Source organism: Carcharhinus amblyrhynchos, chromosome 7 (assembly GCF_965287045.1).
Source record: "Carcharhinus amblyrhynchos chromosome 7, sCarAmb.v2.hapA, whole genome shotgun sequence".
Lineage (NCBI taxonomy): Eukaryota > Metazoa > Chordata > Chondrichthyes > Carcharhiniformes > Carcharhinidae > Carcharhinus > Carcharhinus amblyrhynchos.
In genome coordinates this window covers 93,041,375-93,113,463 of record NC_137330.1, presented here as the reverse complement: position 1 = coordinate 93,113,463, position 72,089 = coordinate 93,041,375, and positions in this window count along the sequence as shown.

The following is a 72,089-nucleotide window of genomic DNA, read 5'->3' as shown; positions in this document are numbered from 1 at the left end:
TGAAGCTTAGCTATTAAGAATTGAATGCCCAAAATTGATTTCACAGCTGTCATTGATCTACTGCTGATGAAGATTTACTGGTTATAAGTGAATTAGTATAAAGACTCTTGTACATAAATTAGAAGCTTATGGTTCATGAAACACTACAGAATTCTGAGCAATTAATGTGGTATCACAATCTAATGCAGTACTTTGGGAGTGCTGCACTGTCCAAGGCAATGCCTTTGAACAGGATTGTAAGTTGAGACCCTCTCTCATGGATGTAAATGATCCCATGACAATATTCATAGATAATTAAGTGATTCGCTCTGGCCAACATATATTGTGCAACTATATTACAACAATTACTATGCTCCATTGGCTGAGGAGCACTGTGGAATGTCCTGAGAATGAAAAAGATGCAAGGAAATACTTTTTTTTTCAATGAAATCTATGCTATGAAATGCAAATTATTCCACATCAAACATTTAGCTGCATTTTCTTACATTTTCCAGGCCCTATTTACCCTGCTCATCCCCCTCACACTAAGGGGCAATTTAGCTAGCATGGCCAATCCACCTAACTTGCATATTTTTGGACTGTCGAAGGAAACTGGAGCACCTGGAAGAAACCTACACAGACTCAGGCAGAATGTGCAAACTCCACACAGTCAATTAAACATTTCCCCAAGCTTAATTATCATCATACTCTTTCCTTTGTAATTTTATGTACATATTTTGTTCATAATCAGAAAAAACTTTCTTTTGTTGCATTGTAATTAGGGAGATTTCTTATTAACTGTTGTATTATTCAATATGTTCTCTGTAACCAATAAAACCTTTCTCAGAGCATATAAAACTCCAAATGTCAAGCTAGACAGTGCCTTGAGAATACACAATTGATGCTATTAATTCTCCCGCTAACTAGTTCCAAGTTGCCAACTCAATAGTGACATTTATCACATTCTTCACTTGTTTCTTAGCTGTATGACTGCTGTTAGCAAACATTTAGCACAATTGCAATCTTTGAATCTTTACATGACTGACTACTTCCTATACTTAACGCATTCTTTCGATGTAACCCAATATTTCAAGCCAAGTATATTTTATGGTCTTACTTCATACTGGCCTTGAAGTTCTGCATGGATCCCACTGATCTCCTCCATAGCTCCAACAGTTGACCACTAGAATCCCTGTGGAATTTCGATTAGAAAATAATTCAACTCAATTTGTGTTGAATCATAGAACTTTGAATCTGCTGAATTTGAAAAGAAGAAATTGCATTGAAAAAAGCCCCCTTAACAACATTTCAATGGGTGTCCTTGAAAAGTCTAATCTTTTTCCTTTTATTCGTTCATGGGATGTGGGCACGCTCCAGCATTTATTCTCCATCCATAAATGGCTGGAGGCACATGTTGACTCGGCTGGGTAAAGACAGTAGATTTCTTTTTCTAAAGGGGATAAGTGAACCATTTGCATTTTTATACTTTTAATTCCAGGTTTTTAACTGAATTCAAATTATACCATCTGCTATGGGATTTGAACCCAGGTCCCTAAAGCACTAGCCTGAGTCTCTGGAAAACTATCCAATGACAATACTACTACACGCTGTCACACAGGATGTCTGGGTTGTGAGCCAATAAGTAGGGTGAGACTGAGGCAATACTTGACATGAGAATTTGCTCAATTCAGTCCTGGATCCTGGACGTGTTTGTCTGTCCCTGGAACATGTGTGAATTTGAATGCACGGATTCTAAGCAGAGACAGGGTTTTCCTCGTTCCACCTGAAATTCTTGACTGGACTTTCATGCAGGCATCAGGGCCCCAATCTCGATTTTTAAAAAAAATTTCTTCATGGGATATGAGCATCATTGGCTAGGCCAGCATTGAGGGCAGTTCAGTTTCAACCTTATTGCAGTAGCTCTGGAGTCACATGTGGGCCAGACCAGGTAAGGACGGCAGATTTCCTTCCCTAAAGGACATGAATGAACCAGATGGATTTTTATATTGATAACGGTTTCATAGTCATCATTAGACTTTTAATTCCAGAATTGTAAAATTGAATTCACATGTTATCATCTGCCATGGTGAGATTTGAATCCCTGTCCCCAGGGCATTCCCCTGGGTCTTCGGATTATTAGTCCAGCTACAATACCACTACACCATCATCTTTCAAACTATATGCTGTTGCCTCTCCAAGCCCAAGTCTGGCCTTAGCTTGCCCAACCAGAGCAGGTTTACATGAGGGAGCCTCTTACTTGGCTGTCTCTACGTTCACTGTCCAATTAAGGATAATCGGTGCACCAAGGAATGGAAAGCCCTGATAGGAGGCCCTGTAGTAATGCCCCAATGGGAGCACCACCAGCAGACGTGAGAGAAGGATGTCTCAAAATGGAGGTGCTCATGCAGACCTCCCTCTTCAGTGGTGAAAGAGATAATGAAGTGTTGGGAGGGACACTGGTCAGAGGATTGATCCATCCTGAAGAGTTCTGCAGCTACTCCTGGATCCCTGTGAGCATTGCAGCTTCCTAATGTTGTCAATTAATTCAAACACACATGATGATCCAACAGCTTCTCAATGACAGGCCACCTGTCCTTTATTCATTTGTGGGACATGGACGTCGCTGTCTAGGCTAGCATTTATTACCCATCCCTAGTCTCCTTTGAGAAGGTCGTGGTGAACTGCCTTCTTGAAATGTTGCAGTCCGTTGCTGTGGGTTGACCCAAATGCCAGGTGGAATGGACTTCCAGGAATTAGACCCAGCAACAGTGAAGGAACGGTGATATATTTCCAAGTCAGGATGGTGAATGGCTTGGAGGAGAACTTGCAGCTGGCGGTGTTCCCATTTATATGTGGCTGTTTTGGGTTATTTGGTGAATTGCTGCAGTGCATCTTATAGATGGTACACAATGCTGCTCCTGAGAATCATTGGTGGAGGGAGTGGATATTTGTGGATGTGGTGCCAATCACACTGTCTGCTTTGTCCTGAATGGAGTAAGCAACTTGAGTGTTGTTGGAGCTGCCTGGTTCCCAACACAGTGGGAGTCTGTGTGGCTTCAGGCAAGGACTGGAGGAAATTGGATTTAGATCAGAACCTTAATTGGCTTTGTCTGCCTGCCCACCTTGGTGGAGCGGGCTGCCCATTACAGAGCTATGTCTAGAAAAGTGATCTCAAGGCAGGACAGTGTCAGGAATGTGCCTTCCCATTGATTCCTGGCATCCCCACTGCCTTGCACCCCAGCTCCACAGGGATAGGAGAATTCAGCATCCTCTCTGCGATGGGCCGATGATTTCAATGGAGCCCGATTATAGCCGGAGAATTCCTACTTTTCTGTTTCTATATCCTGATAAGACAGGGGCCTAGTTTCCTGAATCTTGGCCTGTGGGTCTAATTTCCTAATGGTAATAACCAGGATGAAAGGGTGGAAAACTGTTTTGCTGGTTTTTTTCCCCCTCCACACATTTCCATTCCAGCTGTGAGGATGTGTTGGATGCGAACTTCCTTGCAATTCTAACTGGTTGTCAGACATAGGACCTTATTTTACCATTTTGATTCTATGTGCTAGATGGACTTGAAACTGGGAGTGTTTCAGATCTGACTTTTAGACCCATTTTGAGGTGCCCCCATATGCATTCTGCCTGAAAAAGTATCAGGAATTCCAAATGGTGCTGCAGAAACCTGTGGGCGGGGCTTAACACACCCAAAATCCTGCAGCTCTAATTAACACCTCCAACTGCACGTGCGCAGAATAGAGATAGAATGTGGTTCCCCTGTCACATTGCTCCCAGCCAGGTAATGCCTTCCCCTGGCCTGCACAGACATTGTCCCACCCTACAACATTACTGACCTCCATATCCCCCTACCCCTCCCAGATCGATCACAGGCCCCTCCCCCCCTTTCACCCCCACCGATCTCAGGCAACATGGCAGCAGCCCCCCCCCCACCTTCCCCCCAACTGATCTCAGGCAGAGTGGCAGCAGACCTCCCTTCTCCCCCTTTCACCAATCTTAAGCAGAGAGCCGTCGGACCCACCTTCCGCCACCCACCCACCCAGCCAATCTCAACCAGAGAGCCGCCAGGTACTCGACAATTACCTGCTCACTAACTGGAGCGCCTGAATTGGAACTTTTGTGGAGCATGTCTATTTTGGACTCTGGATGGGCAAACACGGTGGTAAAGGGGGAAGTGCCGGTAAGGTTGCGCGTGCAGCCCATTAAGTCAATTTAAATGCCTGCAAATGCATTTAAATGGCCTTTGCGCCCTTTTACAGCTGGGGTCCCGATCGCTGTCATTTTCGGGCCTTGGTAAAGGGGGAACTGGCACAGAGATGGGCGTGGATCACGCTACTCGCCTCACACCTGACTTTACCAAGTTTTTGTACCCGAAAATGGGCACAACTTGATGGTGAAATCGGGTCCAATAATTCTGTTATGTACTGAGATGAATTTTAAGGCAGATGGGAATGGGTAAGGTGTACCTTAAGGGTATAAGGGAGTGGGGATGCGAAGAGTTATGATTGGGCTGAATGTCATGGAGGTTTGGTTCCACTAGATGTCAGTAACAGTTTTGAATGGAAGTCAGCCTGATTAATGACGTTTAGTTATCTGTTGGTAGGGAGCACTTCTAAAGGAACCCCTTCTCCAGGAGCTGTTGGGCTTAATCTTTAATGGGTATAGATATAGTTGGGGGGATTGAGTTGGTACTGCAAGGTTGGGAGGGCTATGGGCCTTCACAGGACTGGGGGCCAGTGTCAAAGGCCACTGAGTGTCAAGGGGAGATTGGAGTGAAGTTGGTGATTGTGGACTGAGGGAGTTTGAGGGGTGGGGCAGGGGGTGGGATGGATAGGTGATGGGTGGACGGTGGGGAAAACTTGAAAAAGGGATTTTTTTGCTTGTTGGGTCTGGAAGAAACACTACTGCTCCTTATGGCCTACAGAGATTTGCTTATCGATCCAAGTTTTCTTGTATACTTTGAGACTCAAGAAACCTGCCTAACAACCTGTCAGATGAAGGTTTTCAGTGACTGGACTGCCTCCCAAATTGGTCATCTATCCCTCATTCCAGTAAAACCAGCAGTGGGAGTGTTCATCAAATCATAGACATCTATGTCAGTGAAGACCATTCGCCCCACCATGCCTGTGCTGACATCAATGCTGAAAGAGGAAGGAGGATGTGGGTAGTGGATCATAGAAGGAAGTGATCAGAGAGTGTTCCATCTTGGATTGGTACAATGGGTGTTTATAAAAGTGTTGGATTTAGTTCTGGTTTCACTCCACAGAGAAACAGTTGCCCTCACCAGAATGCTGTTTAGAATACTGGTCAGGGGACCTTTGCACAATCTGGGTTGTCCTCCTTGTCTGTCTGTCACATATTTCCTCTCTGCTGGTACATGCTTAAGATGTATGATGATCACCTCCTGAAATGGACTGTCTCTGTAGCTCAGCATCACAGATGCACTACAGTGATACCTACTGCTGCTTAGGATCTGAAAATCAGAGTTAAAGTTGCTCTACGTAATGATCCTATCTGTACTTTTGATTGTCCTGGACATGAATCACCTTGGAGTTCCCACATATTGCAGGATGTACATTTGTTGGGATTAAGGGACCCTGCCATCTCTATCTTTATTAGATGGTCATCTAAAATTATCAAAAATAGTGAGTTGGACAATAAAAAAGTAATCATCAGTCAACTTGTGTTTCCTTACCTCTGGGTTGTCTAATTTTCTTCCTTGTGCTATGACTGCAAGAAGCATTTTACTGCTGTTCTGTCCATTGCTACTGTTCTTAACTATAGCTATTTTTATCCTTGTTTCAGATCGTATTAATTTAACTTCTTCCCCTGAACGAAACCTAGTTGTTTTGGGGGGTTAAAAGTACCCCTAACTTTGAGCTTGAGTGAACCAAATTGAAGAATCACAGAAACCCTACAGTGAAAAAGGAGGCTATTCAGTCCATCAAATCTGCACAGTCCCACCCAGGCCCTATCACTGCAACCCCACATATTTATCCTGCTAATCCCTCTAACCTACACATCCCGCTTCACTAAGGGACAATTTAGTTTGGCCAATATATCTAACTCACACATCTTTGGACTGTGGGAGGAAACTGGAGCACCCAGAGGAAACCCACACAGACAGGGGAAGAGCATACAAACTCCACACAGACAGTGACCCAACACCAGGAATTGAACCTGGGTCCCTGGAGCTGTGAAGCAGCAGTGCTAACCGCTATGCCACTGCGCCACCCCTCCCTATGTCTGTGATCATCTTAGACATTCACATGTTTCAGAAGCTGCCATATTATTCAAGTTCCCCACAGCGACAGTTTTCCACTGTCTGGTTCTAATAAATGGACCCTGAGGAGTTGGAATTTGAAGTAACTGAAATTAGCATCAAGCCAGCTACACAAGTGCCAAAGTCTAGCTTGGACCACATTTTTTCAACTTGTTTACCTTGCCTTGATTGACGAGAGCATTTTGGGATATCTCTGAAAGATGTGAGAAGGTTCTGGACAAATGCAAAGCCCTCCCTTCTGTCTTGTTTGTGTTGCATTTCTGGCAAGACTCACTGTGTTCCTTACCTTTTTCAACTTGCTATACTTGTTTAGGGATGCTTCTGAGCTACTGTAAGATTAGGGATTCATCCCCTTTCGGAGTGATTCTCCATGATTTATTTGGAGTCCTTGGGTAGGATTTTCCGGCTGTGCTGAATGGACGTTTGCAGATTCCGCCCCAGTCCCGCTATGATTCCTATGGCGGGCAGGATGGGAAAACTACCCCCCCCCATATCCATGTTTTTTTAAAAATCATGATTTGCCTATTTCAATGACGCGGTTTAGTTAATACTGTATTTCTGATCCATCTGTAAAATCTCCTGGTTCTGTTAAAAAGCCATCGATGGCCTGAAACCTTAACCTTACCTTCTTCTCTCCACAGATGTTTAACAGCTTTTCTCATCATTGATTTTGCCACTTTTGAATTGAAATTCTATATGACTCCCGGTTATCCAAGATGTGCTTCAACCTAAGTGTAGATCAATGGGGGGATTGGAATAGCTACAATTGCAGTTCTAGTGCTTCGTTTAACAAACAGGGTGTGACTTCTGTACCTATGGCAGTGATTGTGGCCAAGGGGTTCTGCCATCCAGACTTATTATAATTGGCAAACTTTGCAAGTTTCTGATTAACAAGTCTCTAAAAATGTTTACTTATACAGAGAATTATGCTCAGATAGTTAAGCAGAAAAAGGTGCATTGTTACTTTTTACAGCTAGACAGGGCACTCTTGGGCCACAAGGAAACATAAAAAGCATTGAGTTTACCTTGGCCTCTTATTCCCCTATTTTTACTTTACATGAGCTTTTGCTGGCAGCTCTGAGATTTTACTTGGTTTATGCAATTCTTTATTGAACCTCTGTTTTTTTTATTTATTCACTTTACGAGATGTGGGCGCAGCATTTATTGCCCATCCCTAATTGGCATCAATCATTCTGTTGTGGATCATAGCGTCTCACAGCGCCAGGGATCTGGGTCCAATTCCTAGCTTGGATCTGCATATTCTTCCCGTGTCTGGCTGTTCCGGTTTCCTCCCAAGTTCCAAAAGACATAAGAACTAGAAGCAGGAGCAGGCCATCTGGCTTCTCGAGCCTGCTCCGCCATTCAATAAGACCATGGCTGATCTTTTTGTGGACTCAACTCCACCTACCCGCCCACTCACCATGACCCTTAATTCATTTACTGTTCAAAAATTTATCTATCCTTGCCTTAAAAATGTTCAATGAGGTAGCCTCAACTGCTTCACTGGGCAGGGAATTCCACACATTCACAACCTATTGTTGCTGAGTTCCTCAACTCAGTCCTCAATCTGCTTCCCCTTATTTTGAGGCCATGCCCCCTAGTTCTGGTTTCACCCGCCAGTGGAAACAACTTCCTTCCTTCTATCTTGTCTATTCCCTTCATAATCTTATACGTTTCTATAAGACCTCCCCTCATTCTTCTGAATTCCAATGAGTATAGCCCCAGTCTACTCAGTGTCTCTTCTTAAGCCAACCCTCTCAACTGCGGAATCAATCGACTGAATCTCCTCTGTACCCCCTCCAGTGCCTGTATATCCTTTCTCAAGTAAGAAGACTAAAACTGTACACAGTACTCCAGGTGTGGCCTCACCAGCATCTTACACAGCTGCAACATAATCTCGCTGTTTTTAAACTCCATCCCTCTAGAAATGAAGGACAAAATTCCATTTGTCTTTTTAATTACCTGCTGCACCTGCAAGCCAACTCCTTGTGATTCTTGCACAAGGATAAACTGATGCCTCTGCACAGCAGCATGCTGCAATTTTTTACCATTTAAATAATAGTCCATTTTGCTGTTATTCCTACCAACATTTACCAACATTGTACTCCACCTGCCAGATCCTCCTCACTCACTTAGACTATCCATATCCCTTTGCAGACTTTCAGCATCTTCTACACACTTTTCTCTTCCACCCATCTTTGTGTCATCTGCGAATTTTGACACACTACACTTGGTCCCCAATTCCAAATCATCTATGTAAAAATCGTAAACAATTACGGTCCCAACACTGATTCCTGAGGCACACCACTCGTCACTGATTGCCATACAGAAAAACACTCAATCTTTACTTCCTGTTAGTTAACCAACCCTCTATCCATGCTAATACATTACCTGTAACATTGTGCACCCATGCACCTTTATGTTATGTAGCAGTCTTTGGTGCAGCACCTTGCCAAATGCCTTCTAGAAATCCAAATACACCTCATCCACATGTTCCCCATTGTCCACTGCGCGTGAAATGTTCTCAAAGAATTCCATCAATTAGACAAACATAACCTTCCCTTCATAAACCCATGCTGTGTCTTACCAATGGGACAATTTAAATCCAAATGTCTCACTATTTCTTCCTTGATGATAGATTCAATCATTTTCCCTACTACAGAAGTTAAGCTAACTGGCCTATAGTTACCCGCCTTTTATCTATCTTCTTTTTTAAACAGTGGCATCACATTTGCTGTTTTCCAATCTGCGGGAACTAACCCTGAGTCCAGCAAATTTTGGTAAATTACCACCATCTCTTTTAAGACCTTGGGATGCATTCTATCAGGACCAGGGGACTTGTCTACCTTTAGCCACATTAACTTGCCCAACACTACCTCTTTTGTGACAATGATAGTTTCTAGGTCCTCACCTGCCATAGCCTTCCTGCCATCAAGTTTTGCCATGTTATTTGTGTCTTCCACTGTGAAGACCGACACAAAATACCTGTTTCAATGCCTCACCCATTCTCTCATTTCCAGTTATTACATTCCCTTTCTCATCCTCTGAAGGACCAATGTTACTAGACATGCTGGTAAGGTGCATTGGCCATGCTAAATTCTCCCTCAGTGTACCCGAACAGAAGCTGGAGTGTGGCGACTAGGGGATTTTCACAGTAACTTCATTGCAATGTTAATGTACGCCTACTTGTGACACTAATAAGTAGCTTGGTGGACTAGGTGGGTTTTTATGGCAATTGACAATGGTTTCATGATCATCACTAGACTTTTACTTTGAGATTTTTTGAAATTTCACCATCTGTCATGATTGGATTCAAACCGGGTTCCCAGAGCATTACCCTAGATCTTGGAATTCTAGTCTAGAGACAGTACAGTTACGTCACTACCTCCCAAATTACTTCATCAGATCCTGTCCATACTTCCACCCAACCTGAAATACTAAAGAAGCCCCTGTCTACAGTAGACACCCTCAATTTTCCTGAAAACATCCAGGTTGTAATGGCAGGGGATATGAATAAAGAAGGAAGAAAGCAGATGATGTCCAATCACTGTTCTAACCCTCTGGATGTACTCCTGCCATTAGGAAGACAGAGTTAAATTGTAGCTTGGTTTTTCAATTGCATTCTTCTAGTTAACAATCAGGAAGATTTTACAACAATGATCAAGTATCTGAGGAGGTGATGGCCTAGTGGTATTATTGCTAGACTATTAATCCAGAAACTCAGCTCATATTCTGGGGGCTCGGGTTGAATCCTGTTATGGTTGGAATTTGAATTCAATAAAATAAAATCTGGACTTAAGCATCTGTTGAAACCACTGTCAGAAAAGCCGATTTAGTTTACTTTAGGGAAGGAAATATGCTGTCCATGCCCTATCTGGCCTACATGTGACTAAATTAGTAATATAGGCAAACAGGTCTTGTTTTGAGTTCTATGTTTCTAAGACATGGGTGTCACTGGCTAGCCAGCATTTATTGCCCATCCCTAGGGCAATGTGGTTGACTCTCCACTGCCCTTGGGCAACTAGGGTTGGGCAATAAATGCCAGTTAGCCAGTGGCACCCATGTCATAGAAACATAGAACTCAAAACATGACCTGTTTGCCTATATTACTAATTCATTTTTGTTCAGGGGATGTGGTGTTGCTGGCTGGGCCAACATTTATTGCCCATACCTAATTGCCCTTGAATTGAGTGGAATTTTCTGGTTCACTGACGTTGATGGCATTTTGCCTGGCTCACTTACCCTGCCACTAGGGAACCTTCGGAGGGACTGGACGATCCCACCAACAGGAAAAATTGGAAATTCCTGCTTGAAGTGCAAATTAAGGGATAGCTTAAAGTATAACTTTGGAGGAAAATTTCTAATCATTTTTAAAGTTAAATTGGGAAACTTTTCTGTAGCTTAGAGTATAGATTACTGACTGAAATAGCGGTTAGTCAATATTTGTTTGTTAAGGGGCTTAGAACTTGAAAGCTTGTTGTGTGAACCTTCCAATCAGTCAATGGGAATTCAAATATTGTTTTAAGATGTACGGGGTCTCTGTGGGGATCAGAACACCGTTTGTATTTCAATACATATACCACTGTAAGATTAATATCCTTGCTTGGAACTGAGCAGTAACAGAGTCAACAGAAACATACTTTATAATATAGAATCATAGAATCTCTACAGTGCAGAAGAAGCCACTTTGCCCATCAAGCCTGCACTGACTCTCTGACAGAGTATCTTATCCAGACCCTCTCCCTTGCCCTTTCTCGGTAACTCCACACATTTACCATGACTAATCTCATAAACTACACATCTCAGGATACTAAGGGGCAATTTAGCATGGCCAATCCATCTAACCTGCACATCTTTGGACTATGGAAGGGAACTGGAGCACCTGGAGGAAACCCACACAGACACTGGGAGAACGTGCAAACCCCTCACAGACAGTGATCCAAGGCTAGAATTGAACCCGAGCCCCTGGTGCTGCGGAGGTAGCTGTGCCACCATGCTGCCCATAATGTCATGGATGCAATCATGTTTATTAATTTCAAGATTAGGCCCCTTCTTCTGTATGCATATTAAAACTAGGCTGTGTCACTTGACAAATGCAAGAGTTCAATAATTACCCTTGACAACATAAATGTCTTTGACTTGCCTGAATCCAATAGCTGAGTTGTAAGATTGAATAGTGAGTGACAACATTTGAAGCCCTCCAAATATAATAAACAAACACAGCTACAAATTACTTGTAATGAGCATCACAAGGAGAGTTAGGAAAACTCTTTGTATGTATTTTGTACCCTCAATAATTAGAATAGTGACTAAGAGTATGAATGAAAGCTTTTAAAGTTGCTTGCCCAACAGAAACAGGTTGACAGTGCCCTGGAATAATGGGCAAACATCAATAAGGGAGACATGTTGGGTGGCTAGAACACACACCTGAATCAAAAGGTGAGGTCCTTTCACTCAGAAACTGGGCTCCTATGGTGTGCAGGGGATTACGACTGCAGGGCTGTGAGCAGCATACGTACTATCCAGTTCCACTATCTCTACTGGATAAGACAAGGATAAGTCCCGATGATATATTTTTGTTATTCTCATGAGGTGGGGACGAACAAAGGTGGATCTCTAAATGTAACTAAATTAAACATATTGTTGCTTCATACAACTCTTTAGTCCAGTGACATCAAGGATACTATTCAGTTTTGATCCTTTCACATGGAAGGGGATACTGTAGCTCTTGCAAAATTACAGAGAAGGACAGTTCAATAGACTCCTGTTTAATTATCAGTACAAGACTAAGAAACTGGAGCTCTTTACCCCAGAGAAAGTCAATCTCGAAGGGATATGATTGAGATTTTTAAAATAGGATACGTGTTATAGTAACAAAGAGTTTGGCTATGTGCGAAGAAGCAATTACTTTTTGTCCCGTTCTGGTGAAAGGTCATTAACCTGAAATGTTAATTTTCTCCATGGATTCTGTCTGACCTGTTGAGTATTTCACAACATTTCTTGTTTCTATTTCCAGCATCTGGTGATATTTAATTTTTGTCTCCACAATCATTTTTGATACATAGACATCTCCTGGAAAAGAATTGCCAGCACGCACACTGGATATTTGCTCCATTGAGGCATTTGGAGGTAAATTCAGTAAGCTCCTGCAGGTGTAAAACAGCCCGAGTATGAGGTTAATTGGGATTAGTAATGCCAATTACCAATGGCTCTCTGGAACTTGATTGATTGTCTTTGGTAGCTGGTGTTTGTTTTTTCTCTGAATTGGCCTGGAGTTTAATTTGTTTCTCTGCCTCTCTCGGGAGCTTGCATGAGGGAATAGCATGTGTGGGTTGTGGACCAAGGATAGGTTGATGGTGCACCACATTGGGAAGGGACAGGCTTGATGGATTAGTTGTTGTCTTTAACTCCTCTAAGCATGTTACAATCCAGCTATTTTCTGTTCTTGCTTTCCCTTTTATTACAGTTGTCTCCAATTCGCTCTGTTCCACTTAACTTGAAAAATGAACAAGGTTCAAGCTAAGCATATGTGGGGCAGTAAAAAATAACTCAAGTAGTGTTAGGAAAATTCAGTGCCAAATAAGAACAATAGAAAGAGAACTGGAGCTTTTATACTTCTGTAATAAGGATCATTTTTCAGTATTTTTTCCCAGAAGGATATATTTTCCTAAAGATTATATCATAATTTTCTGACTCTGTTATTAATTAGCTCGCAGCCAACATTGTAAGTCAAAGCTGTGAGTCCAACATCTAGCTCTGCTCAGCAGATACACATGTTTCTTCATTGCTATCAATCTACACGCTAACCAAGGTCTAGAATATCCAATCGGTAGCACAGAGTCCAGTATCAGTACAGGTTGATTGTTGAAGTGTTGACAAATAGATTCTCTGTCTAGCTGGGCAATATTAGATGAAGACAAAGATTCTTGGTCATTTGGGTGGATTGTTTGATGCAGACAGATTTTGGAGATACCTTGATCTTTTCTGGCCAAATTCTCAAAAATTCCCCTATCCTCGCAGTACAATTCGACAAATATTTTTTTCCAAACAAATAGGGTGAAATGTTTGTCCTGGAAAGTGAAATCCAAACATAATGTGGGTTCCATCTTGGTTCAACAAACAACTTGCTGCCCAATTATATGGAAGTAACTAGACAATTCTTTCATGAATACAAAAGCTAAATTGCTGCGGGTGTTTGCCATTAGGAATGAAAGTAGAAATTACTGGAAACACACAGCAGGTTAGATCAGATCGATAGAAAGGAAAATAATCTCGGCGTGTAGCATTGGTTTGGATTTTCATGGAGTTGGATAGTCTCTGGAGTTATCTGGTGGCCTTTTAAAGTTGTTTCATGGAATGTGGGTTTTGTGAGCTAGGCCAGCATTCATTGCCCATCCTTAATTTTCCTTCAGAAGGTGGTGATAAACTGTTGCCTTGAACTGCTGCAGTCCAAGCATTGTAGGTCCATCTATGTTGCTGTCAAGGAGTTCCAGGGTTTTGGCTCAGTTTCAACTCAGAACGTTGTGTGGATTGAATGGAACTTGCAGTTTGTGCTGCTCTTGTGTGTGCTGCCCCTTGTTCACCTTTGTGGTAGAGTTCATGAATTTGGAAGACTGCAAAGATGCTCATTCATCAGTTTAGGGAAAACACAACTCGTTTATTTACTGGTTAAATTATACAGCAATCAACTGATTTTGATTTGATTTATTATTATCACATGCATTAGCAAACGGTGAAAAGTGTTGTTTCTTGCATGCTAGACAGACAAAGCGTACAGCGCACAGAGAAGGAAACGAGAGATGCAGAATGCAGTGTTACAGTCATAGCTAGGGTGATGGCAGTAGGGATGAAGCTGTTCTTGAATCGGTTGGTATCTTTTTCTTGATGGAAATGGTGGAAGAGAGAATGTCTGGAGGGCATGGGGTTCTTAATTACGATGGCTGCTTTTTCAAGGCAGCAGGAAGTGTAGACAATGTCAGTGGATGGGAGACTGGTTTGTGTGATGGATTGGGTTTCATTAATGACTCTTTGTAATTTCTTGCTGTCTTGGTCAGGGCAGGAGCCATACAAGCTGTGATACAACTAGAAAGAATGGTTTCTATGGTGCATCTGTAGAAGTTGGTGAGAGTAGTAGTGGACATGCCAAGTTTCCTTCAGTCTTCTGAGGAAGTAGAGCCTCCCAAGGTGTCTGTGAGTACCAAAGCCCACACTTACTCGGGTGATCCTGCACCCTGCTCCCTGATTCATTCCCTGCATCTTATGACCCTTACTCTGCAGATTGATCCTTAAAGGGGCAATCACCAATGCTTTAGAAGGAGCTTTGCTGAGGTGCTTGTAGCTGGTATATATTTCTGTTACTCAAAACACTGGTGAATGTTAAAGGTCGTGGATTGGGTACCAATTAAGTGGGCTGCTTTTGTCCTGGATGGTGTCAAGGTTCTTGAGTGCAGTTGGAGCTGCACTCATCCAGGCAGCTGCAGCACATTGCATTACACACCTGACTTTTTTTCCTTTATTCTTTCATGGGATGTGGGCATCTCTGACAAAGGCCAGCACTTGTTGTCCATACCTAATTACCCTTGAAGCATTAAGCTATTTTAGAGTCAACCACAATGCCTTGATTATGGAGTCACATAGAGGCCAGACCAGGTGAGGATGGCAGATTTCCTTCTCTAAAGGACATTAGAGAACCAAATGGTCATCAGTAGTCTTTTGATTCCAGATTTTTGCTGAATTGAAATTTCATCATTTGCTTGGTGTGATTTGAACCTGGCCATTACCCTGAGTCTCTGGCTAATGTCCAGTGACAATATCATTATGCCACCACTTTGTAGATAATTATAGAATCATGGAATCCTACAGTGCAGAAGGAGCCATTCATCCCATTGAGACTGCACCAATCACAATTCCACCCAGGCCCCATCCCCATTACCCAATGCATTTACCCTAGGGGTTGTTTTCGCTGGAAAGAAGGCGGCTAAGAGGGGATCTTATTGAAACATATAAGATGATTAGAGGTTTAGATAGGGTGGACAGTGATAGCCTTTTTCCTCGGATGGAGAAAGCTAGCACGAGGGGGCATGGCTTTAAATTAAGGGGGGGTAGTTATAGGACGGATGTCAGGGGTAGGTTCTTTACCCAGAGGGTGGTGAGGGATTGGAATGCCCTGCCTGCTGAGGTTGTAAATGCGCCTAGTTTGGGGGCGTTTAAGAGATCTGTGGATAGGTTTATGGACGAAAAGGGATTGGTTTAGGTTAGTGGGTCATTGTTTTTTAACTGGTCGGCGCAACATCGTGGGCCGAAGGGCCTGTTCTGCGCTGTAATGTTCTATGTTCTATGTTCCCATGACGCTAAGGGGTAATTTTGCCCGGCTAATCCACCTAATCCGCACATCTTTGGACTGTGCGAGGACAGGCTTGAGCTAGGAGGTGAGTTACTTGCTGCAGAATTCCTTGTGTCTCATCTGCTTTTATAACAACAGTATTTATATTGCTGGCCCAGTTCAGCTTCTGGTCGATGGTAAGCCCAGGATATTGTTAGTGCAGAATTCAATGGTGGTAATACCAGTGAATGTCAAGTGGCGATAGTTACATTCTCTCTTGCTGGAGATGGTCATTGCCTGGTTTTTACGTGCACCGAATATAACTTGCCAATCATCAGCCCAAGCCTGAATGTTGTCCAGATCTTGCTTTGCATAGACATGGCCTGCTTCAGTATTTGTGCCGTATGAATGTGCTCAACATTGTGTAATCATTAGCCCTTAAGAACCGCAATTGCTGTCTGGGCAATAAGGCTATCCTTGAACATTCCTGCCCCAGACTTAGTTAGGGGAGTTAGGAAGGTGACAATGTCTCCACTCTGCACCTTCCTGCTTGAATATACAGTTGTTCCCACCTCACAGTTGTTTCCAGGGGAGTTGGGGTGGGTGAGATGGGGTGGGGGGCAGGGAAGGCTTTGAATTCCATACAAAGTTTTCACTCGTGGTGACCCATCATCACAACCGCATTTCCAGCTCCTGCAGTATTCTGTTTTTGTACCTTATATTGAACTGTTTGCTTTCATCCATAATCTGTAATTAGTACATCTCTACAACCCAAAACAATTCTGTTTCAGAGTTACGCTATGAATCTGTGAACAGAATGGTAGCTTTTTGTATGCCCTTCCTGCCTGATTGTTTTGATAATTTGTGCTATTCTTTTGGTTGAGCTCCATCCAAAAGAGTTGAGCCATCATCTCTAAATCAGTGAAAGTTATGACTTAAAATTTCCATCAGATAAGAGAACTTTGATGTAAGTGAATTTTGGGCTTGTGTCATTGACAAAACCGCTTTGCTGTTATGATGAATAATGTGGTTTTAATAGCTGACCCGAATAGTTTCCCCAAGGTGGTGTCTGATTTTTATCTTTCTTAATATACAAATATATAACTGTGCCAAATATCTATTCTCATAAATTTATTTTGGAGGAAATGAGTTCCATTACTTGTATACACATGAATTGTTTTGTTTCTGTGCTGAATGTAATGAATACGGAGTAGTTATAATATGGGGATTTGAATTATCCCAACATAAACTGGGATAGTAAATGTGTAAAGGGCAGAGAGGGTGAAGACTTTCTAAAATGTGTGCAGGAGAATGTTCAGTGTATTTTCAGTCCAATGTGGAAGGAAATATTGATGGATTTGGTTCCTGGGAATGGGAATGTGACCTGGGTTTCATGGTGCAACAATCATAGAATCATAGAATTCCTGCGGTGCAGAAAGAGGCCTTTCGGCCCATCGAGCCTGCACTGACAACGTCCCACCCAGAATGCAGTGTTACAGTCATAGCTAGGGTGCAGAGAAAGATCAGCATAGTGTGAGCTAAGTCCATTTGAAAGTTTGATGGCAGTAGGGAAGAAGCTGTTCTTGAGTCAGTTGGTATGTATATTTTTCTCGATGGAAACGGTGGAAGAGAGAATGTCCGGAGTGCATGCGGTCCTTAATTACGCTGGCTGCTTTTCCAAGGCAGCAGGATGTGTAGACAATGTCAGTGGATGGGAGGCTGGTTTGCATGATGGATTGGGTTTCATTCATGACCCTTTGTAGTTTCTTGCAGTCTTGGCCAGGGCAGAAGCCATACAAACTCAGTAACTCCAAGTATTTGCTCTACTAATTCCCCTGACACTAAGGGCAATTTAGCATGGCCTATCAACCTAACTGGCACATCTTTGGATGCTGAATGTTGGCATGCAGGCACAGCAGGTGGTGGGGAAAGCTAATGGCATGCCGGCCATCATAGAGGATTTGAGTAGGGGGTAAGGATGTTTTGCTGCAGTGAGGCTACACCTTGAGCATTGTGTGCAGTTTTAGGAAGAATATTCTTGCTATTGGGGGAGTCCAGCGAAGGTTCACCAGATTGATTCCTGAAATAGCAGGACCGACATGTGAAGAAAGACTGGATAGACTGGGCTTGCACTCACTGTAATTTAGAAGAAAGAGAGGGCATCTCATCGAAACATTTAAAATCCTGATGCGACTGGACAGGCTAGATGTAGGAAGAATGTTCCTGATGTTGGGGAAGTCCAGAACTAGGGATCACAATCTAAGAATAAGGGGTAAGTCATTCATGGCTGAGATGAGGAAGAACGTCTTCTCTCAGAGAGTTGTGAACCTGCGGAATTTCTACCACAGAAAGCTGTTGGGGTCAGCTTGTTAGATATGTTCAAGAGGGAGCTGGATATGGCCCTTGCGGTTAAAGGGATCAAGGGGTATGGAAAGAAAGTGAGGAGGGTGAAAGTGCATGATCAGCCAAGATCATATGGTGCAGGCTCCAAGGGTCGAATAATCTACTCCTGCATCTATTTTCTATGTTTCTATGTAAACGGACCCAAGTGTCACCAGGGAAACAGTTAGGGAACAGTGATCATTGTATTATAAGGTTCTGGTTAGGTATGGGACATGTTAAGGAGGAATGCTTAGTAAGAATAAATAACTAGAATTGGGTGAATTTCAGTGGGATTAGAATGGATCTGGTCCAAATAAATTGGGATGAAAGATAGGCAGGAAAATCAGGAATTGAATAATGGTTTGTCTTTAATGAGAAGATAGTTCAGGTATGATCAATGTACACTCCCACCAGGAAGGAAAGGTCAGGCAAACAAAGCCAGAATAATCTGGATGACAAAAGAGATAGAGGCTGAAATCTTGTCATTGTTCACGCTGCCAGGACTTTCCCAACACGCTGCAGTGAACAAAGATTTGGTTGGCCGCCAAATGCTCCAGCCTCACTGCAGTGGGAGCGTGGCACGAATGGGCAGTATAATCACACCCAGAGAGTATGATGAAGCAGAGATAGGATCTGTATGTCAGATGCCAGGTTAGCAACACAGGTGAGAACTAAACTGAATGTATAAAGTTCAGAGGAAAAGTGGAAAAAAAAACTAAATGCAGTGAAGGGAGAGCATGAGAAGAGGCTGGCAGTGAAAAAAAAAGGAATCAATATTCTTCTGCAGGTATATCAATAGGAAAATGGGGAGTAGGGTCAATTAGGAACCAAAAGGAAGATTTACTCATGGTGGTTAAAGTCATGGTTGAGCCAATAAATGGATACTTTGCATTAGTCTATACCAAAGAATAAGATGATACTGCCAAAGTCACAGTGAAAGAGGAGATGGTTCAGAACCTGGATGGATTAAAATTGATACAGAAGAGGTATTCTTTGGGCAGCACAGTGGCACAGCAGTTGGCACTGCTGCTTCACAGCACCAGGACTGGATTTGATTCCTAGCTTGAGTCACTTTCTGTGTGGAGTCTGCATCTTCTCCCCATGTCTGCATGGGTTTCCTCTGGGTGCTCTGGTTTCCTCCCACAACCCGAAAGACGTGCTGGTTAGGTGCATTGGCCATGCTAAATCCTCCCTCAGCATACCCGAACAGGCACCGGCGTGTGAATTTTCACAGTAGCTTCATTGCAGTGTTAATGTAAGCCTGATTTTGACATGAATAAATACACTTTAAAACTTTAGAAAATATGTTTATATTTAAAATTGATAAGTATCACGAACCAGATAGAATGCATCTGAGGACACTGAGGAAGAAGGATGGAAATTGCAGAGTAATGGCCATGATTCTCTAATCCTCCTTTTTCTCAGGTTTGGTGCCAGAACACTACTTCTCTCAAAAGGTGGTGAATCTGTGGAATTCATTCACCCAGAATGTGGCGGATGCCGGGTCATTGAGTAAATTTAAGGAGAGAGAAAGATTTTTAAGTAGTAAGGAGTTGAAGGGTTATATAGAACGGGCAGTAAAATGGAGTTGAGGCTGAGACAAGATCAGCTGTGATCTTATTGAATCACAGCAGGCTCAAGGGATTGAATTGTCTATTCCTCCTCCTCGTTCTTATATTCTTATGTTCTTATGAAAGTGAGAGATTAAAAAGCGAAGGTACATGGCATTTAAGACTATTTTCTTGCTGTGCGGATGTCTCATGAAATAACCATGCCTGCACAGAGCAGAGAAAGATCCGATGGGTTGAATGGCTTTGAAAAGGATGAATAATGCAGTGTGTGAGAAGAAACAACATGTGAGACTGGCCAGGGTAGAGAAGGCCGATGAAGGGCCCTGAAGAAAATTGAAAAATTGCCAGAAGACTCTTGAAAAGATGGGAAATCAACATTTTCATCCCAAAATAGCCAGTGGCGAAGAATTAGAAAAGATTGAAAGGGAACGTTGTTATGGTGTCCAACAGCTCTCTCGTCTTTCTAAGGGATTTGATTAATTCTTTTCTTTGAGTTATTGCTTGTGATGGTTAAATATTTTTTGATCCATTGCATTTGGTGGCTATGAAATTGGAATCTTTGCTTTGTGTCCAATGTCAAAGACTTCCTTCCCTGTACCACAGGGACAGATTATATAATTTCCCACACCCAGTGGCCACTTTCCAATAGTTCAACTACTCGTGGAATACTTTTTCATACTCTATGGCTAAATCAAGTGAGTGCCAGATGCTTCTAACAATATTGGTAAGTTGGTGCACTACAGGACCACTGCCAGATGTTCATTTTCCCCATTTCCCCAATAAATCAGAGTACTACCAGAAAGCTTGTGATTGATGTGCAATGCAGCCAAGTGCATACAATTGTGCCAAAAGACTGACCACATTAATGTATTGTCTCTGTAACTAACACATAAGTCAAACAGGATATAGAATCCAACATCAACAAACTTAAATATTCCAACTTCTACTGTGTCACCAGCATCCAAACTCTGTCTGACTCCTACCACAGCTTCTACTCAGAGCTAAGTAGTTAAAACAAATTCCTTAGCTTGTTCAGCACACTCTGAAAACTAATTGGTCCCTTATTATGTCTTGCTTCATATCATTTCATGAATGTTATCAAGGATGTTTTTCAGGCAGCATGGTTGGCGCTCAGGCAGCACAGTTAGTGCAGGCTTGGAGGGCCGAAGGGCCTGTTCCTGTGCTGTAATTTTCTTTGTTCTTTGAAGACACAATAATGACAATTTAATAGAAGTTAAGTAATATTTAAAAATTCAAAGAAAGCTGCTTAAGATTTTTAAAAACGTTATTCATGGGATGTGGCTGGGCCAGCATTTATTGCACATTCCTGAAGTCAGTTAAGAGTCAACCACATTGCTATGGGACAGGAGTCACATGTAGGCCTGACCAGGTAAGGATGGCAGATTTTCTTCCCTAAAGGACCACATTTTTTTTAATGACAACCAGCAATGGTTTTGTGGACATCATTCAACTTTTAATTCCAGATTTTATTGAATTCAAATTTCATCATCTGCTGTGGTGGAATTCAAACCTGGGCTCCCAGAGTATTGCCCTGGGTCTCTGGATTATTTATCTGGTGACAATACCACTATGTCACTGCCTCTCTAAAGACAAACCAAGCAAACAGTAAGTAGAAGCATCAAGGAATAAAGTATCTTTCACAGAGCTACTCCCTGGAATCTACATTCAAAGTATCTTAACCTAGGTGCTCTGGTTTCCTTTCACAGTCCAAAGATGAATGGGTTAGGTTGATCTGGTTCGATTAAATATGTTGTAATCATTCCAGATTATAATCATATTGTTTTTTTCCCTTCATCATCTGTATTTAATCTTTGTGTGTGTGAGAAACTGTGTGTGAGATGTTCTGTTTAATCCTCCAGGGCAAGAGTGTTACAATAAATAATCTTCTTTATTTTTAAATTAATAAAAGCTTGCTGTTGGAATCATTCCAATTGAGACAAACCACTTGGAGGGTAAGAAAGCACACTAACCTCACACATTAAAACAATTTGGGCATTGACAACAATAAAATGCATAAATTGTGTCTGTGTCATTTGGAAGAGCCTATAATTACTAAAGAAAATTGTCCAAAGGATGTTCAACAATAAATGCTTGCCTTTTGCTGTGATAAGAACATAAGAACATAAGAAATAGGAGCAGGAGTAGGCCATCTGGCCCTTCGAGCCTGCCCCGCCATTCAATAAGATCATGGCTGATCTGTCGTGGCTCAGTTCCACTTTCCCGCCCTCTCCCCATAACCCTTAATCCCCTCTCTTATCAAAAACCCATCAACCCGCTTCTTAAAAATATTTAGCGAGGCAGCCTCCACCACTTCAACGGGCAGAGAATTCCAGAGATTCACCACCCTTTGAGTGAAGAAGTTCCTCCTCAACTCCGTTCTGAACTGCCCCCCCTTTATCTTGAGGCTGTGCCCCCTAGTCCTACTGTCTTTTTTGAGCGGGAAGAGTCTTTCCACCTCTATCCTATCCATCCCATTCATCATCTTATACGTCTCAATGAGATCTCCCCTCATTCTTCTAAACTCTAACGAGTACAAGCCTAGTTTATTCAGCCTCTCCTCATAGCTCAACCCCCTCAACTCCGGTATCAGCCTAGTAAACCTCCTCTGCACTCCCTCCAAGGCCAAAATATCCTTGCGCAGGTGCGGCGCCCAAAACTGCACACAGTACTCCAGCTGCGGCCTCACCAATGCCCTATACAGCTGCAGCAAGACCTCCCTACTTTTATATTCAATCCCCCTCGCTATGAAGGCCAGCATCCCATTCGCCTTCCTGACCACCTGCTGCACCTGCAGGCTGGGTTTTTGCGACTCATGCACAAGGACCCCGAGGTCCCTCTGCACCGTCGCCTGCTGCAGTTTTTCGCCACGTAAGTAATAGTCCTTCCTACCATTCTTCCTACCAAAGTGGACCACCTCACACTTGCCAACATTAAATTCCATTTGCCATTTCCTGGCCCATTCGCCCAGCCTATCTAGATCCTTCTGCAGACTCTCCACACCCTCCGCACAATTTGCCTTTCCCCCAATCTTGGTGTCATCAGCAAATTTCGACACCCTACACTCGGTTCCCTCCTCCAGATCATCTATATAAATGGTAAATAGCTGAGGCCCCAGCACCGACCCCTGGGGCACCCCACTAGTCACCAACCGCCAATCCGAATAGCACCCATTGACCCCCACTCTCTGCCTCCTATTTGACAACCAATCCTCTATCCACGCTAACACCCTACCCCCAACTCCATGTCCTCTGACCTTCTGCAGTAACCTCTTGTGAGGTACCTTATCAAACGCCTTCTGAAAATCCAGAAAGACCACATCCACCGGCTCTCCTCTATCCACCGCCCTAGACACATCCTCATAGAACTCCAGTAAATTGGTCAGACACGACTTCCCTTTAATGAAACCGTGTTGCGTCTGCCCTATCAAGCAATTCCCTTCAAGATGCCTCGCAATTTCCTCCTTAATGACGGATTCTAACATTTTACCTACCACAGACGTTAAACTAACCGGCCTGTAATTCCCCGCCTTTTGCCTGGCACCCTTCTTAAACAACGGCGTAACATTAGCCGTTTTCCAATCCTCCGGCACTTCCCCGGAATCCAGCGACGTCTGGAAAATAACCACCAAGGCATCCACTGATGCTGTATTACTCTGTGTAATCCTGAAGTCATTCTCATGACAATCTGCAAACCAAGTGTGTCAACTGTATTCCAATAAGATGTCAGTAGATGTTTTAAAGATAACTGTAATGATGGGTTGTGTATGATATCTAACATATATCATCCCAGCCTGCTCGACCACTGATTGCCATTACCTCATTAGATTATTAAAGACTTCATAGAAATCATAGAATTCCTACAGTATAGAAAGAGGCCATTTGGCCCATCAAGTCTGCATCCACCACAATCCCAAAGGATTGTATTTGGTGCAAACCACAGTCCCATAGGACTGCACTTGAAGGTGCAGTCCTCCTCATTCATGAGAGAAAAGATACTTTCTCCTTCAAAAGTAGGTCCTCTAGGACTGAGGTAAATATTCACCAACATGGGGCTTTTTCTGAATGGAGGTCAGTCACCAGCGGAGTGCCTCAAGGATCTGTTCTGGGACCCTTGTTGTTTGTCATTTTCATAAATGACCTGGATGAGGAAGTGGAGGGATGGGTAAGTAAGTTCGCTGATGACACGAAGGTCGGTGGTGTTGTGGATGATCTGGAAGGATGGCAAAAGTTGCAACAGGACATAGATAGGATGCAGGACTGGGCGGAGAAGTGGCAGATGGACTTCAACGCGGATAAATGTGTAGTCGTCCATTTTGGCAGAACCAACGGGATGAACGAGTACACTATCAAGGGCAGAAGTCTGAGTAGTGTTGAGGAGCAGAAGGATCTTGGGGTCCGGGTCCACAGGACTCTTAAATCGGCCTCGCAGGTGGAGGAGGTGGTCAAGAAGGCGTATGGTGTACTGGCCTTCATTAATCGAGGGATTGAGTTTAGGAGTCGGGAGGTAATGCTGGAACTTTATAAGACCCTTGTCAGGCCTCATTTGGAGTATTGTGCGCAGTTCTGGTCGCCTCGCTATAGGAAAGATGTAGAAGCTATTGAGAGGGTGCAGAGGAGATTTACAAGGATGTTGCCTGGACTGGGAGGCATGCCTTATGAAGTTAGGTTGAGGGAGCTGGGACTCTTTTCCCTGGAGAGACGAAGGTTGAGAGGCGACCTGATAGAAGTTTACAAAATGTTGAGAGGAATAGATAGGGTGGACTCTCAGAGGCTATTTCCCCGGTTTGAAATGGTCGCTACGAGAGGACACAGATTTAAGGTGCGGGGAGGGAGGTTCAGAAGTGATGTTAGGGGTAAGTTTTTCACTCAGAGGGTGGTGAGTGAATGGAATCGGCTGCCGTCAGTGGTGGTGGAGGCGAACTCGCTGGGGTCTTTTAAAAGACTTCTGGATGAGTATATGGGGTTTAATGAGATTGAGGGTTATAGATAGGTCTGTAGGTAGGTAGGTGATGTGATCGGCGCAACTTGTGGGCCGAAGGGCCTGTTTGTGCTGTAGTGTTCTATGTTCTATGTTCTATGATCTTAACAAGGTAGCCAAGGTTTCCAATGAGACAGAATGTACAAAGGTTACAGGACTAAAGCAGGTGTGAGGGATTAGGGATTAGAATGCTCTTTCAGCAAAAAATTACACTCAATGGGCCAAATACAGTTTAAAGTTTATTTATTAGTGTCACAAGTAGGCTTACATTAACACTGCAGTGAAGTTACTGTGAAAATTCCCCCAGTTGCCACACTCCAGCACCTGTTTGGGTAGACTGAGGAAGAATGTAGCGTGGCCAATGCACCTAACCAGCATGTCTTTTGAACTGTGGGAGGAAACCGGGGTACCTGGAAGAAACCAACGCAGACACAAAATAAATGTGTAAACTCCACACAGACAGCGACCTAAGCTGGGAATCGAACCCGGGTTCCTGGCGCTGTGAGGCAGCAGAGAACCCAATGAATCAGACTTAGGAAATGGCATTGATTGACTTGGAGAGACACTTTGTAATCATTATGAACAAATTTGCTAATTAGAAATGTCATGCTTGTTGGTGGGAATGTAATAGTTCAATAACAGGATTGCTTTTTGCTGCCAAGAATTTTAAATAAAAACCCACAACACTAAACTCAAACACTGAAACGTAATGAATAAAAGTTGTGGGCGAATTGAGTGAAGTGAGTCTGCAGGATGGGAACCAACGCTTTTGCAGTTCCAGATTAAGCTCTACTATTTGTTCAAATTGGCATATGTTCAGCAAATGTTGGAACACATGTCTGCCGAGATGATCAGTTATAACATAGCACAAAGGGCTTGCGCATTGTCACTTTGGGGCTCCATATTTCAGAAGGGTGGCACAGTGATTAGCAGTGCTGCTTCACAGCTCCAGAGACCTGGGTTTGATTCCTGGCTTGGGTTACTGTCTGTGTGGAGTTTGCACATTCTCCCCGTGTCTGCATGGGTTTCCTCCAGGTGCTCTAGTTTCCTCCCACAGTCCTAAGATGTGCGGGTTAGGTTGATTGGCCATGCTAAATTGCCTCTTAGTGTCCTGGGATGTGTGGGTTAGGGGGATTAGCGGGGTAAAGATGTGGGATTACAGGAAAAGGGCCTGGGAGGGATTGTTGTCAGTGCAGACTCAATGGGCCAAATGGCCTCCTTCTGCAGTGTAGGGATTGTATGATCTTGAATCCAAAGCAGCAATTTGTATTTCCAACCACATGCCTAAATTTTGTGATGGTTTTTCGCCTTGATGAGCATATTGTTGGAGTTAATTCGTCTTTTTCAATTGATCAAGATTTACTCCCTGTATTTCCACTTGTCCATTTTGTTTTGACGAGGTTGAAAAGGAGCGGAACATCTTGGGTTGATCGCAACAAAGGATTTGGAATCTATTTTCCTCTGCATCCCATTTTCAAATCCAAATGAGTGTTTTTGCTATCTATGCAATGAACAATCAGAAGCCAATCAGCAAGGTTTTCTGCAGTCAGAGGAAAAGCAAGTTTATTTACCACTAAACCTGAGATGAAAGAATAAAAGAAGCAAAGTCACGGACACACACACAGGGTGGAATTCTCCCGTCCTACCCGCCACGGGAATTGTAGCGGGCAGGGGCAGACCGTGGAAAGGTCTGGAGACCTCGGGTGGGATTTTCCGGTCTTGGGGCAAGCGTGGCTGGAAAATCCTGCCCATAGGCATCAGAAATAAGGAAAGTTGGAGTTCAAATAGAAGTTAAAAGAATGTATGGTTTGAAGTCCTTTGCTTGTCTTTAAGGTGAAGATTATTAAATGTTGTGGCCAATTGAAGTTACCTAGTCCCTTGGAGCAGGTAGATGTGGAAGATGTTGCAAGAGTGACAAAATCTCGGTCCATTGGGAGGTCACGGATACGCTGACTTCTTACACCTGGCTGCTTATTTCCAGGGATAGCAAGAGAGAAAGTTATTGCTTGAGCCTCTTTCTCTGCTGAAATCTTTTTCCAAGATCTCTTGGATGGTGTCTCTTTTGGCTCAGTAAAATCCAGTTCTTAAAGCCTTGTTATGTTCCAAAGGAATTTGATTACCATGTCATTTTTAGAGAACAAGTAATCACATTTTTTGATGATTCACGTCAGAAAACCGTTTGACACATTTCAAGATAGTGCTGACCTAGAAGTGACCCGGAGCAGCCACCCACGTGTGAGCAGTAGCCGGCGCTGCAGCCCCAGAGCTGGGGATTGCTCCACAGCGGCTCCCACACATCAGGAAAACACCCGAGAAGCCTGGGCCTACACTCGGAGGACCCCTAGAGCCCAGGAATATGCTGTGGGAGCCGAGACCTGCACTTTCATGGTCCCCTTTGACCAGACCTGCATCCCTGAGGCTGGAGCCCTCTTCCCTGCAGCCCCCAACCCCTCTGAGCCAGAGAGCTGAGACCTCCTACAGGCTCTAAGCACTCCCTCCACTCCCCCCACTTCTATAGTCGCCCCATACTCCTCTTCCCTGCTGCTGTCAGACTTTTGAAAGGATCTGCCTTGCATTAAGTTAATCTTGCTCTACATCCTAGCTTTGACTGTAACACTACCTTTGCACTCTCTTGTTTCCTTCTCTATGAATGGTATACTTTGTATAGCGCGCAAGAAACAATGTTTTTCACTATATGTTAATACATGTGACAATAATAAATCAAATCAAAAAGAAACCAACAGGGGATGGGACTCTTTCATCCATCTAGGAGGTTTGAGTGTCAGTTGGTTGTACATCCTGGCTGTCTAGCAGTTTCCCATTGTCTATTTAGATGTATAGTTGATTTTGCATTTTTAATATTTTCCTTAATGTTAGATTTTGATCTGTCTATTTTCATACTCCCTTGGGTGGCGTGTGTGTGTGTGTGTGTGTGTGTGTGTGTGTGTGGGGGGTGGGGGGGGGTGGGGGTGGGGGGGGTGGGCGGGTGGAGGGAGGCGGTGGGGGGGGTTAGAGGGTATTCTCTTTTCTGACCTTCACCTTGGAAGAGGGCCCCTCATTCTTAAAGCAGTTGAAGCTGTTACATGTCAAAGTATGGGCTTTCAGTTGACGATTTTGTAAAAAATAATGTTTCAAAAAATGAAGAGCTACATAACAATATGAAGGTGACTGTAATATATAAAAAAAAATTACTGAAGAACAGGGCTTAAAGAATCCTTAACAGCAAACTCATGGCAACCCGCAAACCATGTCGTGCATCAGGTGTCAGTAGATGCTTTAAAGGCATCTGTGGCTGTGGATTATCTACGATATCTAATAAGTAACCTGCTACTTCTTCTGAAAAGAAATTCCCTCATGGAATTGTATTGCACTACAAAGGAAGGCAATGGTGCTGGTGACAGCTGTTTGAAATTTCCTCTGCAACCTTTAACCTTTCAAGTATACATCAAATACTTCTCTGGAAGTTATGACTGAATTGGCTCCCACCAAACTTTCAGGGAACGCATTCAAGATTGAGACAAGGATACAAAGCAAAAATTCTCCTCTCCCCACCTGCAAGAGGGAAGACTGCAGAGTTCACCTACAGCTTTGTTGTGGTTCTTCTGGCTCTACAGCTACATTCCCCCCACCCCCCACTTCCCCAACACCCACCCCTCACAAACCTCAACCCTTGGGCATTGCATTGAAGGCTTTGCATGTAAATCAACCACATCCAGATCAGTGGATGTGACAACAGACTGACACTGCTTGCTTTTTAACCAGCCCCATCTATGATGTCAGAGGCTCTTCTGGGAAGATGGCTGGGATTACAGCTGGCTGCCAGTCACCAAAGTTATATGCTTGCCCCCACTGCCTTCCTGAGGAAGGCTTTATAGTGCCCGGTCAGAATCATTCTGCACTGCAACAACTTTTCCCAGTAGATGTACACACTTGCATTCCTAATGCTATTTAAAGTGCTTATAAACCACCTAATTGTAGATTTGCAGTTCAGTGAGAGGATAAGTCATTTTCCCTTTTCATTGAGTATCCCACTGTATTGAAGACATAATCTATATTTAAGCCCTCAGACTGCAAATGGCCAAGAAAAATCATATGTAAACCACTACCTTTTTACTCTCAAGATCTTTTTAGTAGCCTACGGTTAACCCATGCATCTATCATTTCTACATAGTATTGTCATCTAATAGCCAATTTATTATTCTCATTAGTTTTCATTGCATCATAATATATCTATTATTAATATGTACTTGATATTTCACTTCACTAAAATATTATGAACAATGAACTCACCAGGGTAAAATAATGCAAGTCTAACTTTGGTCACTGTTGCTCCCCATAGCTGGAGCGTGGTTTCCAGTCAAAGAAAACAGAATGTATTTAGTTGTGAATCACAATCAGTAAGTGGTTTCCAAGACATGGATAGCTTTGTGATTTATGGTACTAGTAACTTTCCTTTCTAATAATAATCATTTGGTTGTTCATGACAACAATCTCTTACACAATTAGTATTCCTGAAAAATTTCGACATTATTTTGAAGCTTTTCATCTTTCACTCATAGGACAAGTCACAAGAATGTCAGGGGAAACAACAAATTTATACTATAAGAGTCAAGCTGGTTGGTTTAAATGTCAAACAATGCTTGACAGTTCACTGTCAGTCACCATAAACTGATGCATTCTCTATGGCAATGCTTCTACCAATCAGAGTCTACTTACTAACCAATCAACACTTCTTCTAATACAGTATGAATTTGTTATTTCTCCTTATATTGGTATTCATGTGAATTGTCCTGATGAGTGCAAGATGGAAAACTTTGACAAATTGTCTGTGTTTTTCAGCAAACCTCACATTTTGCCCTACCAAATGATTATTCATATGGCACATTTGCTCCTGGCTGCCACAACAATAACACATATACAAGGATGATGCCACTCAGGATAGCCAGAGTAAGTGTGGCTAACCACATCCATCCTCTCATAAGAACATAAGAACATAAGAACATAAGAAATAGGAGCAGGAGTAGGCCATCTAGCCCTTCGAGCCTGCCCCGCCATTCAATAAGATCATGGCTGATCTGTCGTGGCTCAGTTCCACTTTCCCGCCCTCTCCCCATAACCCTCAATCCCTTCTCTTATCAAAAACCCATCAACCCGCTTCTTAAAAATATTTAGCGAGGCAGCCTCCACCACTTCAACGGGCAGAGAATTCCAGAGATTCACCACCCTTTGAGTGAAGAAGTTCCTCCTCAACTCCGTTCTAAACTGCCTCCCCTTTATCTTGAGGCTGTGCCCCCTAGTCCTACTGTCTTTTTTGAGCGGGAAGAGTCTCTCCACCTCTATCCTATCCATCCCATTCATCATCTTATACGTCTCAATGAGATCTCCCCTCATTCTTCTAAACTCTAACGAGTACAAGCCTAGTTTATTCAGCCTCTCCTCATAGCTCAATCCCCTCAACTCCGGTATCAGCCTAGTAAACCTCCTCTGCACTCCCTCCAGGGCCAAAATATCCTTGCGCAGGTGCGGCGCCCAAAACTGCACACAGTACTCCAGCTGCGGCCTCACCAATGCCCTATACAGCTGCAGCAAGACCTCCCTACTTTTACATTCAATCCCCCTCGCTATGAAGGCCAGCATCCCATTCGCCTTCCTGACCACCTGCTGCACCTGCAAGCTGGGTTTTTGCGACTCATGCACAAGGACCCCGAGGTCCCTCTGCACCATCGCCTGCTGCCCTCTCCACCAACATACAGCCATATAATCTCTTAGTAGAGTCAAAAAGATGAGAAAGAAACCAAAGGCTACTAAGGAAAATAAAAACTCTGGACATGTCCTCCCTGATCCCTCTCAGCAATCAAAACCTGTCCAGCAGAACAAAAGTATAAGCTCCCGCAGTGGTCAAAGGATCATTGTTTAGTGCAGAATGCTATAATAACAATGATTAAACCTGTTGCTGACAAATTGTCACAGACACGTGTTGATGCTGGGAACAATATTCAAGTTCTCCACAATAAACCCAGCTGGGTTTCCATGTCTAATAACTTCTGTGCCAGCTTCGGGAAATCAGTTGTTCACTGCGTGGTTATAAAAATCTGCCACCACAAAATTCTGAGGGGTGAGTGTCTTATTCAGAACAGAATAATTAACTAAAGCAAATTTACATTTACACAATACATACATTGTGAACACGGAAAAATACAATCTTATAGAAAATTTAAGGCAAAGATTTTGTAATGTGTAATGCCTTTCCGGTATCAGTTGATCAACAAGCTGTATTGTCATTAAGATCTCTAATTTGCACAAGGTTGCAGTTTCAATTATTAAATCCAGCAGGGAATTGTGAACATAGAATTAGGTTATTGGCTTTAGTATAACTGTTTGTGTGGACTGAAATATTTGAAATGCTGGTGAAATTGCTTTATATTGTAACAAATGAAACTTTAAAGGATAAGTTCTTGAATTAAGCACCTTATGCTCTATTATTTGTATCCGCGAGCAGCAATGTACAGACAATTTGGAAAGAGTTCAGCACTTCAATTTGCACTTCTACTAAACCTGGGAACAATTAAAATAGCCTGAAAATGGATCTTGTGTTACTTGTCCTATTCTGCAGCTATTTTTTTTCTGTATCTGGCAGCCTAATGAAAGTTAAAACCCTGCACTTATAAAAGTTATGCTGATAGTTGCTATCTAAACCAAAGAGAAATAGCTCAGAAAAAGTCATATTATTTATAAGTTCTTTACTGAAAACAACTATTCAGATCTGGCTAATGAAATATAAAATTAATGTTGAAGCCAGAACACAGTGCTGTTGCCTCACTGGCATCTAGGTCTAAAGCCAAACTTAGAATGCATTAAATCTGAATAGGGACAAAGCTCAAACCATTTATAGTTTTCTCTTAGTATCATCAGCAGCAAAGTGATGGAAGGTGTCATCGATTGTGCTGCTGTGGTACTTGTATAGTGACGACCTGCTCACCGATGTTCAGTTTGGCCATTCAGCCCGTTGAGTCTGCATCCACAACAATCCCACCTAGGTCCTATCCCCGTAACCCCACATATTTACCCTGCTAATAAACCTGACATTAAGGAGCAATTTAACATGGTTAATTGACCAAACCTGCACATCGTTGGACTGAAAGAGGAAATCAGAGCACCTGGAGGAAACCCACGCAGACACAAGGAGAATGTGCAAACCCTATGCAGACAGTGACCCAACGCCAGAATTGACCCTGGGTCTCTGGTGCTGTGCCACAGTGCCTCCCTTTAAGCCCCTTTTCTGAATGGGTTAAAAGAATATGCCTGTATTGTACCAGAACTATTTTTTACCTGAGTGCCTTCCATTTCTTTGTCATTTTATATAGTGATTATTCTTTCCAGTCTGTAATGTGGAGGGTAGAGGTTAATTCCTCAGGCCGCTGATATCATTTGGAGCAGCCTTGTTTGGTGGTGCCAGCTGGAATGGAGAAGTATTGGCTGCTGTTTGTTGGATTTGTCTGTGGAGTGTCGTGTGCAGCAGATAAGTTTCTTTTGAGGTTAAGTTTATTTATTAGTGTCACAAGTAGGCTTACATTAACACTGCAATGAAGTTACTGTGAAAATCCCCTTGCCACTACACTCGTGCACCTGCTCAGATCCACTGGAGGAGAACTTTAGCAAGGCCAATGCATCTAACCAGCACATTTTTCAGACTGTGGGAGGAAACCGGAGCACCTGGTGGAAACCCACGCAGACATGGGGAGAACGTGCAAACTCCGCACAGAGAGTGACCCAAGCCAGGGATGTGAATGGAGAGAGAGGGTTAAGCACGGGTTAAAGAGATGTGAATTGTCCCCAGCCAGGACAATTTGTGAGATTTTGCAATCACAGGCAAGTCATAGGGGTTACAGACAGTGTGACATGAACCCAAGATCCTAGTTGAGGCCATCTAGTTGCGTGCGGAACTTGGCTATCAGTTTTTGCTCGCGATTTTGCGTTGTTGTGTGCCGTGAAGGCCGCCTTGGACTTCGCTTACCCTAAGATCAGAGGCTGAATGCTCTTGACTGTTGAAGTCTTTCCCGACAGGAAGAGAACACTCCTGCCTGGTGATTGTCGGGCGGAGTTCACTCATCCGTTGCATGATCTTACCAATGTACCATGCCTCGGGACATCCTTTCCTGCAGCGCATCAGGCAAACAACTGTCCTGGCTTGAGTCTGGTTGACCCTTCATTAGAGCAGGATGTTGGTTTTGGTGTGACAATTGCTCTATTGGGTGCTAATGGTCAAGCTTCTATCAGAAAGATGATATAGTTCATTCAATGTCTCCAATTGAAAGGCATACCTTTGTTGATGGGCTGTTTAAAAATATATTTCAGTACCTCAAAGTATTGCTGGTTGTGTGAATCTGTTTTAAAGATCCATTTTAAAGTGTTTTCTACAAACGGTTTTGAAAAAGGAATGAGGAACAGCATCTCACAATCTGATTAGGCATGTCACAGCTTTCTGGACTTAACATTGAACTAAGTAACTTTTCACCATGAACTCTGTTCTCCATTTTGATTCTTTGTTCTAGCCAAGTCTCTACCTTATTTTCCTGCCTTCGCTTTCATACATGATTGTCCTTTAATGTGCCATTTACACATACTCTGGACTAATGCTTTATTTTTTGACTAAAAAACATCACCACTGATTTTGTTCAATTACACTGTTTGTGTTTAATCTCTCCCACCCTCTAATCTTTCTCTGACCGTCTTCTTTCTCCTATATCAGACTACCCTCCTCTACCACACCCCCCTCTTATATAACAGCATAAAAGCAATCACACTTATATTGTTCCTCAGTTCTGAAGAACCTTCATATTGAATTTGAACTATTCACCTTGTTTCATTCTCTACAGATGCTGCCAGACCTGCAGACTAATGTGTTAATGAGGCAAATATCTTCATAGCAATGGTGTGACCACAATTGCAATCCATTTTGCATTCCTTGACTCGTTTCTTGCCAAGTTTGATACAAGTTGAAACGCATGAACAAAATTATGAATTTACTTGGCAAAGTTAGTATTCATTTACAAAGCAAATTGCTGCCCAGATGGAAACCTGAACTAAAAGTAGAAAATTCTGGTAATACTTAGCAGCAAAGATAAAAAATGCTGGAAAATCTCAGCAGGTCTGACAGCATCTGTGGCGAGAGAGTAGAGCCAACATTTTAAGTCTGGATGATCCTTTGTCAGAGCTGTGATAAATCTGATGAAGGGCTATCCAGACTTGAAATATTCGCTCTACTCTCTCTCCACAGATGTTGTCAGACCTGCTGAGATTCTCCTGCATTTTCTGTCTTTGTTTCAGATTCCAGAGTCCACAGTATTTTCCTTTTATCTTCGTGTAGTACTCAGCAGGCCAGGCAGCATTTGTGAAGAGGAAAACAGAGTTAATGACTAGGACCTTATGGAGACAATGGGGGTCTAGGCCACTGACTGAAGCGATGGTGCGAGAACCTGCATCAACCCTTCCCAGGAAGGGGCATCATGTTCCACTCGGGCATTTGGCAGGCCAGAGGCGGGCTTTTCCCCAGGTTTCTTGGTAGGAAATCTTCCCATTGAGGGTTAACCAGCCTGTCAGAGTCGGCAGCTGTACTGGGGACGTGATGTCTGCTACTGGTAGGACACTCGTGAAAGACCTCGGAGATTGTTGCTCACTGTGCCTGCTTGGCTGAGATCCCAGACTTATAAAAGGATTAAGTCTGCTTCTGTTATTGATACTTTAATGGTTTGGTTGATTGTCATTTTTATCGGGTTACAGCGGCACCAATTTGTTTAAAAATTATGAATGGGTTTTTTAAAGCAGTTTCACACACGCCATCTTTACCATAAAGCTCATTGGTTCTATACAGAGTGTATACAGAGTGAATTGGCCATGATTTGACATGCAGGCTCTTAAGGGACACAGGACTTGTTGGGCTGAAGGGCCTGTTTCCTGTGCTGTGTTGTTCTTTGACTTGATGGCGGCATGAGCTGATGTTGAGTTGGAGGGAAAATATGGAGTGGGTGGCAGGATGTTAGACTTGAGAGGTGAAGGCAAAAGGACCTAAAATCCAATGAAACAAACTGGCACAGATTTCCACAGGGCTGAGCTGGGCCTATTAACCAGCCCACCTCGACAATTGGCCTCCGATCCCCATCTGGGGGGTGGGGTGGTGACAGTCCAACTCCATCCTGCACCCATCTCCCCAGAGTAAAAATATATTGAGAAGTGTCTGCCAAGTCGTGAAAATTCCCAACTCATGCTCCTACCTTTGTACCAATACTCGCTCACAAAGTCTGCAAAGAGGTGTTGACAGATTTAATCAAGGGCAAAACAAATGGCACACGGAATATGAAGTGGAAAATGTGAAGTTTTCCACCTTGGCAGGAAGAATAGAAAAGCAGAATATTATTTAAATGGAGCGACTTCAAAATGTTGCAGCACAGAAGGAACTGGATGTCCTTGTACATGAATTACAAAAATCAGCTTGCTGATAAAACAAGTGATTGGATAATCAGGAGCTCTTCCCTGGGTAGAAAAGTCAGGTACTAGGGGGCGACATAGATTTAAGGTGTGTGGGGAAACGTTTAGAGGAGATGAACTTTTTTATACAGAAGGTGGTAAATGTCTGGAACGCACTGCCCGGGGAGGTGGTGGGAACAGGTATGATAGTGGCATTTAACTAGATGAATACATGAATAGTATGGGAATGGAAGGATATGGACCCTGTAAATACAAACGGTTTTAGTTTAGGCAGGCATCATGATTGGCGCAGGCTTGGAGGGCCGAAGGGACTGTTTCTGTTCTGTACTGTTCTTTGATCTTTGAATGCAAATGGATGCAATGGATAAAATTGAATGCAATTTTGTTGTAAGAGAGGTGGGGCATAGATGGGGGTGGCACGGTGGCACAGTGGTTAGCACTGCTGCTTCACAGCGTCAGGGACCTGGGTTCAATTCGCGCTTGGGTCGCTGTCAGTATGGAGTCTGCACATTCTCCCAGTGTCTGCATGGGTTTCCTCCGGGCGCTCCGGTTTCCTCCCATGTTCTGAAAGACATGCTGATTCACTGCATTGACCTGAACAAGTGCCAGACTGTGACGACTAGCGGGATTTCACAGTAACTTCATTGCAGTGTTAATGTAAGCATTACTTGTGACTAATAAATAAACTTAAACTTTAAAGTAGGGTGCTTTGTTGTTTTGATCTTTATGAGAAACCTAAACAAGGTGCAGCAGCACAGAGGCTCGCCTCCCAATGGCCTCCTCATTCATTGGGGGGGGTGGCAGGGCCAATTCCTAATCCAGCCTGCAACCCCCATCCTGCCCCCACCTGACCTGCGAGCAATTGATTTTAAAGGTTGTGGTCACAGAGCCGGGATTTTTCCCATCTCTGTGCGCGTGAGCTGGGAGCAAATGTCTGGGCCTGGGAGGAGGGAGGTCTTTGGTTGTGGGATAATCTTCCACAGAGAACTATGGAGACTGGATCATTGAGTATATTCAAGGCCGAATTAGATTTTTCATCAGCAAGGCAGTCAACAGTTTACAGGCAGGAACGGGAGTTAAGGATATAAAGAGATCAGCCATGATCTTATTGACTGGCAGAGCAGGTCTGATGGGTTAAATGGCCTACTCCTGCTCCTGTATCTTATGATCTCAATATCGTTAGATCATGGAATTACCAGGAGGATAGTAGACAAACTAAATGGTCCATCCAGCAGGTCCTATGTTCATATTATAAGCAGCAAATCCATTGCACCATTTTAAAACCAGTTTGAAAATTGAATGGTGGCAATTTGAAAATTGAAGCCCTAGGCCAGGATTTTGTGCCTGTGTATGCCAAGGGTGGAAATGATGATGTGGGTGCACAATCCCATGAAGGGTCAATAACAAGATTCCTGCCAGCAAGATCTCACAGTGCCATCATCCCAGACTCCCGTCATTGATGCTAATGAGGTCCCTGTCCAGAAAGTTCAGGAACCTCAATTAAGAACATTTAGTTCCCTTGTCAAAATCATTAATATATTACGTGAACAGTTGGGGTCCTAGCACAGATCCCGGTGGTACCCCACTGGTCACTGCCTCCCAAGGCAGGAAAAGACCCATTAATTCAACTCTTTGCTCATTCTCTGTTAAACTCATCATCTGTTTAGGCAAATGAGACAGCCCAAGAGAGTCAGAATCATTCCAACGTTTCATTACTGTATCTCAGAACTAAAACAAGAGATCACTGAAAGGTCAGGATGAGAGTAATATCAACAATGTCAAAGTATTCAGCAACTGCTTCTGAACACAAACTGAGAAGTTGGGTACAAAAGCAAATGGTAGATTAGACTTGATCTCTTGCAGGTCACCAACATGATGAATAATGTAAAGTTGGCTGAACAATCACATGCTAATGATCATTCTAAACTTGTATCTTATATCATAATAACGATTAAAGCCAAAAATAACAAGATGGGGAAGAGTACAGGATATCCAGGTCTGGGGGAGCTGTGAGAAGAGCTTTTAAGAAGATTAACTGAGAGGAGATATAAAACAGAGGAGGGAAAAAATAATAATTTAAGAAATTATTTGCAGGAACATGGAAAAGAAGTAAGGATTGAATTTTATGATTAACACTGTCTGCAGTTTCACAGATTTTGGGGGTTTGGCTGTGTTGTCGGTGGCCAACTATTTAACTCAGTGATCCGTAATCTTCAAAGAAGAGGGTAAATTTTGTTTTACGAAGAACTGGAGGTTTGGTGTGATTTCATTCTCAACTTGTCGGAGTGGAATGAATCACAGACAAGGTGCAATCGGGTCGCATTTAGATTGATTTACAATTCATTGCCATCAACAACACTTTGTTGGCCTCAGTTGGCTATATGATGGTTTTCATAAGGAGATCCCATCTTACAAATTGAAACCTGAATCTCTTACTCCCTCCTGAATTGAGTTGGCTTAGTAAGGTCTAGCTATTAATCTTGATTGTAGTGAATAGCTTAATCTTTCCTCTTGACAGGAGACCTCATAGGCAGCTTATAGTTCCTGTCAATGTAAAAAGTGAATGAATTTAAACCTTTTCTCGACCAAAACCACCCAGAGGGTGGCTGGAATTTGGAGCAAACTTCCTGAAAGAGTGGTAGAGGCAGGTTTGATCAAAGTATTCAAAAAGGAATTGGATTCCTATCTGAGAAGAAAGAATATTCAAAGTTATGTTGATAAGGTAGGAATGTAAGACTAGGTTGAATGCTCTTTTGGAGAGTCAGTCCTGATTCGATGGGCTGAATGGCCTCCTTCTGCACGATAAAACCCCACGTATTTACCCCACTAATCCCCTTGACCTACACATCTTTGGAATCATAGAAGATGATTATTCACAGCAGAGGACTGAAACATCCTGGATGAAATGGAAATACTGGCACCACAAAGGGAGCCGTAATACAAAAGAACCAGTATCTCTATTCACACTGCAGATACAATCGGGATGACTGAAGTTGTTAAATTGTCAATTACATTGAATACAATGAGGTGATGTAATTTTGCCTTACCATATGACAGTTTTGAATTTTGCGTATAATTCTGCTGAATTGTAATCAAGTGGATGAGCCCAGTTATGGCTGAGTTACCTTTAACATTAAAATTACAAGCATGTCTGTAACAATTTAAATCCTAGCTGTCAGCTAAGAAAGTTTAACTGCGTGCCTGATGTAATTCTCAACGTGCATAACCTATAATGGCGTTAATTCTATTATCTTCCATGTTTGAATAAAGTGGTAATGATTCATGCACTCCTGTGCCTGATTTCATCTTTAGTAATTCTGGCAAAGAGTTATCTCTTTCCACTCAGAGTTGTCCTTTGGTTGTGTGTCGGTTGGCTCAGGAGAGAAAGAACTTACATGTATATAGCCACCTTCATGCTTTCAGGATGTCCTGAAGTGCTACACAGCTAATAAATTCCTTTTGAACTTTGAAATGCCAGGAACACACCAGCCAAGTTGTACATAGCAAGGCTCCACAAATAACAATGAGATGAATGACCTAACATGCTGTGCTATTGATGTTGGTCGAGGGCTTGATGTTGGCTAGCATGTGAGGACAACTCCCCTGTCCTTCGAATAGTACTATTGGATTTTTTACAGCTGCCTGAGATAGGCGTTGGTTTTGCATGTGGGAAAGGTAGCATCTGGAGCGCTTCACAATACTGCAGTGAAATGTTCGCCTTGTGTCTTCAAGTCACTGGAGTTTGGCTTGAAACCATGACCTTAAGACTCTGAGCTGAGAATACCATCACTGAGCCAAGGTTAACACTTACGTAAATGGCTTCTAGGTAATCTATGTTGGATATTGTCATGTTTCGGGAGGTTTGGATCATTTTTTGAAAAAAAGGGTTTGGGGAAAAGAATTAGCCTTGCTTCGAAATGTTTATTTATTTATTGGTCACAATAAGGCTTGCATTAACACTGCAATGAAGTTACTCTGAAATTCCCCTAGTCACCACGCTACAACACCTGTTTAGGGTCAATGTATCTAACCAGTATGTCTCTCAGACTGTGGGAGGAAACCGGAGCACCGGGAGAAAGCCTACGCAGACACAATGCAAACTCCACATTAACAGTGATCCAAGCCAGGAACTGAACCCGGCTCCCTGGTGCTGTGAGGCAGCAGTGCTAACCACTGTGCCAAGTTTCTTAGTCTAGCGATAATACCACTGGGCCATTACCTCCCCATTGAACAGGATTGTTGTAGTCTAGAGCTTTGAATCGTTATCATAGAGGTTCTGACATTGTTAGAGTTGCAAGGCTGAGCAGCTCTTACCACTAACCATTTTGGAAGGTCAGTACTCAATCTGTTTGATTGCATTGTGAATGCAACCTTCCTCGGCCTTCAAGCCCTGGAGTAGGATTCAAACCTAGAGCTTTTGGTTTGGGAGAAGGAATGCTGCACATTGCATCTTACAGAGGTTATGAGGAGAAAATCAGGAAACTCAGGTTTTCATCAGGACAAGAGTAAATGATAGACAACACAGGTAGATTTTGAGATGAAGAGAATTAAGATAAAGAGAATTAAGATAAAGAAGATTTGTTCTTCAACTTTGAATGTGATTATTGAGTTAAAGAAGAAAACTAGCCTGGCTCCAGAAAAACAAGCGATCATAATAAAGACTCCAACTCCACAGAGAATAATAGATATCCCCACCAGTTTCTCCAGAAAAGCAATTTTCTCTTATCTTGAGTTTCAAATTGCAGCAATCCATCCAATATTTCAGATGTCGAAACTGACTTTAATGACTTACAGAAACTTGCAAAATTTCATCTGATCCTGATTATTATTATAATGTTGTACTTTGCGAATTAAAAATCGGGAAATGTGGAGAATTTCAGAACTTTTTAAAATTCACAACACCGTCAAAATTAGCCACTATAATGCGCTCCTCTAGCAGAAATCATTCCATCAGTTAAAATGAAGAGCAATTAATGCCTATATTGTTTTCCCAATCCCCTGAATGTGACTTCATATCGGTGGAATCAAAAACACTGCCACATTGTATAATAAATGGATTTCCATTATTGTGAAGAGAACTTCAGCAATGTTCCGGAAAAAGATTGGTGAGTAGTGGAAGGAGAGATTTGACACTACATTTTCTATGGTAACCATTGCTATTAGCCCCTTCCAATAGGGGCATTTATCAATATTTAAACATCAAAAATAGTCGTGTCATTTAAAAGACATAAATGTAAAAACATTGCTAGACATATATGACAAAATACTGCTAATACTGCAAAGTATATTTCTTCTGTAGGTTTCAGAGTCACCAAGGGGCCCAGGGGTCTGTGCTTATACTGGACAACTTCCACATTTGAAATGAAAAGCAGGGAAGGAAGAGTAATGGTTTTTACTTGAGTTCCATTCACCAAAAAACACATGGAAAATTAAAACTTTGGATGAATCAATTGCAGTTAGATTAATCACAAGAAGACAGTTTCCTTGGCCTACTTAATCTGACACAACTCTTGAATATTAGATTGGAAGCTTCCATTTTTCTTGAACTCTGTATAAGTTCAAATTATACGAGGCTACGGGATATCAGCTAGCTCAATTGGCTAGACAGCTGGTGTGTAGTTTAGAATCACACTAACAGCATGGGGTTTGAACCCTGTTGTAGCTAAGGTAGTCTTGGGCCTGATCCTCTCATCTTGCCCCAGAGCCATGATTAAGTGACTCTCGAATCAAGTATACTACCTAAAGAAGAAAATACAAGGGTACATATGAAAAACTATGCAAGGTTTTTGTTGTCTCCATAAATCTTTTTAACAAAATGAATGGAAAAGCTTTGAATGTGAAATTTTCATTGGTGCCACACTCTCTCGTCTCGTGAGGGCCATCAAGCATTCCACGGGAGGTGATGCATGAGAAAGACAAAAGATTTCTCAGAGGACGTCGCTTGCTCTGAGGATGCACAGATAAGCCACATCTCAGTGGGATGGATAAAACAGAAACAGCAGCAGAAAATGTGTGAGATGCTGTCAGGCAAGCCGAAGAGATTGTGCAAACTTGGAGGAACATAAATATCATGATGTCACAGGCCATTGTAATGCTGTCTTTGTCTATGGAAAGTGTGGCTGTTAGCAGAATTTGTGAGGTGGCCTGGTATCACTGAAATTTCAGACAATACAAGATACACAAAGCCAGTGTCTCTGTTTAAAGATGTGTCTTTTATTTGACCAGCACCCAAGAAGAGATGTCACCAAAAGGTTGGGGCTCTCTGATGAATTCTGGTCTACAATCGTTAGGAAAGGTCAATTACATTCCTTTCTTATCAGATACATCTGCTTTCCATTAGCTTTGAATCAATCATCTTCAATGTACATAAATCAACGATAATACCTGTCATATACTCCAGTCAATTGTACCTTCCCTTCTGACATAATGGTGTTTAATCAGTTTGTAAAATCTGCATGCGTCCTTCCATTTTGCCAAACTCAACTTCCTGTATCCCTTAGTAACCAGGCCTCTGGCCACTAAGTTCAACATTAACATTCCCACACGTTACCCTCCAGGTCGCTGCCAAGTCAGACTAGCACATACTACTGCATCCGGGCGTACATCTATCTTACCTGGAGAGTGAATTAATCCTATTCATGAAGTTGCCCTGAATCTTCCATCATTAAAAACTTCACTGATAAAAACTTGCATATTTCCAAGGTTTCATTATTCCCTTTGGATGTGGTTTTTTTGCCCTCCACCATCATGCTTTTGCAGCAACTTGTCTTTGGCCAAATTGAACAATGATTTTTATAAAATACATGTATAAAGTAATTTAATATATTCAAAATATCAACATATATGTTCTAAATTATCATCCACTTGTTTAAATTTCTTACTGCATTTCATACGCATGCAGGCTACTCACTTCTTAGCTTATCATAGAATAAAATCCCTACACCTCAGAAGGAGGCCATTCAGCCCATTGCATCTACATCGGACAGAATCCCACTCAGACCCTATTCCCATAACCCCTCATACTTTATCTGCAATCCCAAGGGTTAATTTGGCACAGCCACTTAATCTAATCCACACATCTTCGGGTATAAGTCTGATTTAAAATCATTTATCTCAATGCTGATAGTTCTGTCAGTGTCTTAGGGCAGAATTTTACTGGCACGTCTGCACTAGTTCCATACGATCCCACCCGAGGTGACAGAGAATGCCATTCTCCGAGTCTCGCCCATCCCTGGAACTGGGGCAGGTGTGCTGGTAAAATTCTGGCCTTGATGTCTAATGGTTTAAATTATTTTCTACCCTATTAGGATTTATTTTCCCTTATAGTGGGTCATCAGCATGGAGCATCAGATGCAGCAATCACACAATCTCATGCAGGCCCTCTCTAATAGATTGCACAGTCTGAATACCACTTTAAATGGAATTGATTGAAACCTGGCCTTGGCTCTGTAGCTCCTCACCCTGCATGAGCAAATATGTCGCAAAATGCTTTCCTATTGCCTGCATGGAATGGCAGTTGGGCCATGAGAGTTCTGACAGTGAAAGGGGACATCGATGCGGGGATTCTGCTGAGTGATTTTTCACTTCTCACCCATCGATCCCCCAATCAGTTCCCCGCATGCTGCCTTGCCTCCTGATGACCCAGTCTGCAGGTGCAGACTGGGTCATCAGGACGCAGGTGCAGGTGGAGCAGTCTTTGGTTGGACTCTCACAGAAACAAATATTTGGTGCCATTGACCAATGACAAAGAGAGACAGCCATCCATTCCAAAGACCAGCTCTCCAGCCCAGTCAACAATCTTTCTTCCCAAGGGCAATCTGACAATGGGACGAGCAGCCAAAGGAAATAGTCACTGTCCCATCCCTGGAAATCTTCAAGACTCATCTTTAGATCACTTCCATTTAAATGTTTTCATTGTCAGAGCTGCTGTCTCCACAACTCATGACTGGTTTATCTTGTGTTACCCAAAGAGATGTCGGTGGAATATAGATATTAATCTGTGATGTTGACGTCATTAAAGCAAAAGCAGAAGAGATTCAAAACTCTGAAAAGATGTCAGCAGAGTCTGGAAATCATCCGCCCGTGTCAAAACATCCATCCCCTTGGCACGCCGTCAGAATGTGAAACTGGACTGGCCTCAGAAGGCGTGCACTTGGTGCACTTACTCACTTTAATCCCCTACAGCCCCAAGCCTTCTTGAACAAGGTTGCACGATGTTGCCAAGAGCACAGTATACCGCGATCCTTCTAGAGTATCCTGGCACCTTCCTGTCTAGGTATAGGAACAGTGACAGGCTGCTCTGAAGAACGGTTCCCCTACCTACAGTGGTGGCACAGCTGAGAGAGCCTTTTTTAAAAGAAAATCACGCCTAATTAAACTGGAGGAAGAGTGTTTCCATTTTGAAGAACCCTCTTTCTCACTTGTAAGTCATGGGCTGGAATTCTTTGGTCTCACATTGCCCGCTACCACCATCGTGAGAAGAGAGAATTTGGCACTCAGTCACAGCTCCATAGGCAAGGCATAGAGGGGTATGGACCATGTAGAGGCAAGAGAATATTAGATTAGAGAGGCATCTGTGTCGGCACAGGCTTGGAGGGCCGAAGGGCCTGTTCCTGTGCTGTACTGTTATTTATTTTTTGCTCATTCACTGCAGCGGGACTGGAGAATCCCAATCACAGGTCAGAGGATTCCGGCCACTGAGCGGGATTTTCCAACCACAATCACTCCGAGATTAGAAGGTACCACCCGGGGTCAATGGACCTTTGCATGTTCCTGTCCTGTCCACTACACTTCCAGTGGCAGGCGGGATGGGAAAATTCCACCATGGTCTCCTGCTGCCTGTTCAAGCTGAAAGGCCTCTGATTAGTACCATAGCATAGCAAACCCTCCCACCTGGGACTGTGGCACTCTTTCCCTCACACACACACACACACGCCGCACCCACCCCCCCCCCACCCCCCCACCACCTTTTGAGGCTGATGGTGGAAATCAGAAGTCTAATTTCACACCAATTCGAGAATGACACCCTCCTCATCTGGATTCCTTCATCAGAGGGAATAATTTCTCTCTGTCCCCCCCATCCAACTTCTTTATTTTATATATAGTTTAAACACATTGATTATATCACTCCCTTGACTTTCAAAAGTAAAGGAAACACAAGCCAAGTTGATGCATCGTGCACTGGAATTTTCCAGCCCTCCATCACCACCCGTCATGGGTTTCCCCGCAACAGGGCCAGTGAGCCACTGGAACCTTTGTTCACAGCAGTGGGACTGGAAGATTCCACCAGTGTGAAGGGCTGGAAATATCTGGCTATGGTACCTTTAGTTTAACCCTTTGAGGCCTGGTATCAACCCACCTCAACGTTTGCTGTACTCACTCTGTGGCTAATTGATATTCCCTCAGATACGGTGCACCAAAACGGAACACAACGCCCCAGATGGGGTCTGGCCGAGGCTCAGCGCAACTTTCCTTTCGTATTGCTTGAGGCAAGGGCCAATGTTCCGTTCACCTTGACACTGCCAGTGTGAAATGCTGATAGTTGGCAAGCACTTTGTGAATCTCATCAACGCACGCCTTCTGAAATTCAAGGTAATGAATTGTTTCTGGCAGAGAAATTGTGAAGGGAAATTGTTACCATAATGTTAGGAACTTGTTTCGTGAGAGATCGAGATTAACCCCTGAAAGTAGAGCCGTGTAACATAAGCCCAGATTTTAAGATTTTAACGGCAAATGTTTCAATAAATGTTTTAAAGTAAGTCCTTTTATTTCCAGTATCAAAATTAAGCTGACTGGAAAATCTCAGACGCAAAGTCAAACCACAGAAAACTGATCAAGCTTTTCTTTAACATCTACTGCTAGCTTTCTGGGTGTGTCAGTCTTGACATTAGATCTGCAGTTCATTGCCCAGCAGAGTTTGAGAGTTTTAAAGCAAGTCTCCTCTTGATTTCTTCCTCACTGCCTCCACTCTTGCCTCTACTGTCTTATCTCTTTAGCAGTTCCACACTGAAAAAAAACCCCAAAGGATTTGGGAACCTCAATTTGGAAAACTGCTAGTAACTCGTAATATTCTGATGTGCACATTTTGTACTTTTTTTATTGCACTCTCCTTCCTCTCCATGCTTTCTGAAAAAAATGTTGACTTGAATGACCTGACCCTAAAGTATATAGACATATGCCATATGCGAAGGAGTTATTATGTACTTCTCTGTCTCCTTTATCCGTCTGAGACTTGGTTAAATAAATATTCCATCACTAACAAACACAGCTTGTCCAGCCATCACATACTCTTTCCCCTGCTATATCAGGCCAACAACTTACATACAATTATACATATCGCAGACACGGAGACATGTAGTGACACCGAGACATGTGGAAACCATGCACCAGTGATGAGCAGGAAACCTTTGTTTCCCCTCAGAACAGTAGAAATGCTCCATGTGTCACACGTGTACCAGATCTGGAATGGCTTCTGCACGCTTGTGAACAGGTTAGGAATGATAATGGACAGCCAGGAGGCCTAGTGGTATTATCGCCAGACTATATCCAGAAACTCAGCCATTGCTCTGAGGACCTGGGTTCGAATCCTGTCAAGGGAGATAGCGGAATTTGAATTCAATAAAAAATATGAGGTACTGAGAATCTACTGGTGAACGTGAAACCATTGCCCATTGTCGGAAAAACTCATCTGGTTCACTAATGTTCTTTAAGGAAGGAAATCTACCCTCCTTACCTGGTGACATGTGAATCCTGAGCCACAGCAATGTGGTTGACTCTCAATTGCCCTTGGGCAACTACAGACGAGGGTAAGAGCGCTGGCCAGCCAGCAACACCCATGTCTCACAAATGAATGAAACTAGCCTCCTCTCTGAATGACTATCCTGGCAGATGAGACTGCTGCCGTGAACATCCATATTGAGGAAGCAAGTCAGTTATGTGTTCTCATAGCCAATGCTTCCACTGAGTTGTGTGGGTGCTTGGCTACACATCACTTGGAAGGTAATGTGATGGCTTAGTTTCGTGTTAAATACAGCTCCAGAAAAATAATTTGAAGACACCGTACATTATAGCAACAGACAATGACAACATTTTACAGAGAACGTTGCTCATAACTACATAGAGTTTTGCCAATCCATTTGATATTAACGGGTTAACACCAGCACTGAATTCCTCACTTGGAACCAAAACTCAAATTTATGGAGAAGACCGGACCTAACTTTTCCTTTTTTTTAATAACATTCCTCAAAATGTATATCTTACTGTCACTTGCTCCTGATTCCAAATAAAACAAGTTGACAAAGTGGAATAACAAGCACCATGGATTTTATCAAAAGAATTACAAGAGGCTTGGCTGCAATTATTTTCCAAGAAATTAACTGCTTCCAGCCCCGCGCCTCTTGAAAACTCATCTCATTTCTTTAAAACACAACTTGAAATTTTCGCAACGCCAATGTTATTGAACTTGTTATGACACTGAGCTAATACCATTTCTGAAACGTGGCAGGCGTTTAGACTCTGCAGTGCATCGGAATTCAATTTGAGTGAAGTATGTGTAAACCTTCAGATAATAAAACCCCAGTGCTTTATGACCAGGTTAGGACTCCTCACTTTATCCCCACCCCTGGGTTATGGCAGAGTTTGAATTTGAAAAGGTGTTGATATTGCCAATTATGAACCTGTGGAACTCTCTCTTTCAAAAAGCTGTGAAGGCCAGATCACTGAATATATTCAAGAAAGAGAGAGATATCTTTTGGATTCTGATGGCATCAAAGTGTACGGGGAGAAAGTGGGGATATGGCATTGAGATCGGGGATCAGCCATGATCACATTGAATGATGAAGCAGATTTGAAGGACCAAATAGTCTACTCCTGTTTAAGTTTAAAGTGTATTTCATTACTGCCACAAGTAGGCTTACACCTACTGCAATGAAGTTACTGTGAAAATCTCCTAGTCGTCACACTCCAGTGCCTGTTCGGGTACACCGAGGGAGAATTTAGCATGGCCAATGCACCTAACCTGCACGTCTTTCAGACTGTGGGAGGAAACCGGAGCACCCAGAGGAAACCCACACAGACAAGGGGGAACATGCAGGCATGGCACAGACAGTAACCCAACCTGGGTATCGAACCCAGACCCTGCTCCTAATTTCTATGATTTTATGCTAATATATGTATACCTAACTGTGTGAGGCTTAGTGTCGGAAATAAACCAGCCAGGTTCCTTAGGTTAACATTAATAATGCACAACTGAGTATCTCTCTTAAACACCTGATGGTTTGGCAGCTGATTCATCTGCCCACTGTCAGCTGGTGAGTTTGAATGTCCCAATGTCATGTTCAAATCATATCACTCCAGCCCACCTGTCATCAGGAGAGTGTTCAAGATGGTATCCAGCCGGAAGCAGATGGCTACCTCCGTCAAGAATAAGATAGCAGCCTGTCTCAGCCCCCCTGGTTCTCAATACCTTGATTAGTGAAATCCAGACACAGAGACATATCCTCTACCCCAGGGATGGCTCCAAGAAGCATTCAAATGTCACCTCTCTAGCCTGGGAGACCATGGTATGGGAGGTCAGCACCAGTAGGAAGCAGATGAATGTTCGCATCTGCTCCACCAGGGTAAGTCCTCTCTCAGCTCCATCCAATATCAAACTCTCATCGTGTACTAACACGGTGACTCCCCCCACGTATCTCACACATCCATTAGCAAGGTACAGTCATTCTCTCATGGATACTTTTACATCGCCGCCATCTCATTTGTCAAGTTGTTCTCATTCCATCCTGTGACCCTTCTGGGAAGGACTCACCACACACACACACACACACACACACACACACACACACACACACACACACACACACACACACACACACACACACACACACACACACACACACACACACACACAGAAATATGCATCTTACCCAATCTCTGCTCAGTCATCTCTGATCACGTGTGTTTTTTATGTCTTCGTACAGGTGAAGTCAGTACATGACAAGTGTGAAAGATCACAGATTAGAGCAGAGATGGCTCAGATCCTTGTCCTCCTTGTCCTCATCAAATTCTAGGAAGTTGCAGCCAATGCTGAAGGGAGGATAGGGATAACTCTGGCAGGGAAGGAAAGATTTGCCTCTCCCAGTGACCTAGTGTGAATCACAACTCCATCACTGCATCAAATCCTGATAATCACAGTGAGTCAAATATACTCTGACATATCTGAGCTTATCCATTCAAACTCTATTTTCTTTTATGTAGGCTCCTGCAGATTGTGGCCATCCCAATAACTCGGCAACAGCCCGAATTCCCAAAACAAGATTGCCTCCTTTATGCAGTGATATTTTGTGGACTGAGAGATATCACACAGGTCCCCTGTTGCTCTCTGGAAAGACCCAGAAGCAAAGTGGGTGGCACGGTGGCACAGTGGTTAGCACTGTTGCCTCATGGCACCAGGGATCTGGATTCAATTCTGGCTTTGGGTCACTGCCTGTTTGGAGTGTTTATGTCTGTGCGAGTTTCCAGGGGGTGCTCCGGTTTCCTCCCACAGTCCAAAGATGTGCAGGTTAGATTGATTGGCCAAGATAAATTGCCCCTTAGTATCAGTGCCTCCTTCTGCACTGTAGGGATTCTATGATCTTTGAAAGAAATTAAGTCTGTGGTTGCCTTCAAAGCCACGGACAGGAGATAGCTTGGTCTGTCCCAGCAATGTGGCACTATGCAGGTGGGCAATGTGTGTAGCTCACACCTCAAAGTCTTGAGTGAACTGAGGTCCACCATGTGTAAGTCACTCTTTTTCACACAGATCTGAGGCCAACATGATTTTCTGCAGGCATGAAAAAGATTGAAAAGCTGGGGGATTCCAGTGGGTTGCTGTTTTAATGAGCATCCATGAAATATAAATGAATACTAACAGAATTCACACGGAGGGAAGACCAACCCACCATTAACTCACCATTGAGAGAATTGCAATCTGCTTTTATGTCGATGGGTTTCTGAATTTTTGGCTCCTGTTGGATTCTCCGTTCATGCCAGTCACCAAACCCACTGCGGGAGGAATGGGACAATTCCATCCTGTGTCCCCATAAGGCAGTTTGGCCCTTTTCAAATGTAACATAAAAGCAGTTGTAAGTTTATTTATTAGTGTCACAAGTAGGCTTACATTAACACTACAATGAAGTTACTGTGAAAATCTCCTAGTCAACACACTCTGGTGCCTGTTTGGGTACACTGAGGCACAATTTAGCATGGCCAATGCACCTAACCCGCATATCTTTAGATTGTAGGAGGAAACCCACATAGACATGGGGAGAATGTGTAGACTCTGCACAGACAGTGACCCAAGCCAGGACTTGAACTTGGGTCCCTGGCGCTGTGAGGCAGCAGTGCTGACCACTGTGCCACTGTGTAGGTCAATGCCCTTTGCTTAGAATAAGTTTGATTTTCAATGGGAGGAAACTGGAGCGCCCAGAGGAAACACACGCAGACATGGGGAGGAGGTGCAAACTCCTGCTTAAAACCCAAAAGGTTGGAAGGGTTGTGAGGCCCCGCTTTCATAGTCTGTATTCTTACGAAAATCAAGATCAAGCTAGTTTTTGCCCTTCTGCTCCATGGGGGGTTTTTATTATCAAAAAGTTCAATATATATTTATGTAGTCAACATCATGAACTAGTATTCAATATAGTATTCAATAAAATATAATGGGTGGCACAATTCTTAGCACTGCTGTCTCACAATGCCAGGGACCTGGGTTTAATTCCAACCTAGATTGGCCATGGTAAATTGCCCCTTCAGGTCAAGGAGATTAGCAGGGTGAATATGTGGGGTTATAGGAATAGGGCCTGCGTGGGATTGTTGTCAGTGCAGACTCGATGGACCAAATGGCCTTCTTCTGCATTGTAGGGATTGTATGATTCTATGATAGCACACCTTGATAACATCGAATACAACATGAATCTACTTTCAATTATACCCGTCACAAAAGGATACGAGTGTCAATTGCTACATCAGCTAATAAAGTAAGGTGTTATGAAGTGAGAGTCAACCACACATGTTCAGTGCAGCAGTCAGGATCCATTCTGAGCCAATGTGCTACAGCTAAGATTTATTGACTTTGGTGCTTAATGATGCACTGCAGCTAGTTAGTAACCTGGAGGTTATTACTGTATTGTTATATTTGATACTGTGGTTAAAGCTAAGGCCAAAAGAAACATTGGAAAATACTTTGGAAAAGCAGAATTTTGGAACTGCGATGTTTTAAGGATAATTAATTTTTAACCCGAGTTACGGAGCTTTGTTTGCAAAGTGAAGTACACCTCTCGAAGACACTTTGGATCCTCTCGTTGTTGATTTTCCCACAATTGTAAGCATTCAGCTCTTTCATTTGGCTTTAATTGCCTTTGGGCATCTAACAAGATTGGCTTGATATACAAGCAGAAAGTGTTGAAAAAAGTCAGCAGACTTGGCAGCATCTGTGGAGAGATAAACAGAGTTAATCTTTCGAGTCCAATATGATTCTTCTTCAGAGCTGTTCATTTTGACAATGATGGAATGGTGAAGTAATTCCGAGTCAGTGTGGTATGTTTTTGTGGGTATAATGGAGCTGGTGAAATTCCCATGCAGAGCTTTGGGAGGTGCTCTTGAAGGTGCCTTGCCAAGTTGAACATGTGCATCTTGTAGCTGGTAAACAGTGAAGACATGATGGAGGGAGTGAATGTTTAATATGGTGAACAGGTTGGGGATCAAACAGGCTAGCTTGTTCAGGATGGTTTTGAGTTTTTTGAGCGCTGCTGCTGCATTCATCCAAGCAAATGAAAAATATTCCATTCCACACTTCTGCCTTGTAGACAGCAGACAGATTTTGAGGAGTCAGAAAGTGAGTTACTCACTGCAGAATTCACAAACTCTGACCTGTTCCTGTAGCCATAATATTTATATGGATAGTCCAGTTCAGTTTCTGGTCAATGGTAACCCCCCAGGATGTTGATAGTGAAGGGATTCAGTGATGGTAACGCCATTGAGTGTCAAGGGGCTACGCTCTCTTATTTTTTTCATTTATTCATGGGATGTGGGCTTCGCTGGCTGGGCCAACATTTATTGCCGATCCTTGAGGGCATTTAAGAGTCAACCACATTACTGTGGGTTTGGAGTCACATGTAGGCCAGACCAGGTAAGGATGGCAGATTTCCTTCCCTACAGGACATTAATGAACAAAATGATTTTAAGATAGTCATTGCCTGGCATGAATGTTGCTTGCCACTTGTCAGCCCAAGCCTGGATATTATCCACGTCTTGTTGCATTTGGACATGGACTGCTTTTGTATCTGAGGAGTCATGAATGGTGCTGAATATTGTGCAGTCATCAGCAAAAATTCCACTTCTGACCTTATGAAGGAAGGAAGGTCATTGATGAAGCAGTTGAAGGTGGTTAGGCCGGGGACACTAATGCCGAGGAACTCTTGCAGTGATGTCCTGGAGCTAAGATGATTGCCCTCCACCCACCATAACTGACTTCCGTTGTGCCAGGTATGATTCCATCCAGCAGAGAAGTTCCCCCCGATTCACATTGACTCCATTTTTGCTAGGTCTGAGCAAAAACACCCTCTCTATTCCAGGAGCCTTGGACGAACCTGTATCTGAGCTCACTATTGCAGAGTAGCCTTCTCAAAGGTTAACCCACAGAAAGCAACTGGTTCGGATGGGTTCCTGGACGGGCACTCAGATCCTGCGCAGTTAAGCTGGTGGGGGTATTCGCAAATATCTTCAATCTCTCTTTACAACAATCTGAGGTCCCTATTTACTTCAAGAAGATGATCACCATCCTGGCACCAAAGAAAAGCCAGGCAGCATGCCTTAATGACGATCAGCCGGTGATTCTGATATCCATCATTATGAAGTGCTCCGAACATGGCACGAATCAATTCTGGCCTCCCACATTGCCTGGGTCCACGACAGTTCGCCTATCGCTGCAACAGGTCCACAGCAGACACCATCTCCCTGGCCCTGCACTCAACTCTGGAACACCTACACAACAAGGACACCTATGTCAGACTCCTATTTATCGACTACAGCTCAGCCTTCAACATTATTATTCCTGCAAAACTCATCTCCAAACTCCGTGGCCTGGGCCTCGGCACCTCCCTCTGCAACTGCTTCCTGAACTTCCTAATCCACAGGGTGCAATCAGTAAGGGATAGGCAACAACACCTCCTCCACAATCATCCTCAACACCGGCGCCCTACAAGTCTGTGTCCTCAGCCCCTTATTGTATTCATTATACACCTTTGACTATGTGGCCAAATTCCCCTCCAACTCGATTTTCAAGTTTGCTGATGACACCACTGCAGTGGGACAGATCTCAACCAATGATGAGACAGAGTTTGAGAAAGAGATAGAGAATCTGGTGAAATGGTGCGATGACAATATTCACTCCCTCAATGTCAATAAAACGAAGGAGATTATCATTGACTTCAGGAAGCAAAGAGGAGAACCTGCCTCTATCTACATCAACAGGGAGAAGTAGAAATGGTTAAGAGCTTCAATTTTTTAGGTATCCAGATCCCAACAACCTGTCCTGGTCCCTCCTTGGGAACGCTATAGTTAAGAAAGCCCACCAACACCTCTACTTTCACAGAAGACTAAGGAAATTTAGCATGTCCATTACGACTCTCACCAGCTTTTACAGATGCATCATAAAAAGCATTCTTTCTGGTTGTATCACAGGTTGTATGGTTCCTGCTCTGTCTAAGACCGCAAGAAAATTCAAAGTTCATGAACGAAGCCCTATCCATCAAAAAAACCAGCCTCCCATCCAGTGACTCCAGGCACCTAGGACATATTCTCTTCCATCTTCTTCCGTCGGGAAAAAGATACAAAGATCTGAGGTCACATACCAACTGACTTAAGAACAGTTTGTTCCCTGTGCCGTCAGTCTGTTGAATGGACCTGCCATCCATTAAGTTGATCTTTCTGTACACCCTAGCTGTGACTGCAACACTACATTCTGCACTCTCTGTTTCCTTATCTATGAACAATATGCTTTGTCTGTATAGCGCGCAAGAAACAATACTTTTCACTGTATGTTAATACATGTGACAATAATAAATCAAATCCTTGATGCATACTTGCTGAATGCTGCTTTGATGTCAAGGGCAGTCAGTCTCACCTCACCTCTAGCATTTAGCTCTTCTGAACATGCAAATCCATCTTAATGACCTTGCCATCGAGTCTAATTGCTGTCCTGCTGCAGCTCAGTGGCAAGATTGCCATGGATCTTTCCTGCTGCCGGCAAATTGCAGAACTGACATCAAGGTGTCAGGGTTCTTTCCTCCCCTTTCCTCCAGTTTCTTGTCCTGCTGCTAAAGGTCCCTTAAAATGTATTCCAGTGTATGCCTCACGAGGTAAGTTTTACACAATTTGGAACATCAGGCAGCCTCACTCTGTTCCACGAATGCTTTCCATCTTACCTGTCCCTTATTTTCATGATGTGGAGGTGTCGGCGATGGACTGGGTATCCCCTTCTTCAATGGACTTCTTACACACTGTAAGAAGTCTCACCAGGTTAAAGTCCAACAGGTTTATTTGATAGCACAAGCTTTCAGAGCGCTGCTCATTCATCACTCACCTTATTTTCATAACAGCAACTTTTATTGGTATGGTGTCTTTAATATAGTAAATCATTCCAAGGTGTTTCATGGGATAGAGGAGAACAAATTAAAAGACATTTGGCCCAAAGCTTGGTCAAAGAGATTTTAAGTAATTTATAAAAAGAGGATACCAACCTGACAAGACATGGAGCTTTAGGGAGGAAATTCCACGGTTCAGGCACAAGATGGCTGGAAGTGCAGCTGCCAGTGATGGGGTGAAGGAAGTGGAAAGTGCACAAAAGGCCTGAGTCGCTGGAATTGAGTGTTCTTGGAGAGCTGTAGGACTGATGGAGGTTATAATCATCCCCATCAGTTTTCTCTGCGTATATTGTTTTTGGGTTGCATTTTCTGTACAACGCAGGAAATCTCACAGATGTTCACACATACGCATAATATATGAGGTCAAAACTTCCAAGTTTGGCAGTTCAGATTGGAACACTTAACGCGCCCTGTGTTCCTGCGTGGGCCAGTTCTCCCCAAGTACTAAGATGCTCATTGCAAGAGTTAACAGCAAAGAGCATACAAACAGCAATGAGACAAAAGTGCATTAAACATTCATACTTGAACTATAATGCTGATCCAAAGTCCTACCCAGTGTGCCTGAATGAGTAATTAAAGAGATTTCACCCTTAGCAAAGCCTCATATCCCAGATTTTTACATCATAGACTAACGTGGGAGGTAAATCATGGCCAACTCATTTCTATCACACAGGAGTGATCTGTCACATTTTAGGACGAAAGGTCACCATTCAATATGCATTATGCACAGCTGTGCAATGTCTGTCTAAGTGCTGGATATTTTAATTTAACTGCCTCGTTCAGCTATCCCTTGTGGAAAAAGTCCATCAAATATTTGAGATTTTACTATCTGCACATTCAAGAAGCCAAGAAAACAGCTTGATGAAATATAGGATGTTGTCTTGGGAATCATCTGATACTATTTTTATTGTATGAGTCAGAATAACCGATTAACTTACAAATAAAAAAAACTGCAATCGGGATATTCCCCGATATTGGCAAAGGCCGGTATCAGGTGGGAAAAGTGGTGTTGAAGCCATTGGCTTTTTCTGCCGTATAGTGTAGAACTTTAAACAAAAAACTTGAAGTTATGAATCTCATGATATATCTATAGCTGGCAAGGCAGCTTCTGATTCACCCGTTCCACCAACAACTCAGACACTCATTTTCCAGGGCACCATTTTTAAAAACCAACCCGGTACACAGCTAGCAAACCAGTTCACCCAGATCCATTCCCAGCACTGCCCTGGCATCAAGCTGTCAATCAACGTCACTACCCTGGCATGAAGCTGGCACTACCTTGCATCGGTATTCACAAAGGAGTGGGACACGTTGATTGATAGTGGCTCGGAAGGGTATGGAAACCCTCTCGAGCAAGTCGTTATTATGAGGCAGGAAATGTTAGGTGTATTAAAAAGCATTAAGGTAGACAAATCCCCAAGGCCAGATGACATCTATGCCAGATTACAGAGGAGACAAGAGAGGAATTTGCTGGGCCTCTAACAGAAATCTTTGTTTCCTCATTGGCCAAGGGTGAGGCCCCAAAGGATTGGAGGATAGCTGATGCTGTCCTGTTATTCAAGAAGGGTAGTAAGGATAACACGGGTAATTATAGGCCAGTGAGCTTGACGTCAGTTATAGCGAAATTATTGAGATAGGAATCATACACATCTGGAACTGAATGGTCATATTAGCAACAGACAGCATGGTGTGGCATGTCTCACTAATTTGATTGAATTTTTTGAAAAAGTGACAAAAATGATTGATGAGAAAAGGGCCATGGATGTTGTTTACATGGATGTTAGTAAAGCATCTGACAAGGTCCCTCATGGCAGGCTTGTGCAAAAGGTTAAATCACATGGGATCAAAGATGAACTAGCTAGATAGATTCAGAACTGGTTTGGCCACAGAAGACAGAGGTTAGTGGTGGAAGGGTGTTTTTCTGAATAGAGATTTGTAACTAGTGGTTTTCCGCAGGGATCAGTGTTGGCACCTCTGTTGTTTGTAATATATATAAGTGACTTGAAACAAAATGTGGCTGGTGTGATTAATAAGTTTGCGGATGATACTAAGATTGCTGGAGTTGCAGATGGTATTGAAGATTGTTAGCGGATACAGCAGGATATAAACAAGCTTGAAAATTGGGCAGAAAAATGGCAGATGGAATTTAATCTGGAGAAATGCAAGGTGATGCATTTTCTTAGATCAAATTCAGCGGGGAGCTAAAAAATAAATGACAGAACAATCAGGAACATAGACATGCAGAGAGATCCGGGAATACAGGTCCACAGATTATTAAAAGTGACAGCACAGGTGGAAAAGGTGGCGAAGAAAGCGTATGGCATGATTGCCTTCATTGGTTGTGGCATTGAATATAAAAGTTGACAAATTACAGTTATATAAAATGTTGGTTAGGCCACACCTGGAATTCAATGCCCAGTTCTGGTCACTATGTACCAGAAGGACATGGATGCTTTAGAGGGAGTACGGAAAAGTTTTACCAGGATGTTGCCTAGTACGGTATTAGCTGTGAGGAGAGATTGAATAAACTGGGATTGTCTCCTTGGAAAGAAGAAGAGGGGCAGCCTGATAGACATTTATAAAATCATGAGGGGCGTAGATAAGGTGAACATGTGGAAGTCTTTTCCCAGGGCAGAAAAGGGGGCACAAGTTCAAGGTCAGGAGGGAAAGGTTCAGTAGAGATGTGTGGGGAAGTTTTTTACACAGAAGTTGGGAGAACATAGAACATTACAGCGCAGTACAGGCCCTTCGGCCCTCGATGTTGCGCCGACCAGTGGAACCAATCTAATGACCCTCTAACCTAAACTATTCCAATGTCACCCATATGCCTATCCACTGACCATTTGAACGCCATTAAAGTTGGCGAGTCCACTACTGCTGCAGGCAGGGCATTCCACGCCCTTACTACCCTCTGAGTAAAGAACCTACCTCTGACATCTGGTGGGGGCCTGGAATGCACTGCCAAGTGAGGTGGTTGAGGCAGACACATTAACAACATTTAAGACTTAACTGGATAGTCATATGAACAGACGGGGAATAGAGGAATACAGGCGATTGATCTAGATAGGACAATGTGAACAGTGCAGGATTGGTGGGCCGAAGGGCCCGTTCCTGTGCTGCACTGTTCTTTGTTCTACCTGGGCATGACTCAGCATGGCCCTCTCTCCTGAACATTGCTCTCACCTCCACCTTCTCCTGGGAATATTGATCGTCAGGTGCACACCTTTGGAGAGCAGTCATGCTTCATGCCATTCTGACAGCATGCCATCATGAATTGATTCTTTGACGGGGGGTGGGGGTGGATGATTCCAGCCAGAGAATTATATGTTGAATATCGGGAAACAAAGCTCGTCACCGACTGGGGGAGGGGACAATCACTTCGTGCAAAGCAGTTGCGAAACATGACTTTGTACTTCTCACAAATGGGGCGTTTTCATAATACGCAGTGGAGTGAAACACTCCTGGGTGGGGGGAGATGCTAGTGGGCCCGGAGACTTCAGTCCCAGGCCAACAAATTATATTTAAAATATATTAAAATGGAGGGCTGCAGATACGATGCATCTCCGCACCTATTTCTGGTTGAAATCCAATGCTGGGAGACGCACTTGGGGCCGGATGCCCAGTGCGGATCGCGCCAATCCAGCCCTGCTGAAATCTACCAGCCCATTGCGCTAAAAGGATAGCACAGTGGGATGGGAGAATCACCCCCCACATCTTTAAAGTAATAATATTTTTAAGTTTGCTGATAAGATTTTTGTTTTTACTTTAACTCCATATCTATCGCCCAATCATTTATTTTGCTTTCTGTTAAATTTAATTAAAAATGAAGTAGTGGATTTTATTTTCTGGTGTTGAATTTGCAATGTGCTAGATTCAGACAGACACTGGGATAAAAGGAATCTGCATCACAAAATCAGTGCTGCCCCTCTGCCCTGCTATCCTCAATTGCAAGATCCCAGTCAATGTCTTCAATGTGTGTAAAAGTTATATTAGTTTGCACTTGCTGCCAAATTTTGCACTATAAATTTTTATATCTACACGAATAATGAACACTGCCCAAGTATATGGCTCACACCCTCCCGCCAGTTTTAAGTTGCTCCTTAAAAACTATTGGCGTTACCTTGCAACTTGTTAAAGAAATGTAAATCCACATGAGGACAGTCTGATATCTGATGAACTACACACTGGAGGTGAATCTCAGTCATACTGACCCTAATATTTTGTGGGAGGAAGGGAAGTAGCAGTTGGGCCAATCATGGCTGGATGATCTGGCAATGTTGGGCTGCAGATCATATAATCATAAATTCCCTACAGTGCAGAAGGAGGCCATTTGGCCCATTGACACTTCGAAAGAGCATCCCATCCAGGTCCTCTCCCTGCCCCATCTCTGTAACCCTGTGCATTTAGCTTGGCCAGTCCACCCAACCTTCCAAAGATGTGCTGCCAATCCTAACTGCAGGACCTTAATAACATATCATATCTATCAAATTTAAGTTGCAGCACTGATAATGTTTGATTTATTATTGCCACAAGCATTGGTGTACAGTGCAAAGTATTGTTTCTTGCACATGATATAGGCAAAGCATACCGTACATAGGGAAGGAAAGGAGAGGGTGCAGAATGTAGTGTTACAGTCATAGCCAGGGTGTAGAGAAACATCAACTTAATGTGAAATAGGTCCATTTAAAAGCCTGATGGCAGCAGGGAAGAAGCTGTTTGAAGTTCCAGCATTGAGCTGATGTCATTTGGTTGTGGCACTTGGTGTGCTCCTTAGGCTCAGTCTGCCTTTTGCAGTAACCTAATCCATGGCCAATTGTCATAGCAACCCATCTGGTTCTCTAATATCTTTCCGGGAAGGAAATCTGCCACCTTTACCGGGCCTGCCCTGCATGTGACTCCAGACCTCAGCAATGTGGTTGACTCTTAAATGCCCCCCAAAATGTCTGAGCGAGAAACTCAGTTTAAAGGGCAATTTGGGATGGACAACAAACGCTGACATTGGCAGCCAGGCTCACAGCCAATGAAAGAATTAAAAAGAATCTCTGCTGGCTCTTCAGGGTCAGGTAGATTTGGGGTCAGCTTGTCTAATCCTCATGTTTCAACCTCCATTCTGATGCTTACCAACGTTCACACTCAAGCATTTCCCATAGAGCATCAGTCACAATCAGCACCTTGGCTGGGTATGGCTTTCTGCAGCTCAGCACCACCCCATGTGACTCAGGGTTCAAATCAAGGTCATTGTTTCAACAAATTTTCTTTTGAGATTAAAAGGCTGATCACTGCATAGGGATTGGATCCAAAATGACTTGGAAGGTAGGGGCTGGTTTTTCACGAATGGTTAGTTCTGAAGAACTCAAAGAGAAACTCCACTCGAGCTAAAACCACAGATGCTGGAATTTACCTGCAATGACTTCAGCGAGGCTCATGAGGAGTATGAGCTCCTTGATTGAGGACATAATTGCCTGTCCAATCAGGGAGCCTCACCTGTATAGAAGTATGAGAGTGTCAGCTCCACTGATACTCCTGATTCTGACTTTGTACCTGAAACACTCTATGAGTTTGTAAGTAAAAAGAATCTGCAGAAGGGACACTGGTCTCTGAGGAATTATTTCACTGCCCTTCTCTTTTAGCTAATGATCAATTTGTCGTGTATTTCCTGTACGTACTTCTGAAAAAACAATTTCAGGAGCATTCCTGATGTATATTACTCTGTGTCTGGGATCAGTCTGCATTTTTGCTGATTATACTTAGATTTTTGAAAATTAGATTGTCAGCAGTCCTTATTCTTGTCATACTCCAAATGGGACCTGAAGGAAATCTGATTGATTGAGGTTGTGTGTTGAAACTATGAGAAACAATTAAGGCTTTACAGGCATTCGAAATACAAAACAAGAAACTAATGACCTCCCGAAACAGCTCATTCTATGTTAAGGAGTTTGCAGAGCCAATATAGTCATCTCAGATACTGGGGAAGCTGATTTGCTGTGAATAGCCAGACATGGTGCATGTTAAGGGTACTTGAGGGTGAAATTGATCATCGGTAATGACACAAAACAGGCAAGAAAAATTGGACAGCCTCTTTCACCAAGCAGGCTACCGATTGGCAATTCCTTGTCTTTAAAAGAAAATTGCTTTTCACAAAATAAAAGTTATCGGCAAGCATTATGGTTACAGCAGGATATGTGTGCAATAGTTTTGACATGCCTGCCATGGATGTTTACTGGATTGCATTTGCTTAAAATCTTGGACAAATTGTCCCCATGGCATTGGAGTCTCTGAGTCTCACATGTCTGGCGTGAAACTCAAGCTTTTCTGCACGATCTACTCCTTTCATACAGATGGGAAACATTAAGGTCTCACGCCTATCAGTGGTCAGGACATCAATGCTTGGTGACAGTCAAAAATAAAATGTTTAATTTTACTCTTTCAGTACATTGAACACAGAGAGGTGGAGAAAAGTAACCGTTGCACAGCTGCAGCTTCGGCACATACCTACTTTCTTTTCATGATTGAAGAATGTTATACTTATCTCAGAAGTAATGATACAGTTTAACTGGAAACTAGTTAACAACTTTTGGTGTTGCCACTAAAGGCAAGTTAGAGACATCTCAACAGATTGGTTTAAATTTAGCCTGTGAGACACAAGATTTCTCTTTTGGGCTTACATGGAAGCTTAGAAACTAGAAGCAGGAGTAGGCCATTTGGCCCTTTGAGCCTGCTCCGCCATTCATTTTGATCATGGCTGATAATCAAATTCAAAATCTTGATCCCCCCTTCTTCCCATATCCTTTGATACCTTTAGCCCCAAGAGCTATATTTAATTTCTTCTTGAAATCACAGAACATTTTGGCCTCAACTACATTCTGTGGTAGTGAATTCCACACATTCACCAACTCTTGGGTGAAGAAATTTCTTCTCACCTCAGTTCTAAAAGGTTTACCCCTTATCCTGAAACTATGACCCCTAGTTCTGCACTCCCCCACCACAGGTTACATTCTTTTGAATTTTCCCTTTCTAATCCTGTTAGAGTTTTATGTGTTTCTATGAGGTATAGCTGATATAGTTGATAGAATTCATTCCAGAGATATAATGCATTTGGGAAAGGCAAGCAAGGTGAAAACAAAAACTAAAAATGTAGAGGAACAGAAAAATAGACCTACCTGCTCCTGGGGATCTATAGGTCTGCCTCCTCCCCTTGCAGTCCCAGCTGTGTCCACTGACACTCTCTTGGCGCTGCTGGGACTGATGGAGCTGCTGGTCAATAGGATTGGCTGCAGTCACAGTGCGAGGTGGAAAAGTCTCGCTTGGCCTTTGGGAGTATTGTAAACTGTGAGGTGGATAGTGACAGATTTCGAGATGTTATAGCCTGGCTGGCGGAATGGGTGGACACTTGGCAGATGAGCTTTAATGCACAGAAGTATGAAGATGGCACGACAGCACAGTGGTTAACACTGCTGCCTCACAAGGCCAGGGACCTGGGTTCAATTCCCAGCTTGGGTCACTGTCTATGAGGAGTCTGCATGTTCTCCCCGTGTCTGCGTACGTTTCCTCCAGATGCTCTGGAAAGATGTGCTGGTTCAGTGGCTTGGCCATGCTAATTTCTCCCTCAGTGTACCCGAACAGGTGCCGAAGTGTGACGACTAGGGTATTTTCACAGTAACTTCATTACAGTGTTAATTTAAGCCTACTTGTAACACTAATAAATAAACTTTAAAAGTGATACATTGGTAGGAAAATGAATAGTGGCAATAATGCAATTCGGAAGTGGGTGCCATGATTTGGAGATGCTGGTTTGGACTGGGGTGAGCACAGAAAGAAGTCTCACAACACCTGGTTAAATCCTGACAAAGGAGCAGTGCTCTGAAAGCTTGTGATTCCAAGTAAACCTGTTGGATTTTAACCTGATGTTGTGAGACTTCTTAAAATGGGTGCAGCAGCCAGAAGGATATATGTGCACAAATCAATGAAGGTGGTAGGGCGGGTTAAAAAGTAAAAAGGTTTTCCTGATTTTGGGCTTTATAGAAAGGGACACGGAATACAAAAACAAGGCAAGTTATGGCAAGCCTTCGTAGTTCAGCCTCAATTAGAGTACTTATTTTTACTCATTTACAGGATGTGGGCATCACTGGCTGGCTAGTATTTATTGCCCATACCTAATTACCCTTAAGAGGGCATTTAAGAGTCAACCATTTTATTGTGAGTCTGGAGTTGCATGTAGGCCAGACTAAATAAGGGCGTCAGATTTCCTTCCGGAGGGGTCATTAGTGAACCAGATTGGATTTTACAACACTAACAATGGTTGCATAGTTTTTATGAGACATTTAATTCCAAATTTTATTAAATTCAAGTGCCACCATCTGCTGCAGTGGGACTTGAATCCAGGTCCTGAGAGCATTACCCTGGGTCTCCGGATTACTCGTCCACTGATTAGTCCGGTTTACCCCTTATCATTAAACTATGACCCCTAGTCCTGGACACCCCCACCATTGGGAACATTTTTTCTGAATCCCCGCTGTCTAACCCTGTTAGAATTTTATGAGTTTCTATGCGACCCCCCTCACTCTTCCAAACTCCAATTAATGTAATCCTAAGTGACTTAGTCTCTCTTCACAGACCTGCCGTTCCAGGAATCAGCCTGGTAAACATTCGCTCTACTCCCTCTATAGCATGGACATCCATCCTCAGTTAAGGTCATCAAGACTGCACACAATACTCCAGGTGTGGCCTCACCAACATTTTGTACAACTACAGCAAAACATGCTATCCCTATACTCAAATCCTGTTGCGATGAAGGCCAATATACCATTTGCCTACTTTACTGCGTGCTGCACCTGCGTGCTTACTTTCAGCGACTAAGCACGAAGACACTGAGTAAGTCTGAAGTGACAATTTTCTTCATTTCATTTCCCACCTGAACTCCCTTCCCTTGTGACCTTCCCTCTTCTCTGTCAATTTACTGAACCAAACTGTTCACTGTCTTAGTATCATGCTTGTCATTGAGTTCAGCTTTCGACCACTCTTCTGTTTCATTACATAAGAACAGAAGAACATAAGAAATAGGAGCAGGAGTAGCCATCTAGCCCTTTGAGCTTGCCCCGCCATTCAATAAGATCATGGCTGATCTGAAGTGGATCAGTTCCACTTTCCCGCTTTCTCCCCATAACCCTTAATTCCCCTGTCTATCAGAAACCTATCTACCCATGACTTAAATATATTTAGCGAGGCAGCTTCCACCACTTCAACGGGCAGAGAATTCCAGAGATTCACCACCCTTTGAGTGAAGAAGTTCCTCCTCAACTCCGTTCTGAACTGCCCCCCCTTATCTTGAGGCTGTGCCCTCTAGTCCTGCTGTCCTTTCTAAGCCTTTCTATCCTTGCAGGACTGTCTACTTTCACCTCCATGAATCTGGCACTACCGCAGCTTATTTGCTGCTCAAACCTTCATCCTACAGAAACATATGTTCATTCAAACACTGCCATTCACAGCGTAACTCGTAACAAATCTCGTTTCCCTATGACCCCTGTACTTTTGCTGAGCTACATTGGCTTCCGGTTCAGCTTATTCTTATTCTTGATTTCAAATACCCTGGTCCCTCCCATGGCCATGTGGACAGTTCAGTAGCACAAAGGTGAACACTGCTGCCTGACAGTGCCAGGAACCCGGCATTGATTCCTGTCTGGGGTCACTGTCTGTGTGGAGTTTGCACATGCTCCCCATGTCTACATGGGTTTTCTCCAGGTGCTCCGGTTTCCTCCTATAATCTGAAAGACATGCTGGTTAGGTGTATTGACCTGAACAGGTGCCAAAGTGTGGCGACCAGGGGAATTTCACAGTAACTTCATTGCAGTGTTAATGTAAGCCTTACTTGTGACTAATTAAAACACTTTAAAAAAGCTTGTATTTATTTTCGTCTTGTCCCTCCCCTTGGCTTCTTCTCCATCATTTCAGATCTCAGTTCCTCCAATTCTGGCCTCTTGTGCCTTCAGGATTTTGATCGTTCCACCATTGGCAGCCGTACTTTAAGGTGCTAAGCCTAAATTTCCTGCATAACCCTCTCAATTCTTCTTCCCCCCTTTAGAATGCTCCTTTTGATCAGCTGCCCTTGTATCTCCTTATGGATCTTGTCATCAAATTTTGTTATGCAATCACTTTTGTGAAGTACCTTAGGATGTTTGATTCCATTAAAGGGACTATATAAGTAAAAACAGTTACATCTGTTGTTTAAAAGCTTACAATAACTCAAAGCTTTTTGTATATTTATTTTATCAAGCTGAGTTATTACTACCTTCTGAGGAAGATTCGCTTTGGAGTATAGATTCCCAGTGAAGCAGAACATCCCTGTCCCCACCATACCCCACTCTTTGTTTACACTAATCTCATTTTCCTAGCTTGGGGCTCATGCAGATTCACACTGAGTTCTTAATAAGATTTCCAACGTCAAGATGGATGCCACCCATGAGAATGTACAATGTAAAAAAACTCCAATGTTATTGCCATGCCAACATTGGAAGAGGCAAGGGGGGACCTGGAGGCTGAGGTTATCGAATCATAGAATTCCTACAGCGCAGTAAGAAGCCATTCATTCATCAAGTCTGCACTGATCTCCAAAAGAGCATCCCACCCAGGCCTTCCCCTTCCTATCTCTGTAAACCCTCGCATTTACCTTGGATAACCTGTGCATTTTTAGACACTAAGGGACAAGTTAGCATGGCCAATCCACCTAATCTGCAGATCTTTGGAGAATGGGAGAGAACCAGAGGAAACCATGCAGACTCCACACAGTCACCCAAGCCAGAATCAAACTGGGGCCCATGGTGCTGTGAGGCAGCAGCGCTAATCATTGTGCCACCGTGCTCAGCTGGAAGGCTGAGACGATGACCTTCAGCAGGTAAATGTCTGGAGCCAGCATTTTGGAGAGGAAGATGATGCTGCATTAATTTATTTCCTGATTGGGACGACCTGGGCTTTCACTGCCTCTTCCAGGGTTCTACTGCCACCCTCTACGTGGTGGAGCTAGAAAGTGGTTGCAAAATTGTCCCTTAGTGTCAGGGTAAATACATGGGGTTATGGGGCTGGGCCCTGGGTGGGATTGTGGTCGGTGCAGACTCGATGGGCTGAATGGCCTCCTTCTGCCTGATTCTATGAAATGAAATAAAGAATCCTCCAAGGACATGGGTCGTGCTCCCACTCACACCACCATATTTAGCTGGTGGATGGGCAGGACTGGTTAGCCATGGTCCTGGCAGTGGTGAGGAGAGGGAAGTGCTAGTCGGGGTGCTAGATAGACTTCACTGGCTGAGCCTTCCGACATTTCCTTTAACAGTACGAATTTGCACTTAAAATAACTTAAACATAGTGATTCCTGAAGTCAGCCTACAATTTGGAGGCAGAAAAGCAGGGAGTTGGACATCAGAAGAACCACCGCCACTCAGAGTACTCATATCAACAGATACAAAGGGCATCAGAGCCCAACATATCAATGAAATGTCCTCATCTGCTTGGCACAATTTGATGCTATAGTTTCTCCTTCCCCAGCTTCAAATAAATTACAAATCTTTCAAACCACTCACTGTTCTAGGACACCTCATTCTCGGTCTACCTCCTTGGGATTCTGCATGCTCAAGTAATCTGAATTAGTGTGCAAAAAATAAGTGTACCTTTTATTGTATGTTTCAAATCTTTCAGGGTAACAGAGCACGAAATGAGTGTTCATTCTCTTTTAACACAAGGAACTCACAAATGAACACAAACCAATTTATAATTTCCCCGACACCCATGTTTCCCCTTCGTATAACAGGACGCCTTTGTTTCTCTGATATTTTTCTCATGTTTCTGTCGGTGCAACCTGTATGGTGAATGAGATGGGGGCTGGGGTGGCCGCCATTCATGACAACTTTCTCCCTTAGGGTGGCGCTGCTGGCTGCAGCTCTGGAGCTAATGACTGAGCAATGAGGTTTTGCCTCCTGTGTACCACTTGCCCAGTGCGCTGAGGAAAGCTCGGATGCCTATCCAGTGTTATACTTTGACTAATGACAGCCTCATTTTGGTCTGGTCAGGATGGTGGACGATGCGCTGAGCTACACATCTGGGCTAAGGTCACAAACAGTTAAAGATCCATTTAGCTTGCCACAAGCTGTGACATGAACCTCACATAATCTGGCCTGTCAGAAACTATCCATTAACCTGGCCCGCGCCAATTAAACTGTGGTTTCCAGGCAGGTGTTTGTGACTCAGTCAATGCCGTTTGTTTTTCATTGGCCACGCTCCATATAAATTATCAATAACCTAATCTGTGTCGTAAACCTGTCCCTCAGGTTCCGCTCCTGTGCCGTAGGGTTCCACGATTCTATGAAAAACAGTGAGAGAGGCACTGAATAAACCCTTAAACAGGTGTGATGAAATACTCTACAAGACACAATGGGCCTAGGAGCAGGATAAGACACTTGAGTCGCAAGAGGCCATATCTGCAAGTGTGGTTCAGAATGGACAAATTACTATTCTGGAGTTTTATTTAAATATCTTGGACAATGTACGAGAATTGCCTTGACTTACATCTGAATGCTCACTTTCCTACAGTAAGGATAGACTACTTCTTCCGAAAGATTGAATCAGTCGGGTTGAAAGGGTAAATTCTATAGTCTAAATGGAGGGAGCTGGCTTTATGTACAAATTTGACTTTTCTTACTCCATATCTTCACATGTTTCTTTCTAATAAAATGAAGTCCAAATTAAGAGGAAACATCTCCCACATGATCAGTATCGGAGGCGTGAGCAGCACCACATTGGTTAGGATGTGACAGGCATTCCTGGCAGGCAACCAAGTTATAGTGTTAAATGCTGTGAATATGGTAATAGCCAGCTGAAAATCCACTGCAGGCTGGAAATCCATTTCCTTCAGCAACAAACTTGCTGAGTTCAGGATTACTTGGTCTACAGATAGACATAATCAGCACTCCTATATAAAGCACTGAAGACTGCTACCCAAAATACTCAAAAGCAGGAGTAGGTCATTCAGCCCTTCAAGTTTGCTCAACTATTCATTTTGATCATAGCTGATCATTAAATTCAATTCCCTTTCCCCGCCTTCCCACCTTATCCAATGATCCCTTTAGCCACCCCAAGAGCTATGTCTAATTTCTTCTTGAAATCACACAACGTTTTGGTCTCAACTACTTTCTGTGGCAGTGAATTCCACAGATTTTTCACGCTCTGGGTGAAGAAATTTCTCCTCACCCCAGTCCTAAAAGGTTTATTCCTTATCCTCAAACTATGACCTCGAGTTTTGGACTTCCCCAAAATTGGGAACATTGGGCAGAATTCTCCCCAAAAAATTCTAAGTGTTGAATTCATGGGAAAATTGGAATAATCCACACTGATTTTTAGAGTGGGAGATCAAACTAGAATCTACATTCTGTGCACTGCAGAGGCCCCCAGAGTGAATATCATTAAATTTCCTACTCTTGCCCGGGAGTCTGAAATCAGCAGGCCTCTGTGCATGCTGTCAGCTTCCCTCTCTGCTGGCCAGCCCAACCCCCTCATGGCCTGTTCGCGGCCTCTCCAGACCATTCCTGGGCCAGCTCCATGCTGAATGGTCCCAGCTACCTGCCCCTCTGCGCCCCCCCCACCACCCCCCCCCACCCCCGGCTGCTTGCAGTGCAGACCTCTCAGGAGGCAGACCCTCCCCCCAACCCACACTGACCACCGCCCCCTCCCCCCCCACCCACAACCCTGGCAGACCCCCCACGGCTGACCACACCCTCCCACCACCGGCAGACCTGCCCCTCCTCCACAGCCCATCCCAATCGCTGACCTCCTTCCTTCCCCTATTGATCCCTATGCAAAGTGGCAGCGAGACCACCCACCCCCTCCCCGCCACCCTCACTGATTCCCCCTGAGGCCCCATCTGTGCCAGGCCCCTCACCATAGGTCCCGGTCCCATAGGCCTCGACAAACCACAATAAGGGGAGTGCAGATATCTTGAAGAGTTGTGAGGCTGGAAAAGGTAACAGAGATAGGGAGATGCAAGGCCATGGAGAGACTGCGGTTAGTTTTACAATGTAATGCTCCTGAATTAGAGCTTTGTTGCTAACCTCTGAATCTAAACCTACCATGTACCTGTTTCACATATAACTGTGTGCTGGGATCAATAATATCATTCAGTTATCCCATTGAGTACGTATCAGACTTACATCGGTGGTAAATTGGATGTATGACAAAGAGGCGGTCAGGGTGACTGTGTGCAAGGAGAAACCTTTTTGAATTCATTTGGTGCTCGTATCATGTCAGGTGCTGAGAACGTCGTAAGAGTGGTAAAATATGAATAAATTTACAGCGAGAAAGTGAAGATATTGGAGGATGGAAGGAATGTACAACTCATGAGAAAAATAATTGATAAAAAGAAACCTTGCAATTTTTAAGACCTCACTGGACTGGGCATGTTCAATAGCTCCTGGAAAATAGGATGAAATACCTTCATCTATGCTCAACATCAGTTTTTAGGGGAGAGAGAAAAAGTCAAACTTTCTCCACAATTAAATCATACCAATGACATGCTTCAGTTTGTTTAGGTGTGATTATTCATATCATTTCATGTAATTGCTGCTGCAATAGTCCCAGAGGGCCATGGGCTGCTCTCGCCCTTTGACACAGTAACAAGTCTGACAACACCAGGTTTTAGTCCAACTGATTTATTTGATAATAGACTCACAAGCTTTTGAGGTTTCCCTCTTCGTCAGGTGAATGGAGAGTTCTGGCCTCAGACAGAGCATATAAAGCACAGACAGTTTAGAGATTACTGATTAGAATGCAAATCCTTACACCTAACCTGCTGTTCAAGACCTGAAGTGGCTGACATTGTTCAAGACCTGAAGTGGCTGACATTGTTCAAGACCTGAAGTGGCTGACATTGTCAGCCACTTCAGGTCTTGAACAGCAGGTTAGGTGTAAGGATTCGCATTCTAATCAGTAATCTCTAAACTTTCTGTGCTTTATATGCTCTGTCTGAGGCCAGAACTCTCCATTCACCTGACGAAGAGGGAAACCTCGAAAGCTTGAGTCTATTATCAAATAAATCGGTTGGACTAAAACCTGGTGTTGTCAGACTTTTTACTGTGTTTACGCCAGTCCAACGCCGGCATACCCACATCTCGCCCTTTGAGACAGGGCTGACTGGTGGTGATTTAACTTAAGGATCAGCACACCTCAGACAAGGAGTACGGTTGAGAAGGTGAGGTCTTTTTGAATAATCTCAGCCAGAATAGGAATTGAACCAATGCTGCTGCCATCAGTAGTGCATCATAAACCAGCAATCCAGCCAACTGAGCTAATCAACATCCACTATGCATCAGCCCAAACAAAGGGATTATCATATTTTGTTAATAAAAATGTTGGTTTTTGAAAGGGGAAATGAGAAAAACATGCAAAGAAGAATGCCAAAAGGAAGGTGAAATTATTGTGAGAAGAGAGAGAAACTCAAGGAGCAAACACAAGTTTAAAGAAAACTTTATAAGAAGTTTTGTTGACTGTAGGATAGAAAGTAAAATGCATTCATTTAAAGTCTTGAATACTGTTCAATGAACTGCAAAGCAACTGATGCTCCTTACACTCCAGGAATAGCAGGCTTAAAAAGTAAATGAAATTCTTACAGAGATTGAGATGTTTTAGTAATCTGATTTAGGCAAGGAGGACAAACTGTTGAGACATTTCTTCTAGACAATTTTCAGAGCAGACAGCTATATTTAGATTGATGGAGATATTGATGGCATTGTCGTCTATCAAAGATGCAATGAGCTGTCGGCTAACAGGTTCATGAAGTAATACATTATATATGCCATATGTTCTAAAGTTTCTACTTATTCAACATTGAATAATAAAGAGACAGTAAATGTATTTGTTATTTTTAAACAACTTCACATTCAGTATCTCATTGATGGCTTCCAAACTCCATCTTGCAAGCTGAATGACTTCACAGAATCAGACAGTGCAGAAGAGGCCCTTCAACCCATGGAGTCTGCACCAACACATGATAAACACTCCAACCACATGTTTAACATCATGTCTATCTCAATTAATGTTGGGAAAGTTGAAATCACCAAATATAATTACTCTGTTGTAATTGTTTTTATATACCACTGCGAATTGTGCACACTCAATTTCCACTGACTGTCTGGGGGTCTATAATAAACACCCAGCAATCTAGTTGCCCCTTTTTTATTCCTAAGATCTGCCCACGAAGCTTCATTCAATGTCCTCTTTTGAGATATAACCTCCTTACTGCAATAACTGACTCCTTAACTAATAATGTAATGCCTCCTCCTCTTTTACACCCTCCTCTATCTTGCCTAAAGATTCTACATTGCAGAATGTTGAGCAGAAAGTCCTGCCCCTCCCTCAAAACAGGTTTCTGCGGTGGCTACTATTTCATAATTCCATGTGTCAAACCTCACCCTTAACTCATCAATTTTACCTGCAATACTCCTGGCATTAATGTAAGCGCCATCCAGCCTTGCCTTAATCCCTTGAAACTTAAAACAGCTGTATTCCATCTAACTTGATTGTTTTGTTGTATTATGCTGTGTCCCTATTCTGCTAACAGTTTGTGTTCCCTATTTACTTCTACTTCTCCTGTTTACTCTGACCAGTTTTCAAACACAAATTAAAGGAACATTTTTAAATGCTGATACTCAAACTAAATTATCATTACAACCAGTAGAACGACATCCCATCTATTAAACATCGGGAGGTTAGAAAATAAAATTGACCCACAACTATTTGCTTCTGAATCTGTATTGAATGAACACTTGTCACACTGCCCAAGTACTTGAATGCTGTGAAAGCTTGGTGAATTCCAGCCCATGTGTAACTGAAGTAGCATTTGCTCAAAATATACAAGCATCTAACTTGAGATATCTCTCACTTGTCAGATAATAGGAAAAAGTTATGACTCAAACACACCATCAAATAACAATAAACAGTTCCATTCTTCAGAAACCGAATCATGCAATTAGAATCAGCCCCAGCATCATACAAAAACTTTGTGTAACTAGAAATAACCCAAGGACAGAGACTTGCAACTTATAGCATCCCCATTATTTAAGCAACAGAAGATTATGGAATCTAGATACCTTACATAGGCTTTGTTCCCCCATCTCACGCAGGGCAATGGCCAACAAGACTCCACCTGTGGTCCATTGTGATCTATTTTGCTCTAGCCTTGTCCTTCTTAAATGTAATTTGCCAGATCTTCTTTCACCAGCCCCATCTCCTTCCATTGATGGATATATAATGTATGACTTTACAAGCAGATAACAATGTCATCAATGTCTCTATAAATCTAAATGTTACGGTCTTCTCTGAAAGTTGTCGAGAGGTGTCTTTCAATAGGTGGATATCCATTCTACTGCCACTCTGGCGGGACATACATTGGGGAGGGAGAATATGTCAATTGCCAGCCTCATTTTGTGCCACCGTGCCACCCTGATGGCACAGTGCTTAGCACTGCTGCCTCATGCTGCCACACAGTGCGAGGGACCCAGGTTTGGTTCCCGGCTTGGGTCACTGTCTGTGTGGAGTTTGCACATTCTTCCTGTGTCTGCGTGGGTTTCCTCTGGGTGCTCCGGTTTCCTCCCACAGTCTGAAAGATGGTTTGGTTAGGTGCATTGACCCGAATGGGTATTGGACTGTGGTGACCCTGGAATTTCACTGTAATTTCATTGCAGTGCTAATGTAAGCCTTCCTTGTGACTGATAAATAAAAAAACAAAATGAAATAAATAATAAAGTAATCTCAATCATCTGGCCGTCACGATGTCCTTCAGGCATCTCTGACCAGTCCACTGTAGTACTTCTTTGCTGGCGTTGTTGTATCTCCAATTCCAGGATCTTATGTAGGCAGCATTGGTGAAAGATGTCCAACTTACATTTGATCTTTGCTGCTCTTATCCATGTCTGGCTAGCATAGATTTCAGTTGGTGTTGGATGCCTAGGCCATGTGGAAGACAGTGTCTGTTTTGCCAATTCTTGCAGGGAAGTCAATCATCTTCCTCCCTGGAGATGTTGCTTCCTAGGTAGCGGAAGCAGTCAACATCCTCAATGGTCTATTGTATGATGGCTTGGTTGTCCTCCAGCCATCATTGCCTTCTCACAGCTGATGTATGGACCAAACCTGGTGCTGCTACTATCAAGACTGATTTTCATGTCTTGGAATGTGAATGATTCTTTGTCCAGCAAGGTGTGGTCTCTGTGAAATCCAGGTCCATGAACCAGTGGCATTACCACAGGATGCCAAAATCTGCACCTTTCCTTGCCTTTCTCATGGTGTAATTAATAACCAAGAGGTAAAGGAGTGGGGAGATAATGCAGCTTTGCTGTACACATGTAATA